This window comes from Mustela nigripes, chromosome 18, assembly GCF_022355385.1.
Source record: "Mustela nigripes isolate SB6536 chromosome 18, MUSNIG.SB6536, whole genome shotgun sequence".
NCBI classification, from domain to species: Eukaryota; Metazoa; Chordata; class Mammalia; order Carnivora; family Mustelidae; genus Mustela; species Mustela nigripes.
Window position 1 is genome coordinate 26,915,502 of NC_081574.1, and position 72,089 is coordinate 26,987,590.

At 40.6% G+C, this 72,089-nt stretch overlaps 2 protein-coding genes across 2 annotated transcripts; both read right to left on the reverse strand.

Moving 5' to 3' along the window:
* Positions 1–1,127: 1,127 nt before the first annotated feature.
* F11 (coagulation factor XI) lies at positions 1,128–23,029 on the reverse strand. The gene is made up of 15 exons (XM_059384177.1): positions 22,679–23,029; positions 21,381–21,436; positions 19,066–19,228; positions 16,863–16,969; positions 16,058–16,217; positions 14,631–14,740; positions 13,804–13,963; positions 11,551–11,660; positions 11,286–11,448; positions 11,090–11,196; positions 7,172–7,340; positions 5,909–6,084; positions 5,214–5,309; positions 4,350–4,489; positions 1,128–3,920 (listed from the first exon to the last, which is right to left on the reverse strand). Exons 1-15 carry the CDS (start codon positions 22,708–22,710, stop codon positions 3,759–3,761), a joined length of 1,911 nt encoding a protein of 636 aa, XP_059240160.1. The 5' UTR covers positions 22,711–23,029; the 3' UTR covers positions 1,128–3,758.
* Positions 23,030–28,202: 5,173 nt separating this feature from the next.
* KLKB1 (kallikrein B1) lies at positions 28,203–52,879 on the reverse strand. The gene is made up of 15 exons (XM_059384013.1): positions 52,796–52,879; positions 52,150–52,208; positions 47,180–47,342; positions 45,516–45,622; positions 43,418–43,577; positions 42,904–43,013; positions 38,861–39,020; positions 38,032–38,138; positions 37,709–37,871; positions 37,497–37,609; positions 37,164–37,332; positions 32,531–32,709; positions 31,502–31,597; positions 29,213–29,352; positions 28,203–28,689 (listed from the first exon to the last, which is right to left on the reverse strand). The coding sequence occupies exons 2-15, from the start codon at positions 52,205–52,207 to the stop codon at positions 28,507–28,509; spliced, it is 1,908 nt and encodes a 635-aa protein (XP_059239996.1). The 5' UTR covers position 52,208; positions 52,796–52,879; the 3' UTR covers positions 28,203–28,506.
* Between the last annotated feature and the right edge of the window lie 19,210 nt (positions 52,880–72,089).

The following is a 72,089-nucleotide window of genomic DNA, read 5'->3' on the forward strand; positions in this document are numbered from 1 at the left end:
ATTCCAAAGTTTGGGTTCACTTCCTAGAATCTGTGATAATGGCAGCCTACAGGTGCCCAGGGTGCTGGCCTGTGAGAATCACTCTAGGTGTGGTCCATGTGTGGCCTTGCTTGCTTTCCCAAGCACCACTTATCTCAGAGAGACACATGGCTCTATAAAGAGTCCCAACCAAAATTATTCAAGAAAATAGAACTTCTAAAATTAGAAGAAAAAATAAAGGATGTGCTGTCAAATAGTACAGTTCTAAGTGCCTAATATATATAGGCTAAAGTTAATTGAATCAGGGTAGTAATAATACTTGAGGTCACTAAGTCCCAGTGCCTCCCAATGTTTCAGCTGCAAGTAATAGAAAACCCAATTTGAACTGCCTTAACTGTGCCTTAAACACAAAAGAGGATTGATTTACTGCTATGAAATAAGGAAGCGCAGAGTTGGTTCAGCCTTCCGGCATTCTGTCTCCATGTCTAGGTGGCCCCTGGGCTGGCTTCTCAAATTTGCTGCCATGAGTGCTTCCTCATTCACATGGAGGAGGAGGAGAAAGCCATTCCCTCGACAATTAAAAAGTCTTACATGTTGCTCAGACTGACATCTCTGAGCCAATCCCAGGAGCTGGGGGAGGCCATGTGCCAGCTACCTAGACCTGCTCAGCCACAGACGGATGGATCCGTCCCTGGAACCAGAGATGGCACTACTTCCACACCAAATCTATGCCTGTAACCTGCAAGGACAGCCAACCAATATTTTCACAACACTGAGCTACTGTCCAGTTTTAATAAGATAAGCTCTGGAAGTTTTGTTTTGTTTTGTTTTGTTTTTCCTTGCAAGAATTCTTACCATGTTGTAAGGCTGCAAGGATCATACTCTATTTTTTGTCTACATGGTAACTACTAAATATCTAAATAAAAATTAAACTGTTACTAAGTTGTTGACCTTATACATGTGATGTTTAATGTCATTTGTATTAAGGAAATCACAAAAACAAAACTATATTGAGACACCTTTTTCCAACTATCAGGCTGTCAAAAATTCCCAACTTTAATGTCATCAAGTTAGCCAAAGGGCGGCCCTGCTATATTGCTAATGGGAGAGAAAACTGCCATAGGTTTTTGGAGAGAAACGGGATAACATTGAAATTACAAATGCATTTATTCTTTTGGTTTTGTTTTGTTCTCAGCAATTCTACTTCTGGAATATATGCTACAAATTTACCACATATGAGTGAGTGAAAAAACTGAAAACCACTTAAGTGTCTATCAGTAGGTGTTTGGGTGTTTGGAATCCCCACACCGGAATACCATACTTTTGTAAAAAATACAAACTGAGGAAGCCCATTGGGTACCAATCAGAAATATTTCCAAAGCAGAGTATAAAAAAGGAGAACAGTGCTGAACAGTTAGGGTGTGCAATCTTTTGGTGTGGGGCAGGGAACCTTCTCATTATAGGTATAAGGTATAAGGTATATTTAATATGTTCTCCCAGTATTTTCATTTCTGAATCCTGGGCATATGCTTACTGTTCAAAAATTAAGATAATATTCAATGTTAAGTATAACAAAACTAAGGTGTGTGCTTTTCTCAAATATTTGTCAGAGAAGACTTTTCAGAAAGATCTTTCTCTCTCTTTTAAAGAGCAAACATTTATTCAGAAATGGATTAGTAACACATGGTCTCCTCTCCCTTTCATGCCTCTTCCTCTCGTTTTGAACTACAAAAAAGACACAAATGGGGAATGTAGAGGGAAGATCTCTTCCTATGAAGAATTATATCCCAATTTTTTAAAAATGTGAAGTGTTACATCAAGACTACTAAGGTAATGGGGCACCTGGGTGGCTCAGTGGATTAAGCCTCTGACTTCGGCTCAGGTCATGATCCCAGGGTCCTGGGATCGAGCCCCATATTTGGCTCTCTGCTCAGCAGGAAGCCTGCTTCCCCCTCTTTCTCTGCCTGCTGCTCTGCCTACTTGTGATCTCTCTCTCTCTCTGTCAAATAAATAAATAAAATCTTTAAAAAAAAAAAAAAAGACTACTAAGGTAATAAGCAGATAATAAGAAAATTATTACTACTGTTTGGTAATTTTAACGGTGCTCAAGTCTCAGTCTCAGTCTTGTTTGACTCTATAAGCGTTTTGGATCTGGCCCCGTTAGACCATCCCAGCCTTTTTGATTTGAGGTTCGGTTTGCTTTTGTTTTTAATTTGTCCTCCTCAGCACAAGCTCATTTTTATCCCAGTCTTTGAACCTGCCCCAAATGCTCTTCTTCCTGTCCATTGTCACAGAACCCTGTATGTCCCTCCCGCTGAAGTTTTACACTTGTGTCATTCTTTAATTTTTGTTGTTCATGCTAACTAGACTGGGGTTCCATGAAGGTAAAGACATAGCACTTTGCTTACCACTATGTCCTCATAGTTCAGTGTGCTCCCTAAGTACTTTTCATACTGGATAAGATGTAATGTTGTTGACACAGGTTGAAAACGGCAGTGGAAACAGTGCACAGTCTAGTCATCAGAAACAGTAACCAAATACCCGCACTACAGGGAAAACCCCAACACTTAGCATACAGGGAGCTGTTTTGAATATAAAGAAGATGCTACAAGAGCCATCCATTGTTCCCAAATTGTTTTTTCCCTGAAGTCTGGAGGTACTTTGTATTGAATTCTGTCCAAATCCTTTATTACCATGAATGCAGATTTGTAAACTCACACTCACCATGGCAGCTTCTCTTCGGAAAGCTCTAGCTTGCTCCCCTCACGTCCATCAGCTTCCCTCACCCAGAATCACACCGAGTAAATATACAATCTACGCACCAGTAGTTTTCTAGGCAAGTACAACTTTAAAAGTCTTCCCTTAAGATACCATGTCCAGGTGAATTACAGCCTTCAATCCTTTCCCATATAGAAATCCTAGAGTCCACATTCACATGCACTCATGGTTCATGTCCACCCAAACTACTTTAAAAACATATTAGAAACCGAAATGACAGGGGTGCCTGGGGGGCTTAGTTGGTTGAGCAACCAACTCTCAATTTTGGCTCAGGTTATGATCTCAGGGGCATGGGATCAAATCCTGCATCAGGCTCTGTGCTGAGCAGATTCTCTGCTCAGGCTCTGCATCAGGCTCTACTTCAGATTCTCTCTCTCCCTCCTTCCCCTCTGCCCTACCCTCCACCCATTGTTCTCTCCCTCTTAAAAAAAAAAAAAAAAAAAAAAAATTTTGAAATGACAAACATTCCTGATTATTCTGAAAACCAGCCATTGAATCCAGTCAAGTTCTTCTTTCACAAAAGAAAGATGTTCACGTAGGCAGAGTACACATTCTTGAAAAATGAGGGTGACTGTCCTTGTCCCCATTTTCTCCAGCTCCCAGTTCTCTCTTCACGAATCTTTTCATGGTGGTTGCTTCTGGCAGCTCTACCGGAGCCTCTGATGCCACAACTTGATTCTTGAATCTTAAAAAATATCAATACTTGAATTGTTAAGAAATCACCATAGAGTATTTCTTTGGCCCAGTAACATGTGATCAGAAACCAAGAAGCTGGATGCTGAAAACAACGATTATCAAAGAATGGAAGTTTTGAAGATGATCATTTGTTTCTCTTGGCACGTTCTCACAAATACCCGCCCCCTTCAATGTGTTACTATCTCAGTACCATAACCTGTGCAGGAAAATGGCGGCCCAGCCTCTGTCTTCAGTGCAATCAAAACCCTCCTCCCAGAAATAATCTGGTTTGCCTTTCAGGTGTCAAATGGCATGTGGCGACTCTTTCACACTGCTTGGGTTTTCTCCAAAATCCAGTCCACATACTTAACCACATTGGTGTAAACCCCTGGCCGTTCCCTTTGACCACAGCCTTCTCCCCAGCTGGTGATGCCCACCAAATGCCAGACCTCGTTGTGTTTACAGGACAGGGGGCCCCCTGAGTCTCCCTGTGATGGGGTGAAGAAGGGGGAAGAAAAGATGCACATATGAGTTCAGATGCTTCTCATCAAAATACATTTCTCTCAGAGTGATTTTGCTTAAAATTCTATTCTTGGCTCTTCAATAAACTTCAATGTAAATAAAATAATATATCATGGTTTCCAAAAGACTGCTTTTTAAATGCATTAAACTTTCTGGGGTGCCTGGGTGGCTTAGTCAGTTAAGTGCCCAACTCTTGATTTCGGCTCAGGTCATGATCTCAGGGTCATGAGATCAATCCCTGCATCAGGCTCCTTGTGTGGAACATGCTTGGGATTCTCCTCTTCTCCTGCTGCCCTTCCCCCACTTGTGTGCACGCGCTCGCTCTCGCTCTCTCCTTAAAAAATGCATTAAACATTTTAATGTGAATGTATTCAACTGGTTGAAAACACTCTTACCTTACAAGCATCCTTCCCTCCCTCTTTATAGCCTGCACAGATCATCTTATTCGTTATTTTATGCCTTCTGTATCTTATCTGGCATTCTTCAGTCGTCACCAAGGGTATGCTAGCTTTCTGGAGAGTATTTTGTATTTTGCCTGAAAAAAAAAATGGTTTGTTAATGGAATCATCATATATATATACATAATATAAAGGTATGAATTTAAAATCAAAATCATACTTATATAAAAATCTAGAAAAAATATTAGGTTTACCTCATAAACCTTTTATAATTGCAAAATATAGAGATTATTTGTGAACATTAAGTTCAAAACTAAGTATGCCTCTAACTGGAATTACAGCCCAGAGAAAATATCTGAATAGGCCAGGACATTTCATGAAAAGTGCTAGGTTTCACATTAAACGTCATTAAAAATAATCAGTCTTTAAATGAGATTGTCATGTTTAAAATTTCCCATCAAACAGAAGTGGGATCCTCCTCACTTGGGCAACTTTACCTTTTCATTTTTTTTAAAGGTTTTATTTATTTATTTATTTATTTGAGGAAGAGAAAGAGAGAGACTAAGAGCAGAGCAGGAGGAGGGGCAGAGGGAGAAACAGACTCTCAGCTGAGCAGGGAGCCCAAGGTGGGGATTGATCCCAGGACCCTGAGATCATGACGTGAGCCGAAGGCAGACACCTAACTGACCGAGGCACCTAGGTGCCCTGCCTTTCATTTTTATTAACATGCTTTCTGTAGTTGAAGGACATGATTATTTTACTCACATTTTAGCTGTATGCCATGATACAGCAGATAAGGGCAAACCTGAGCTATGTTCTTTACCTTTATGATAGAGCACACTGAGAAACATCATTTCTTACCTCTTAACTTTCTGTACCCCCATCCAGTCACCCAGCAATCAGTATATATTACATTTCTATCTCCTTTGGAAGGTAGACATATGGGCCTCTGAGCATCTAAATTTTAAAAATCATAGTTTAGTCATCAGAATCAAAATATATCTTCTCTCCCAGGAGAGACTCTCTTCTTTAGCTTTATATCAGGTCATGTGTTCTCTATTTATTATATTTGGGTCTACCTCATTTCCATTCATTTTCACTCATGTTCAGCATTATCCGTCACATACTAGATGGGTGAGGGAATGAGGGGGAGACAAGGCACAGCCCTCCCCATGAGCTCCATCTCTCTAACTAGGTCTGTGACCCTGTAGAAATTGCTTACTTGTTCTGACCTGCAATTCTTTTGTCTCTAAAAGAGAGATATAAATCATCTTTAATATTCCAATATGTTATAGAGTTACATCTTTTGGTGCATCTGAGAAAACCTGCAGAAAACTTAGCTCTTCACCCACATCCCACAATAAAATTTATTTTTTATTTTTTTAATAATCAGGAAAGAGTGCCGGTCTTAACAGACTAAAAGATTAGCTTTGCAGACTCTCTTTCACGATCACACCACCTTGAGATTGCTGAGGTCAGGTCATGAATCTGGAGGTGTTAAACATTACATCTAGGAAATCATTCTTGATAACTTCCCATTTAAAATTCCAACATACCTGTGTAATTAATTGCGGTTTCCAGTTTCAACAGGGCAATATCATACCCACTTTCTGCCACTTCATATTGATCATGAATTATTATTTCTTGAACCCCAAAGAAAGATGTGTCCCTTTTAATTTCTGATTGGTTTAGAATGCCACTATAGACACGCAAGATTTTAGGTGACTCTACCCTAAGGAAAAAACAATAAGAGGATAAGAAATTCCCATTACCAAGTTGCTATTTACCTATTACTAACGTTTTCTACAGGTGGTGGGCTTTTTGATGGAAAAGAGTGATTGCATAGTAAGCTTTTTCACTTACATATTCCTCCCATAGAAAGCTCTGGGTTAGTATATACTATAAAAAAACACATAAAATGAATGAAGGCTCTTTTCACCCAACACACACACACACACACACACACTCACACACACACGTGTTCTCTCTCTTTTTCTCTCTCAACCTCCCTCTCATGAAGAGTTCCAGGTTCTAGTCTCAACCTTAGCATTATTAGCTGTGATCCTGAGAAATTCACTTGGATTTTCTGGTACTCCATTTTCCCATAGAGAAAAGGTAAAAAAAACAAAAACAAAAACAAAATATATGTGAGTTATAATGTGAGTATGCTACATATTGGCAAAAAACGAAACAAAACACACAATACCATGTCTGGAAACTCAGAGAATTCTGAAGTACAAAGAGCAAGTTTGGCCAACTAAAATTCCCTGGGATACACATAACCTCCCGATGGAGCTTTTAGATCTGGTCAATATTGAAACTGACCTAAGTAGAGAATCCAATTTGAGGATTTATAATGAACTCTTCCTTCTGTGTTTGGAAACATAGGGAGAGAAGAGAGAGAGAGAGAGAGAGAGAGGAGGAGGGGGAAGGAAAAGAGAGACGGGGAAGAAGCAGCAAGGGAGAGAGAGAATGGTATAAGATTTAGAGAAGGGGAAATTCTCCTTGTGTTTAGTTCTGGACCCGCGGCCCAAGACAATGCACAGAAGATATGTCCTGATGAACTACCAAGAACATTCCTGGACATTTGGATGCATTAAAATGGGCACGTGAAATAGCATGCCATCATGTTTCCGCACCTCATCTGATGCTGGCAGACCATAAGTGGTTCTCCCCTTCTGCATTTCTTTTTTTCACTCTAGAAATTTAATTTAGCAAATAGAATAATTTGAATTTCTAAAGTATTTACTAAAATGCTAGTGACAGATTTAACATATGTGTGAGCCTGGGGAACTAATAAAAACAGGAATGGTACCAACTCATCGAAACAGTGCGCAGCTGTTAGTATCCACCGGTTTCCAATGATGGAGCCTCCACAAAGGTGTCTCTGGCTGGGTGACGTGATCTGCAAAGTTATCTGCCATGGCCACTCGCCATGAACAGATGCCGTTCCTCCAACAATTCTGGGTTTGATTTTGGTTGTACACACTGCAACAGAGGGGTGGCAATGAGGAGCTTCCTAAATCTTCCTTTTCCATCAGTAGTTATATCCCTTCAGGTTCAAAGAGGAGAAAACCCTCCCTCGATTCCATATTTTGTTTGTTTTGGTTTTTTCCTTTTTTAAAATTTTTTCAATTTATTTATTTTCAGAAAAACAGTATTCATTATTTTTTTCACCATCAATTCCATATTTTATCATGACGCTGACTTGAAATTTTGTAATCAAGTTGGCAAGCGAAGCATACACAGGAAAACTGAATGACTGAGGCACCTGGTAATTACACGTCCCCAAAGAAAGTCTCATCCGGTATTGCATGCAGTCTTATCCTCCCTCACATGATAAACCCTAATGGTTCTTTCAAAGAAGTCATTGTCAAGGGTGGCCCTTGGACCTATCACATCAGCTGGGAATTTGTTAGAGATGCAACCTCTTGAGCTTCCCTCAGAACTGATAGATCAGAAACTTGGACAGCAGAACCTAGGAATCTGAATTTCAATCAGCCCTGAAGCTTGAGAATATCCTTCCACTCAGTTTACAGCATCTGTCCAACTCCCCCCATCTTCTTCCCTTTGGGCTGACCTTTGATCCCAGTCTCTCCTGCTCCAGCTGCACTCCATCCAAACCCGTCCTGCTCTTCTGTTTTTGAACTGCTTCTGCCTTTGGGTCTTGTTGACAGTTTGACGTTCTCTCAAGGACTTTGATTCTGATTTACCCCTCTGTTTCCTCCTCTCTTAGCTGCCCTGGGTAGGACAGTCCATTCTGCTTCCACTTCCTGAGATGTCAAACATGAGCACCCACCTTCCTGATGGGAGCCTTGGCCAAATCTGGCCCAGCAACCCAGGTAGAATGGAAATGAGGAGCTCATAGACAACAGTTTTCTAGAGCAATTCTTCTCATATTTTAATGTGCATATGGATCACCGGGTTATCTTTTATTTTATTTTTACTTTATTTTTTCACCTGATTGTTTTTTAAAATACTGATTCTGATTCAGTCTAGGGTGAAACCTGAAATTCTTTCTAGCAGGTTTACCGGTAACCTTAACATGCTACACCCAGACCACACTTAGAATAGCAAGGCCCAGAGGATCAGGGAAGGTTCGTGGCCTTAGCTAAAGGAGGAGGGCGAAATCAGCAAGAGAGTCACTAGTCAGAAGCCAAGTCCTAGATGGTCCGCTTCCTGATTTTGTGGGTAAACACAAAGTATGGGTAAACACAAAGTCAATAAAACAGTCTATCCAGGCCTTTCTTTCCTCAACAGGGAAATGGATATATAATCCTGGGGCAGACTTCAAATCAAAGGAGAAGTCAGGAAAAGGAGTCTTGGAGAAAACACCAGTTGGTGCATGTGGAGGCAGGAATAAGCTTGATGTGCTTGAGAAAGCATAAACAGGCTGGGATGCTGAGAGAAGAGGTCTCACCTGAGAGTAGATGGAGTGAGATTACCTTCAGAGTAATATTTTGAAGATTTTTACTAGATTCTGGAATTTCAGGGAAGCCATTATGATTTACAAGAAAGGAACAGCAAAGTTTAGGAAAATTAATAGGTAAGCCATAACTAAAATATGTTACAAACAAGAAAGTCTTTCTTAGGGATAAGTAATAGGTCTTGTTCATTCCCTTTCATCTCTCAGTTTAAACAAAATGCTGAAGATATATGTTTAGCGTTAGATTTTGTGTCAGGAAACATTTTTTTTTTATGGCAATTGCTATGTATCTTCAAGAAGTTATGAAGACCAATGCCAGTGTAAGACATGATAACTATCTCCAGTAGGTATCCCCCCCCAACTAGGGTGTTATTTCATCTCGTATACTGCAGGAAAATCTAATTACCTAGTTTCAGAAGGTGCCCTAAAAATTTGTAAGATTTTATTTCCCCTTATCTTGTATTTTCTGCTTCAGCTATCAATTTCTACATGATATATACCGTAGCCTTCACGGACCAGAATCCATACATTCGTTAGAGAAAAAGCTAAGAAGGAAGGTGGGTGGGGAATGGATTCTGCAATTTTTTTTTAAGATTTTATTTTTTATTTGACAGAGAGAGATCACAAGTAGGCAGACAGACAGGCAGAGAGAGAAGAGGAAGCAGGCTCCTTGGTGAGCAGAGAGCCTGATGCAGGACTCGATCCCAGAACCCTGAGATCATGACCTGAGCCGAAGGCAGCAGCTTAACCCACTGAGCCACCCAGGCGCCCCATGGATTCTGCAATTTAAGGTGTAAGTGTGATTCCCATTTTAGAAACTATATCAATATCACTAACAACAAAATCTGCCAAATGTCAAGCATCCCTTCTAGTACTTAGCAGATGACAGAATGTTCATAAATGCTCCTTCCGTCTCAGGTAAATGTATTGTGAGGAAAACAGAGAATATCTGAGATACAACTTCATTGGCTGGCTTTTTAAAGGAGCTCGGGCCATCCAAAGATTCCCATCAGACCCCTCAACACCCCAGGAAGGCACGGTTTCCTAGTTAGGATGTTAAGCACTGGACACAATATGGTATATGCTATGTGACAAGTTCTCAGAAGGTAAGGATTTACTCATCTTCTCAGTAGAGAATTCTAACACAAAAAAATTTTCATACTCTGAAAACCATTACAAAGTATAATCACCACTCCTTTTTATTCACTAAATCTCGTTGAATCTTAAATTTGTAGTACCTTATAATACTGGACACAAAAACAACAAAAGTCTAAAATGTAGTTTTATTTAAATCAGTAAATACTGAAGTCATAATGGGTAATTTAGGGAGGAGTGTGGTATATTCTTTCCTCTTGGGCATTCTGTTCCTTAGATCATCTGTTTGCCTAAAAACCAGCACTTGGTACTATGCTTAGAAATTAGCCCCTGGAATTGGCCACGGCTGATCTGATTTCAATTAAAATTTTTATGTTAGTATAGCTCTTCTTTAATGTATACAATCTTTTTATTTCCTTTCTACCCTACCACACTCATTGTTATAAATTAAAAAGGTTTTACTGTAAATTTTTGCCAATAGTAATAGATATGCAGAACACTTGTAGGCAAACAGAAAGAATGAAGGCCCCTGAGAAGAAACTACTTTATTTTTTGAATAAATACATAATTTTTCAAACATATGATAATTATTTATCTTTCAGTTAAAAGTCAAGTCATGGCCAATGGACAAAAAATGAATGATAAACCAAAATGCTGGCTGATATTCATTTTTAAAGGATGATAAGAAAGATCACTGGCCTTCATAATAAGAATCAAACATCAAAGTGTTGGCTAACCCCGAGTCTCACCATGAAATACCAGCTATATAAATGTGTCAAATTAAAACACATATTCATGGGGCGCCTGGGTGGCTCAGTGGGTTAAAGCCTCTGCCTTCAACTCAGGTCATGATCCCAGAGTTCTGGGCTCTCTGCTCAGCAGGGAGCCTGCTTCCTTATCTCTCTCTGCCTGCCTCTCTGCCTACTTGTCATCTCCGTCTGTCAAATAAATAAAATCTTAAAAACAAACAAACAAACAAACAAACACATATTCATTTAGTACTAGGCAAAGCAGAGTTTAGGTAAAGCCCAATAATTACCCATAAAAAATGGTCAGCCTGAGTGACGGGAGCAAAAATAAGAGAAAATTGCATCTAAGTTTGTTATCGTACTAATTTTCTCCCCTTTGCGGCTATTAGTGACTCTCTCTGTCGTGATATATTTGGTACAGAGTAACTCCTTCAGATGTATTTTTCCTCAGGTAACATTAAACTCACCATTATCCATTTTACATAACCTTAATGTATATCCAGAGATGCCTCCTCTCCCATGAAGTATTTTAGTTGGAGATCCATTTGAAGAAAGTTTTAAGTAACATTTACCCCTGCAAGTTGGAAACAAAAGAGTATAAACATAACGCACCCCTCTAGAAGATGGGACAAGAGTGTCTACATAAGTCTTCATAGGTCTTACTTCCCTCCGTTGCAAGATTCTGGAGATGGAGAATAGGTAAAAAATTGGCAGCGTATGGTGTCAGTACACATTTTCTGGCAAGCTTCATGCCCTTTTGCATCAACAATGTCCAGTTCTTCTCCCAAGAAATCAGTGTCGTGGTAAAATGAGGAGTGACAAAACACTAGGCAGCAAACCACAGATCAGATATGAGACACAAAACCTCAGCACTGGTCAGGCTTGGCTGTGCTGAACTCGAGCAGGAGAAAGTGCTTTCACAGCTTACCTGGGACACTGTGCCTGCAGCTTTGCAGACTGAACCCAGAAAGAGCTTTGCTCTTTTTAATGCGCGTGCTCGGTAATCCACTTACAGATGTTTTCAGGAGACAAAGATTTCTGACGATAAAAAAGTGGGGGGGGGGGATGTAAATATATCATGTAAGACATATCAAAGAGAAGAACCATTTTTTATAGCACATACAGAAGGCAATTAATTCATGTTGATCCCGGACAGTGAAAAATTTTTCATTTTGTAAGTACTCTTCATATATCATTGAGTGAAACCCCATGATCCACAGGTGGCAGACAGATCTTCAAAACGAAACCACCTGCCTCCATAAAAATTCTCTGAGCTGGTTCTATTGTCAGTGTTCCAAGCACTTTCCTTCTTTACCCACTTTCTTTCAAATCTCCTAGCCCAACTCAAAGATTCCATCACTTTTATGTTAATGGAGAAATCTGGCATCCGGAGTTGCTGGGTGACTCTGGATGGCAGATTTATTCCTGGCTTAGACAGGGATAAATGCATTCCAACACAGACTCCACACAGAGAGCATCTTCCTAGAAGGAAGGAACTTTTCCTAATTAGCCCCAAATCACAGTGTAAAGCAGAACTGTCCCAACAGAATTTTCCGCAGTGATGGAAATAGTCCATGTCTGTGCCATCCAAGGCAATGGCCATTAGCTACATGTGGCTAGTGAGCACTTGGATGTGGCTAATACAACTGTAGAAATGAATATATACTTCTATTTAATTTTAATTAATTTAAATTTAAAAAGCCAAGTCTTGGCCTCTAGTGTTCATCCCCTTCTCTCACCCTGTACTGAGGATCCCATGTGTTACTCCTCTTACAGACATTGAGAATTTTATAAAAGGAATACAAAGAAAAAGGACAGCAATGAACCCAACGGTATCAAAGCCATATTTCTAATTTGTGGCATTTATCATGTCCCAAGGCTCAATCTGTGAACCTCCTTTCTTCTCTGCCTGCTTTCAGTCCTTTAATGTTCTCACCCAGTTTCAGTCACTTGGATTACCATGTACGCTGGTAACACCTGAACACAGATCTAGAACATAAACCTCTCTTCTTCATTCCAGATTTCTCTTTCCAATTGCCAATTCAACACTTCTGGATGTCTACTAGGCATCTCTTCCCTCTTGAAATCTACATCCCCGTGATGGGGTTTTCATCCTCTCAGCTCCCTGAGCCAAAAGTCTTAGCACTATCATTGACTTTCTTTCCTCCAGAGCCGACGTCAAACTCATCAGCAAATCTTATTGGCCCTATGTGGACAATATATCCCAATCTGATTACTTCTCTATCACTTTCACTCTGGTCCAAATAGGGCAGGGCTTTTATCTGTTTAGTTCATTAATAGAATCCCTGGTGTTTAGAACAGTGACTGGTATACAGTAGGCACCGAATAAATTACATTATGTAATTTATTGTTGAGTAAATGAAAGCAACAGATATATTTTCATGTGACATACTTAATAATTCTGAAAGTTGCTCAATGGAAAACCAGGCTTGCTTGATGGACAAGGAACTTGAGGGCTACCCTGGCTGGATTGCTCTTGGGGACACAATCCCCATGAAGGCAACCAAATCAAGTGAATACCAAGGATTCTGAGAATTCTGATTCAGATAATATAGAGAACCTAGATTTTGAAGCAAACTTAAGGGTTGTTGTTTTTTTTTTAGTAACTCTTATTAATGAGGGGCAGCAACCCCAAAAGATAACCCTTTAATGATCAAAGAAAATTCCTATCCTTTACTATGGTTTCCTGCATCAATACCCATCAGTAGGGAAACACCATCTCAAGTCTCAAAACTCCCTCCGCGGTTATCCCCAATTTCATTAATATAGGCCTTCACTTCCCCTTCTCTTCATGGTGATTGGGCATTTCACTGGTATTCCTAGCTTTTTCTGCTCAATGATCTCAAACTGGGCATTGGATGAAGTTGCCTCTTAATGGTCATCCATGCTTTCTTCATTCTGTTAAGATCTAGGCAACTCTCTCTTTGCTGAAGGCAGGGACCTCCCCCAGCTAAAGAAAACAAGAGTCCTTGCTAACATGGGATTTGTGGCCATTAGGTTGGGAACAGAAAGAGAGAGAAGCAAGGAATTCTTCTTTGCAAATTTGATCTACTCTATGCAGGCATTTAGATCAAATGTGTAGCAGCTCAGAATTGTTAACAATGGATTTTGAGCAGTTGTTTTAAAAGACACCACATTAATCTTAATCTGAACTCCTTACCTTTCAGATTCCTTTGGCCATTCTTGAGAAAAGAAGGTAAAAAACAAACAGCTGGGATGGTGAGTACAAATGCGGCGACAGACAAAGGCATCTGGAGCCACGACACTGTCAATGTTACTGTCTGCAAACGCCGTACCAGGGAAAATGTCCCTAATGCAAGCTGCACAACAGAAGACACTATGCTTAAGGAATCAGTTCTCCCATACAATCAGTAAAATCCCAGTTATCATATTTGTAAATGCCATATGAAAATTAGTTAGGGGGCGAGGGAGGTATGAATAGGCTAAGCACAGAGGAATTTGAGGGCAGTGGGGAAATTCTCTGTATGATACTGTAATGACATTGTCCTAACCCATAGAATACACACCACCAAGACTGCTTGAGAAAGTGAACCATGGACTTGAGGGGATTAGGGTGGGTTCGCGTACGTTAATCAACTGTAACGAACATACCACTCTGGAGGGGAATATTGATAGTGAGGGAGTCTGGGAATGGGTGGGGCACAGGCATGTATGGGGCATCTCTACTTTACCCTCAACTCTGCAGCAAATCTAAAATTGCTCTAAAGTAATAAAGTCTCCATAACAATTTTTTAAAAGTTTTTTGTAATCTCAGGATCTTCAAATTTTTCTTTTAAATGAGGAAACGTAAAGTGATTATTTTAAATTCCAATGTGGCTCTAATTATACAGGACATAATGAATTTTTTCACAGGAAGAAGGTAAAAGATCATTTGGTCCATCTCATCAGTGAGCACCCATCGTACATACCATCAGCACGCGCTTACTATTTAATGGCCAAACCATCTCACGAAGTAATAATAGTTACCCAGGTTAGAAAGCGCACAGGATTTCAGTGAAAATCCAGACACCACTGAACCGAGCTTCATTATTCTGGTTGGTAGCCCCATTTGGGTGTACTTCAGTAGACAAATGTTACTAAATAAAAACAAAAATGGAAAAATGTTTTACTCCTCTAAATACAAGTAGGAAAAAACGTAAGGTGATAAGAAATTCCAATGTAGACATTACTTGGGCATTACAGCTAAGGGATCACTCTGAAAAGCATGAATCTGACAACTGGACAGCTGGACTTCAGTCCTTGCTCTGCCAAGACCTGGTGGGCCTGTGAATTTTGTCAACTTTTTTTTCATAACAAAAATGGCAGCTTTGGAGGAAGGATGGTCTAAAGAGTATCGGGTAGGAAGTAATGAATTCTCAAGCCCTTCTCAATTTTAGCAGTTTAACTTTTTTATAATGCCCAGCAACTAACTCCCAAGCTCCTGGCTTGCTGTGCCCATTGTGTTAAGTCTTAGATATAAATAAAATATGTAAAAAGATACATGAACTAAGCTAAATATAAACCATGAAAGCTTGCTTATTAACTTGAGGGTTTTATCATTGTTTTTGAAATAAATCTCTATTGCTTTATTTGCTTTGCACTGATGTCCTTGTGAATATGGAGAGTGGCAATGTTAAAACCCAAAGGTAAATCCAAATACTAGTCATTTGAACTTATTTCTCTTTCTCTCTTTTGGATTCTAGATAAGTATAATTTACCACAGAACTCAAAAACATCGCAAATATTTGTAAATGTAAAAGTCAGAGACATTTTTTTTCCCTAAATTTTTTTTAAAAAGAGAACACAGATTCATCATTAGAGATCAAGTCCTTTTTATATCCTACCCATTTATCTCTGGAATATTTCAAAATCCAATATGGGAATGATTTTAAAACACTTCATATGGGTTTCAGTTATTTTGTCTTAGGTAAGAAACTTTCATTTAGAGAGACCTGAGAGGGTTTTTCCTTTTGGTTCTATAATCCTTTAGGCCAGGAATGGCATAGTCAGACAAATTATAACTCTCAAAACTGTCAATGAAGAAATGTGTCATTTTTAAATTAGTTAGGAGATGGGTTAATCTTTTTTTTTTTTTTAATGTAACAATGTCAGTAAAAGACAGACTCCTTACTATAAGGAAATGCATCTGAGTTGGGCTTGAAATGCACTTTCTGTGAAGAAGAGCACTGTACTTACTGTAGTAATGTCATTTAGGGGCTAGAAGTAAATTCTGGCATTCAGCTAAAGAGCAATTTTTTCTTTTTTTTTCTCCTTTTTGAAAAAATTTTATCTTCTCAGTGTTCCAAGATTCACTGTTTCTGCACCACATGCAGTGCTCCATTCAATTCACGTTTTTCATTGGATAATGTAATGATCTACTTACTGTCCTTGGGTTCAGCCCATTGCTCACTCACCGATGTTCTGCACTGGGAAACTGGCTTGTTGCATATGTGAAAAAGTGACAGTGCACATCATTTGTACACCTCTCTTGGCATTCCTGAACATTCCTAGCAATTGAGCCATTATAGTTCATGCCTTTCATGTCCAAGCCCACATACACCTTTTTGTTGCAAGCTGGAAACAAAAGCAGAAAATGGCAATCTTCCAGACTCCAGGGGCAACTGGAATAATGCTACCTTAGCAACTGTCCCTCCTGACTTACTCTTTCCACACTTACTATTCCTCAGAAGTCCTTTGTTTTCATCTTAATCTGCTTAATTTCTACCCTCAGGTGGAAGCCGCAAAACAATACCAATGTCCTTCTTATATTGCAACAATGTAAACTTGTAAATCACTGTTTCAGTTTCCCCCCCTGGCCTCTCTGATCTCCTTTAACCCTCTGACTGATTGACTAAACTATCCAGGAATCTTTTGACTATTAAGACAAGTGTCATCTCAACCTTTACAGCTGCTCTTTTGATTTGAAGTCATATGTTTAATAAGGACTTTTATATAAAACTTTAAGCTGGGAAAGAGAAAGACAACAAATGAATGGTGAGGACTAATGTAGTAAGATCATGTCCTTTTATTGTGTAAATTTTAATGAATGGGGGGATATGCATGCTTATTTTTTATTCTACACTGAAGCAACTAACTTCATTTGGAGACTCTATGACCATACAGCAGGGTTTTGCTAGATAATTATAAAACCATATGTGATATGACTATACATATACATCACAGTAACTAGTATTTACAAATTCTAAGAAGACAACTTACCACTTATTTGGTGTGAGCATTGCTTGAAAGAATATCCAGAAATGGCTCCTGTCATATTCACCCTTGGCAGTGTTTCTGTTACACTGTCTTTCAGGATACAAGTAAACCTGTTTAAAAAAAAAAAATTACTGCATGAGAATTTACATTTTAAAAGAATGGATCTTGGGGCACCTGGGTGGCTCAGTAGATTAAGCCTCTGCCTTCCTCTTAGGTCATGATCTCAGGGTCCTGGGATCAAGCCCCACATGGCTCTCTCTGCTCAACAGGGAGCCTGCTTCCTCCTCTCTCTCTGCCTGCCTCTCTGCCTACTTGTGAGCTCTGTCTGTCAAATAAATAAATACAGTTTTTAAAAATAAAAATAAAAGAATGGATCTTAAAAGCCAGCACACAGAAAGTCAAAGAAAAAGAAACAAACTCCTCTATCTCCTGCCAAAACAAATATTTTCTTGGCAAAACTGCAAATTTGTTTCTCATTCCAACATCCCTACACTTAAAAGATCACATATTGTATCCCCTACTACCTGGAAACGGGAGTGGGTGAACTCTGGCCTGTTGGTGAAACAATCCTCCACCTATTTTGCCTGGCCCATGAGCTGAGAATGGTTTCTATATTTTTAAATGGTTACATTTTAAATGGTTATAAAAGTACTTAAGTAATATTCTTGATTTTGCTTTTTGACCTGTAAAGCCCAAACTATTCCCTGCCTTGTCAAGAAAAAGTTTGCCAAGCTCTGCTCTAGATTCTAGAATAGTAATTTCGTAAGTTCTGGGTACTATGTAAGTATCTATGAATGTGGCAACAAGACACAAAGATGCTGATAACTTAATTCTGTAGTAAAGCTTTGTTACTGAATTTTCAGGTTCAACATGGAAACAGAAGTTGTGGATGGAATGTCCTAAAATTTTAAAAATGTAACTCTAGGGCACCTGGGTGGCTCAGTGCGTTAAATGACTGCCTTCAGCTGGGGTCATGAAACCCAAGTCCTATGATTGAGTCTGTTATCGGGCTCCCAGCTCAGTGGGGAGTCTGCTTCTCCCTCTGACCCTCTCCCTCTCATGCTCTCTCCCACTCACACTCTCAAATAAAATCTTAAAAAAAATAAAAATAAATGGGGTTATGGACATTGGGGAGGGTATGTGCTATGGTGAGTGCTGTGAAGTGTGTAAACCTGGCAATTCACAGACCTGTACCCTTGGGAATAAAAATATATGTTTATAAAAAATAAAAAAAAATTTTTTTTAATAAAATAAAAAATAAAAAAATAAAAATAAAACCATAATTATAAACATAAAACCACTAAATGCAATTTGTGATCAAATGTAAATGCAATCTTCTGGAGAAGATTCTGGTTAATAGCTATAATTTATATTTGGGGGACAACTGAGATGATATGAAGGTATTCTTGTTAAAATTATATGTTTTTCATGTAGGAAAATGTATGCTGAAATATTTAGCGGTGAAATGTTACAATGTCTTCAAATTAATTCAAGTGGTTAAACAGATTAGATAGATAATAGAAAGAGAGGTAGATAGGGAAGAAATGGCAAAAGTCTTGGTGGTGTCAGGGGACTACTGTACTGTTCTTTGAAACTACCATTACAAATATTTATCTCCTGGGATTGGGAGGGAGACAAACCCTAAGTGACTCTTAATCTCACAAAACAAACTGAGGGTTGCTGGGGGCAGGGGGGTTGGGAGAAGGGGGGTGGGGTTATGGACATTGGGCGGGGGGTGTTTTGGTGAGTGCTGTGGAGTGTGTGGACCTGGCGATTCATGGACCTGTACCCCTGGGGATAAAAATATATATTTATAAAAAATAAAAAATTTTAAAAAAATTTATCTCCTAATAAAATAATTGAGGGAAAAGCACCAGTTTAAATAACATCCAACATCAATAACAATCAAAAAGCAAAGAACAAAATGATTAAGAGGCATAAAAGTGGAGAGAAATAAGAGAGAAAGTGCACCATTAAAATCTAGACCACAGAGAAGTTGGAAAGTCCACACTGAGGGGCACGTCTGCTCCTCACTTATCTGCCAAAACACCATCCTTTTTTTTCTGTAATATTTTGTATTTTAATTGAAGGACAGTATGTTTTCCAACTATTGACCATACATTTTATAAAATGGTAGATGAATACTCATTGGTAAGTAATCCTTATGTAAAAACTATTTCTGCTACGTAGAAATGCAAACATTTACCATTTGGCAGGATCTTGAGAAGACGATTCAGCCATGAAGGTGAAAAGCAAACAGCGTGGGTGGTGGGTGCAGACGAGCTGGCAATGCCTGGCACTTGGTGTAAAGACGGTAGTGATGTCTCCTCCTTCGAAGCAGGTGTCTGTGAACAGCTCAGTCACACAGTCTGTGATGTAATACATTGCATGCCTTATTTTGGATTTTAGTTGCATGTAACTGATTAGAAAATAATCTCACAAAGGCCAGCAGAGCAGGTCTACATAACAGAAAATATACCTGACCTTGGAAATCAGAGCAATCAATACTTTTATGGTAGTTTATTGGGTGAGAAGCCTCAGACAGAAAAAGAAATCACAAAATGGCACGTTTGCCTTAATGGAATGGTGCAGATGGGGGTTGTCTGGGAGACATGGGAGCTTTGTGGGTGACTGAATAATTGCACAGAGCTTTACTGGCCCAAGATGTTCTTTAGCGTTACATCCAAGTCTGGACAGGGCCACCTGCTTTTTCCTTTCCCTGCTGATTGCTTGTTGGAACTCCACGTTTCTATGAAACAAAGGATCCAGACTGATCATTTTTCAATAGTGCTCAATGGCCCTGGATGTGATATTTGGTATCATATTACTATTTTTTTTTCAAAGATTTTATTTATTTACTTGATACTCAGAGATCACAAGTAGACAGAGAGGCAGGCAGAGAGAGAGGAGGAAGCAGACTCCCCGCTGAGCAGAGAGCACGATGCTGGGCTTGATCCCAGGACCCTGGGATCATGACCTGAGCTGAAGGCAGAGGCTTTAACCCACTGAGCCACTCAGGCGCCCCTCATATTACTATTTTAAATGGGCCAGTTTAGTAACAGGAACTTTAGATGCTCAGAAAAATAACTGAATCCGATTATAACTGAAACCATACACAGGTTTGGTTTTTTTCTTTTAAAGCTAAAGTGCATAAGATTAATTTTTTTTCTGTTTCTAGGAAGATAGAGCTAATATTCCAGATTATGACTCTTTAGGTCATTATTATTTAGCACTGAATAAAAGGTTGTAGTTTTTAATCTTGGTATATTCCTATTAAGAAGTACTACTACACCGCCCATGGTCTTCTTAATATCTTTCATATACATTTACTATATGCATACTACATATGTAAATGTATACATACAGATTTGGTAAAAATGAAATACTTAGGGAGGATAAAATATAACTCAAATACTTATTGTAGCAATAACCAACATACCAAATATATAGGAAAATATGTAAGTAGGGAGCAGTAAAAACTATCACTAGAGGCTTACAGGATTTAGGTAGCCCATGGCCTTGGATGGGGGAAATTCCAACTTTATTTTCTCTAACCTCTAACTAAAATGTGGCATAGACTTCTCTTGTTAACGTAAGTAACAAAGCACATAGTGTTCACGGTATCTGCAACTTTGTCATAGTGCAATTATAAGATTTTAAAAGAAAATACTACCTGCAGATACCTTAAAATACCATTATCCTCATGACTAGTTTGGTAGTAATTATTACTCTGCATTTTTAGACCACTAAAATTTTAGACCACTAAGATACGAAGCACATCTATTTTTATATCAGAGTTCAGGGTTTTTTTTTTTTAAATACATTAATTAACTATATTGCAATATACTTGATTTTCTTGGTAATCCTGTGTATTTTTACTTTATGCCTTTAAAGACATTATTTTGAGAATATAGTCTCCATGGATTTATGGGGAAAAAGGAGTAAGGATCCCTGCCACAGACTCTGCTCAAAATCCACCATATACACCTTCTAAAATACCCAACTACAACCTCTGCAGATAGCATAATTTTCTCCGAAATTGGCAGCTAGCCAAGAATGACCCTGAGGTTAACAGAAACCTGCCCTGGCTCAAGTTCTATGTTGCTTCCAACAGAACTGAACAGCAGTTCCCCCCTCCCCTGCCTTAATGAAGTCTATTGACAGCTCAAAATACTCCCACTGCCCACACATCCCACCTCTTGGTGCAAAGCAAGTACTAATTACCACCAAACTAGTAAGAGTGATATGGATTTGGATATAAATATAAGTACAGATGTGTATACAGACATACATATAGATTACTGCTATTATGAAGAGTTCCTGTACCTCATTTGCCTCCCCTGTTTTGAAAACCCCCAGAGCCTTAAGTGAAAAATAAAACTATGCTGTCCTTCACTAGAATAGATGGCATGGGACCTCGGTGTGATTTCCATCCCTGGGATCAATCCCTTTTGTTTCCTAGTTTTCAAGTCAGGGAACCAAGCTCTTTCCAATTCATACCCAAGATTAAGCTCTACTTACCACCAGAAACGGAGGCAAATAAAATGAAATGTACCACTTGATATAATAAAATCATCCTACAAAGAGAAAAATGTTCATGTGTTTAAAACATAAAACGTGAATTTATAATTCGCTTACTGCCATCAGTGTTTATAAGACATAGGGAGGGAGGGAGTGGTTAATTTCATAGTGTTCCCAGGGTTCTTACCACAATGCTGAATTTTACTTTCCCCACACCCCAAGACATTCTTCATCATGGTTGTGTGTAGAGTTCAACACTTTCCTAGTTCTGAAGAACCCAGAACTGACAGGGCAGATTACACCCCACATCTTTGCTTTCTCCCCGCCCCCACCCCCACCCCACCTGCCCCTCACCATTAACCAGACATTTCTCACTGCCATGATCTGACCCTTCCCCAACTCCAATTTTTCCACTTTTATTTTCCCTTACAAATTGCTTCCTTACTTTCCATCACTGAAGTCTCTATAGCTGTTGACTCCAAATGATTTTCTACGTACGAAGTTTCCCATTTTAAAAATTCTGCTGCAAATATATTCATAGACTGTCTTGGTCATCCATAAATGTACTCATCCCCACAAAGTACTGATTTAACTCTTCTATAAAAAACCGACCATCAGTGAGAAAATTCAAGATTTTTTTTTTTTTTATTTGACAGAGAGCGCAAGTACACAGAGAGGCAGGCCAGGGCAGCGGGAGGGGGGAGCAGACTCCCCACTGAGCAGGGAGCCTGATGCGGGGCTCGATTCCAGGACCCTGAGATCATGACCAGAGCCTAAGGCAAGAGACCCTAACCCACCGAGCCACCCAGGTGTCCCAAGACTTATTTTTTAATATTGATCTTGAAAACCTTTTTAATTTGCAAAATACTTGTCATTGATTACAAATGATTAGTCTTCTCTCATTCTGCATCTTCTCCCAAACTGATTAGAGATATAAGCTTCTAAAATGTCAGGTCAGACAAATTTTAATAAACCAATCACTCTCCATTGTAAAAAAAAAAAAGAATTTTAAGCCCCAGTGGTAGAAAAAGGATAATTGCTTGGGAGAAATCTTAAATAAAAATTTTCAGAAACAGGGGCGCCTGGGTGGCTCAGTGGGTTAGGCCGCTGCCTTCGGCTCAGGTCATGATCTCAGAGTCCTGGGATCGAGTCCCGCATCGGGCTCTCTGCTCAGCAGAGAGCCTGCTTCCCTCTCTCTCTCTCTCTGCCTGCCTCTCCATCTACTTGTGATTTCTCTCTGTCAAATAAATAAATAAAATCTTTAAAAAAAAAAAAAAAAAAAATTTTCAGAAACATACCTGAGAACATTTTGTTTGTTTGTTTGCAGCATTCTCAGCAAGAGTGTTTCTCTTCTTCCGAAATAGTCTTCATCCTCCTCTACATGAACTTATGCAGGTAACGCTCACTAATATTTACTTTAACTGGTTCCCAATGTTATGCAACCTTGTCTCTTTGTGGAGCACTTCCGCAAGGCCCTTAAAATCTCGGCATATCAAAAATGTTCATCGGTCGAGTTGCTTGCTCTTTTTGTCTTATTTTACTGTGTCTTCCCAAAAAAAAAAGATGCCCAGAGAGATTGCTAGAGAACTTGGATTTGTCTGCAAGTCTCTTAGCAGTTGGGCAAACTCCCATTAGTGTATGCCTGCTTGCCAAAGGCTCACAGAACCACATGTTCAAATACCAGCTGTTAATCATTAAACCCCGCCGAACCTGAGCCTCGCACTCCGCAAAGAAAACAAGGAAGACCTGAGGGACCTACTGATGCTCAGTAGAGCAGCGGGACGGAACCTCACCTGTTGGAGGTGGGGAGGCTTCTGCCGGGGTCTATGCTGATAGTTCTAAGAAGCCAAGCTCTTTTTTATTCCACTCACAAACACTGAAAGTCTAACTTACTTTTTTTTTTTTCTTTAAACGGAAAAATATGGGGCTTTTGTATTTTTCTTTGGATGTTGGCGCCCTGAGACAAATGGAGAGCTGGGAAGTCACGTGTCTAGCCTTTGCAGGAAAAGCAATGGAAACAGAACAGGTCGTTTCTCTCTGCCTTGGAGGGTGCCCCCTAGTGATAGGACCTGGTGCAGCTCACAAAGAGGAAAGCTTGTGAAACACTTTCTTGGGTTTCGCCTGGTTGTATTTGTTAAGAGCCTTCCCATTGATCTTGAAAGAAGGGCTAAAATCTCTACAGAAGCCGAGGATGAGGCATGCCCTCTGTTACTAGTCATTAGTTTACTATTCATGGAACTGCAGCAGAAACCATCTTGCTGCACTATAAACCAGCTACCTGTAGGTCCTTGGCCAAGTTGCCTTATCTCTCTGAGCTTCAGGTTCCTCATTTATAATATTAGACAATAACTAGCCCTAAGGATTTCTATGTGATTTCCTGGAAGCCTAAAGAAATTTAAAAAAAAAAATTTTTTTAAGCCTTTTTTAGGGATACCTGGATGGCTCAGTCCATGAAGAAGTCTTTGGCTCAGGTCATTGTCTAACCATCCTGGGATTGAGTCCCTCACATGGCTCTGTAAATAGTGTGGAGTCTGCTTCTCCCTCTCCTCTGCCTGGCACTACCCTTGCTTGTGCTCTCTATCTCTGTGTCAAATAAGTAAATAAAATCTATTTTTAAAAACCTTTTCAATGTATCTGATTTACATATATTTTAGTTCCCTCACAAAAATAATGTAGATAAATAAATAAATAAATTTAAGAGAAAGATAATTTTATGGCTCAAAGAAGACTTCTATTTTCCAGAGAGAAGCAAAATAAGATTTTACATTCACAAATGAAGTCACAATTTAAAAACAGTTCTGAAGAGGAAAGAAGAAATAAAATTATAGGTTTGCCCCCATTTGAGATCTTGCTGAAGTTATTGGTATCAGAGGAAAGATACTTTGTTCAGGGACACTGTACTGATATGAGTGTGATCTTCCGATCTTAGAAAATGCCACAGTTACTTTGAGCCTCTCGATATTTGGAGATAGAGACAATCTCATTTTACGTCCATTATAACAAGGTCAACATTATCTGAACAGTTTCTGACAGTGTGTTGGGGTGCCTGGGTGGCTCAATTAAGTGACAGACTATTTTTCAAAAATATTCTTTATTTAAACTCAATTAGCCAACATATAGTACATTAGTTTCAGATGCAGTGTTCAACAATTCATCAGTTGTATATAACACCCAGTGTTCAGATTCTCCCTCTCCCTCTGTCTTCCCCGCCCACCACCACTCACATGTGCTCTCAATAATGAAAGTGTGAAATACCTAGTCTCCATTGGCCAACTGCCTGTGTAGAAAGACAAGCAAAGATTAGGAACACTGGACACCACTTTCAAAATTTGCAGAAATGGAACTGCAGTAGAAGAGAACTTACTGAAGGAGACAGTGAGACTATCATTAGTGAAGTGAAGTAGATTTGAAGCTTAAACCCATATAAATTCATTGGAGACTTTCTGAAAAGAAGAGAGAGGCCAGTGTTATGTTGCAGAGGGCAGAAAATGATAAGGGGGATTTGGACTCAGAAGAAGGCTTTATGCAAAGTGCTGGGGACTGTGTGACATTCTATCTGGAAGGCAGTTCTTCAGACAGTTTTAATTCCTCCATTGCCAAGATTGTGTGACCAATCTGGACACAGAGTCATTAACTGCTTTCTTGAGTTTCCCATTTGAAATTAAGTACATTCCAGCCAAACAAAGAGCCCATATTTATGATGCGATGCTTTTTAAGAAGCTCAAACACAGAATGGCAAATTTATGCCAAGACAGGTTTATATGGAAAACTGATATATGAAGTGATATAAGGTCCTTACATCCTTGATTGTTTACTTCATGAAACCACATCTCTATCCTAAAGCTCCAATAAAAAAGACTATAATGATAACCTTCCGATACTTTTCGGAGAAACAGAAAGACTCTAGTGACAGCAATACTTCATTGGGAAACCAGATAATATCATACTAAGTTTGGTTTAGCTAGTTAGTGAAACCTCTAAAGCCTTTGAAATAATATAAAAATTTCAAAATATTTTTGTTCATTCAAATAAAAGCATAATAGGAGTTTTGCTTGCATGGAAGCTCTTTGAGATTAAGTAGACCTTCCTTTCAAAGTGACAGTAAGTACTCTAAAGACTTTTCTCAATTAATGCCACTGCAGTTTAGAATTCCAACGTCAACTGCTTTTATCTTAAAGGTAAGTTTCCCCACCACCACCACCCAGTGAATTAAAAAGCTTTTGAAGGCTAATGGAAATAGGGAATTACTAGACAAAATCTTAGGAAGAATCTAGAACTTAGTCTACAGAAACGCAAGTGCAAGTCAGAGCTTATAAGCATTGGTGACCTTAAATCCCCATCTGGGACAAAGGAAACCACACAGAAAGACACATTGCAGGTAGAGACCCCGTTTTAGGTCACAGCCACAGTCAATTTGCTCTTGGAGCTCTTCTTGCTCTCATCAAGATTTGCTTTGAAAAGGGGCCCAGACTCCCATATCCTACAATCCCATTCTGCCATTCCCTTTTCATTATAAGGTGTTAATGCTGACCTTCAATTGGGGTATCTCGACACTGCCATTTTTGATGTTTGGACCAGATCATTCCTTGTGGTGAGGGACTGTCCTGGGCCCCATAGGATGGTTAGCAACATCTCTGGCTTCTATCCACTGGATGTACCCCCTTGCCCAGGTGTGAAAACGGAAAATGTCTCTAGGCTTTGCCAGATGTCCTCTGAGTGGGGATTGTTTGCAGTTGAGAGCCACTGTTTTAGATGCTAATGAAAATAACAAATAATGGCTTTCAATGCTCCCATCACCTTTTATCCTTTTCATAGAATGAGGCAACATAATCAGGACTAGAGACACAATCTTGGATATATGAATGCCATGTTCAGTCTGAATCTGTCCTTGACAGTGACCTTGAGCTCATCAAGTCTCCCACGGCCTCATATCTAGAATAAAGATGCATTCTTTCATAAGATATTCACTGAATGCCCATTTATATGCAATATGAATGAAAGAGAGCCTCCTTCAACGTTGCTCACAATTTAGTGAGGAGATAGAGGTAAACAATAATTAAAAGTTTTTAATTTAAATCAGAGGTTTCGCACACCTTGGTGAGGAACCAGATGGATGTTGGAGCCCTGGGCTAACCTCGGATTAGATGTGCACTTATCGGATACATGGGCACATGGGGGACATGCCAAGAAGAGCAGTGCAAGCTTCCAGGCCTGGCACTGCCACTACCCTCTCCTGGGTGGCACAGCTGAGGACCCACAGTTCCTCCTCACTCCTCCTCGTGAAGGTGAAGTCATCCCAACCCCTTGCCTTCTTAGCCTCTCACATTTCTCAGTCCCACTTGGTTCTTCCTGCGTGACGGGCTCCTCTGTTCGCCCCCATACATGACAACACCGTGAGTAACAGAGACCAGGCCTGGACCGCGGGCCCCGATCAGCAACTTTAAAATAATCGTTCATACCCTAGGGGAAGTCCACATTTCAAAACTCTGCTCCTGGTATCGCCCAGATGAGGTCATTGCCTGACCAGTGTTTTGTCCAGCAAGCATTCCAAAGTCCTGTTCAAACACCCATTTGAATTAGTACTAAAAGCCAGAGATAGGCGATTCTCATAGCAAACCACTTTTAAAGATAAAATGACACCCACACAGAACAAGGGCCACTGTATCTATGGCATGCCAAAGTACAAGGTGAAGATGTACTTGTTTTTATATTGTAGAACCCAGCCACGTTTTATAAAACCTAGAGCATTTTTGGAGTAAACTCTTGGGTCTTCAGATTCCTAGTGTGTGGGGTATGACTAACTCAGACCTTATGGTTTTCCTTCCGTCCCCTCCCCACCATCTTTTTTTTTTTTAAAGATTTTATTTATTTCTTTGACAGAGGGAGATCCCAAGTAGGCAGAGAGGCAGGCAGAGAGAGAGAGAGGGGGAAGCAGGCTCCCCGCTGAGCTGACAGCCCCATGCGGGGCTCGATCCCTAGACACTGAGATCATGACCTGAGCTGAAGGCAGCGGCCCTATCCACTGAGCCACCCAAGCGTCCCCCCTCCCCCCCCCATCTTTAAGCCCTTTCTATCCCTTACTGTGTCTTTGAGTGTGGAAGGAAAAAAAAAATTAGAAATTTCACTTTTCTATTTTTTCTACTTATTTTGCACAATATTTTGTCAACGGTCAACTTTGTAAATGTGAACTCAGTTTAATGGAACTGAATATACAGGCTAGTGTCGGTTGCAGTAATCCTGGACAAGTTGGGAATTTGTGACCCAGGCAGATTTACATTAACTCTTTTCTCCAGGGCTACCATAAGTTGACAAGACTGAATTTATGATATACTTTATACCCAATGCTTCTTGAATTACTACTGCAGAACCCAAAGCCATGGACATCCCCACTCTCACCGCACAGAGCAGATTCCTTGTCCTCCATGAAGGCTGTGTGACACCGCCCCTTCCCAGGCCTCTCCTGTGCACCCAGCCCCGGGGCTTTGTGCCAACACCAGCTAATGAGGTAGGAAGGCCCAGATGTAAAGCTGCACTGTTATTCTCCCACGTTCAGAAAACCCATCTCTTTCTTGGAAAACTGAATCTTCTGTACTTGGCAAAACAAAACCCAAGCTTACTGGCTCTTCACTCCAAGTGAGGCAGGCAGTAGTAGGTTTTCATGACCATGCAGGTGAGGAAGAAAGAAGAAATTACCACCTCTAAGAGAGACTGAGCCCCAGAGCAGGCAGTCAGACAAGAGTGATCCCCGTCCAAGCACTGTGCTAGAATCAGGAGTACCTTACCTTCCATTCTGTCTCACAATCAGAAGAAAACACTGGTAAATCACATTCTTTTGCCATTTTATTTCACAACAAATAATCCTGGAGATGTTCAGTTGTTGTCGCCTGTTATTAGCATCGTTACTGAATGTCTAAAGCATGCCTCTACACAACATTTTCCTCTCAGCAGCACTGAGTGCATTGTCTCTTTTTGCCCTTATGACAAGGACAGGAAGGAGATACCACTCTCTGCGTTTTTGCAGACAAGTGCCCCAAGGCTCACTATTTGGCTTGGACCCAGCCTGCAAAACTTACACTACAAACTGGGCTCTTTCCCACTGCTAGAAAGCTTCTTCATGCTGGTGTCTTCACCAAAGACTGGTGTGCCCGTCACTGACCTGTGTTTTCTCTAAAATCCAGTCCACATACTCCGCAACTTTGGTGTAGACACCTGGCTGTTCTCTGCGGGCACAGCCATCACCCCAGCTGGTGATGCCCACCAAATGCCAGATTCCGTTGTGTTTACAAACTAATGGACCGCCAGAGTCTCCCTGTGTCACAGTGGGTGGAAAAATAAAATAGAAAGTTTGAGAGATGTGCCTTTCAACTTCTTTAGTCACACTGCACACAACACACACATCCAGGTCCTTATAGTTCTTCAGGTGTCTTCCATTCCTCAGTAGCTATTGGACGTGATGAAAATAATTTAATTCAGTAATGTGTGGTTGTATTTTTTGTTTAGTCCAACAAGGAAATGTTGACATCATGATCTCAATATCAAATATATCTAATGCTCTAATATTTTAGTACTATTATATGTACAATGGTGCTCCCTTAAATATAGTGTGCTTCTGCACAGATTGTGAGATACATATATAATATAATATAATATAATATAACATAAATTATATACATGTATATTCAGTTCATCAAAGGTTACATAGGAAATTGTCAGATTATTTGGCTCTGAATTTTTAAAGAAAAATATAATGAAATATACTATGGAGAATATATTTTGCGGTTGATTTTTCTCAAGCAGACCACTGTGTGTTTTTTCATAATTGAATATATTACCTTACAGGCATCTTTCCCTCCTTCTTTATAGCCAGCACAGATCATCTGTTTGGTTACTTCATAATCTCTGTATTTTTTCTGACATTCTTCATTTGGTACCAAAGGAATATTTGCCTTTTGCAGAGTATTTTGGATTTCCCCTAGGAAGTAGCCAATATGAAACTTCAGAAAGAGGAAATACAATGAGTATGAAAATACAAAAGTCTTAAAACAAGTCAGAAGAATGAACCTTTCATTAAGGTCATTTTTTTATGATAAAAATAGTAAGGGTGGGGATGCCTGGGTGGCTCAGTGGGTTAAGCCTCTGCCTTCAGCTCAGGTCATGGTCTCAGGGTCCTGGGATCGAGCCCTGCATCAGGCTCTCCGCTAAGCAGAGAGCCTGCTTCTCCCTCTCCCTCTGCCTGCCGCTCTGCCTACTTGTGCTCTTTATCTCTCTGTGAATAAATAATAAAAATCTTTAAAAAAATATATAGTAAGGGTGAAAAAGTAGAGTTAATCACACCAACAGAGAGAGAGAGAGTAAAAGAGAAAGAAACTGAGAAGCAGAGAGAGGGAGAGGGAGAGAGCGCATGCCATGTATTGGCCTGTGCTGTGCAATGTTAGGACCACCCCAGCTCCTCGGGCTGACCAAAGACTTTGCTTCCAGATTCTCTGCTATCCTCCTAGCTCAAAAGAAGTCTCTCAGAAATTCCCTCTTATCACCTCCAACCCCAAACCTGGAAGTCCTTACCTTTAAGTTTTTGTTTTATATATTCAACATGATCATTTAAAAATACATGATTTGGGGGGAAAAACACCCACCGAACCTCTGGCAACAGAGGAGCATTTTGTTCTTTGAGTAAATGCAAGTATTTTTCAAGAAGAACAATTTATTTACAAATAAATGAATTTCTACTGGTGTCTGGGTTCCCCTTGAACATACATTGGGAACTTTCCTTGTTTAGTTAAGGTTACTCTTTTTTTTTTTTTTTTAAGATTTTATTTATTTATTTATTTGACAGAGAGAGATCACAAGTAGGCAGAGAGGCAGGCAGAGAGAGAGAGAGGAGAAAGCAGACTCCCTGCTGAGCAGAGAGCCCGATGCGGGACTCGATCCCAGGACCCTGAGATCATGACCTGAGCCGAAGGCAGCGGCTTAACCCACTGAGCCACCCAGGCGCCCTAGTTAAGGTGACTCTTAAAATGTCCTCCTGTCTTAAGGTTCTAGTCAAAAACTTGAAAATTTTGAATTCTTTGAATAAAGGACTACATTAGGCAAGAAGGAAAGAGCTTGACAAGCCTAAATATGTAAAGAATGATGCCTATACTGTCCCTTATAGTCTCTATCAGGAACAAAATTTTGGAAAGGGAGAATAGTCTGTTTCCTGGGAAATTCAAGGGCAAATGAGATAAATCAACTACCCGTGGGTCAGGGGTTCTTAAACTGGGGTCCACAGAAAGAATTCACTCGCTCTATAAACTTGGAGAGGAAAATGCATCTTTATTTTTACCGTCTCCAACTGAAGCCTAACGCTACCTTCAGTTATGAATGCAGGCAATAAAAAAGGCAGAATCAGCAGTGACTTTGATGACTTTGCCATCAGCCGAGAGCACAGATACTTTTGCATCACAGTCATGATATTCTCACATGACAGATGTGGCCAATAACGGAAAATATCAGTTAATTTCAAAATTGTGGTAGTTACTTGAAACACTTGCTATTTAACATATTAGTAAAGAAACTCATTTATTACCATGTCACATCTCTTAAAAGTATTTTGATAACCCTATTTGCAATTTCACTGGTTTCCTTCCTATTTCTGGGTATTTTCTTTAAGTGTTTAAAAGCACCATTACAGAAGGGGCTCATCAGCTTCATCGGACTGCAGGAAGGATGCATGAAACAACAAAAGATTTAGAACCTTCCAGAAAGAGAGACGGTGTGCCTGCCTATATTCCTGGCGCTCAGTAGCAAGGCAGAGAAACAGCACTGAGAGATGGGAACATTATGAATAGTGAGGACAGGACAATCTTGAGTGATCTTGTTAGCCCCATATGGGACCAGTCCTTTATATGAAGTCAAACAAGTGATCTTTATTATTAAGTAAGATGCTTAAAAGGTTACCTCTAAAGTTTTCCAGACCCAAACCAAAATACATCTCAGAAATCACTGAGGAAATATTTGGGAATGGATAGACTGGAAAGGTCATGAGTTTGGAGAAAATTTCACACACACTGACTTAAATCCCTCCATGTACTTTAACATAAAAAACTTGTCTTAGGAACAACATTTAAAATGCCATACTGTACCTTTTTCTTTTGTGAAGCCCCATCCAGTTACCCAACAATTAGTATAAATTGTATTTGTATCAGCTTTGGAAGGTAGGCATATTGGTTTTTGGAATTCTGAAAGTTAATTTTGAGATTAGAGTTTGGTTAAATAAAGTTACAGATATTGACCCAAAATACACATTTTCTTTTTCCCATATTCTCTTTCTATAGAGTAGCACCAAGAAAAATCACCCTTTCACTTTCTGCTCAGTTGCTAAGGTCAATGATTCAAGAAAATTTCTCTTTACCAGACTCATTTTCACATGACATTTTGCGTGTCAAATTTTCTGGATTAAATCTTAAAACTCAGAACACACATTTCTGTCAAAAGCATTTAGAAGTTTGTGTGTTTTACCCTGTGTGTGATACTTTTAAAAGTAATAACAAAGTGTCTCCATTGTCAGAGGCACTATTTTAAGTGCTGCTTAAGTACTTAAATTATTAACTGACAATTTTTAAAACAAACAGGTGACTATCATGCTCATTTTACAGATGAGGAAATCTGAGGAGCAAAGAGGTAAAAACAACTTGCCTGAGGTCGTGGAAATGATACTTGACACAGTGGGCATTAGCCAACTGTAGTGCCTTGTACCAGAGGCCTTGTCTTCCACCACCAGACTACCTGCTTCCTAGAGTTCCTGCTGCATCGGTGTCTCTACTCAAGTTAGAGGCCTACTTGCCTTCATGCATTCTTAATATGCCCAAAGCAATGGTAGTCCTACTGTTCTTGTCAAAGGGAGCCATTCTTCCCAAATGGCCATGTGCATTATTTCAATAATGTATATGCCTTTCTATTCCTACCTGAAGAAACCAATTACTATTTCTTCCCCCATAAACAGAAGAGATTTATCCAAGTCACAGGTGTTGTCCCCCTTGGCAACTCCTCGCCTTGCCTCCAACACCACCAAGCAGAAAATAAAGACAATCTCTCCAGATTCTGCCCTCTTGTTCAAGTTGATGTGAAATTAAAACCACTGAACCCGGCTGTATAGCTTGAATTATACATACCCGTATAATTCAAAGGAGTCTCGAGTTTTATTAAGGCAATATCATGACCACCGCCATCTGAGATTTTGTAATTTGGGTGAATAATAAGCTCTTTTATTTCTGAGAAAGGTGTTTCTTTTGTTATCTCTGACAGTTTTAAAATGCCACTATAAATGCGCCAAACATTCGACAAGGGAAGCCTAGGAGGGAAAAATAAAGACCTATGTGAAACCAGAAAGACTAGCCTTTGATATTGGCCCATTTTCCTTTCAACTTCACCTTTTGAAAATAGTACTTTTCTGGGAAGAAAATACTACCACGGCATATTTTGACTTAACTAATTTTTCTTCCTTGCAGTTTGTCATCACCACCAGCTGCAGTACTGAATCTCTGAAGATTTAGTTAAAAACACTGAAATGTACATTTATGTAGCTATTTAATGTTACTAACCCCTCTGTGTTCTCTCTTTCTCTTTCACTCTCTCTCAAATAAATAAAATCTTAAAAATAAATAAATAAATAAATAAATAAGGAACCTCCATGCTGTTTTCCAGAATGCCTGCACCAGCTTGCATTCCCACCAACAGCATAGGAGGGTTCCCCTTTCTCCACATCCTCACCATCCTCCTTCCTGACTTGTTAATTTTAGCCATTTTTTTAAAGATTTTATTTATTTATTTGACAGACAGAGATCACAAGTAGGCAGAGAGGCAGACAGAGAGAGAGGAGGAAGCAGGCTCCCTGCTGAGCAGAGAGCCTGATGCGGGACTCGATCCCAGAACCCTGAGATCATGACCTGAGCCGAAGGCAGAGGCTTTAACCCACTGAACCACCCAGGCGCCCCTAATTTTAGCCATTTTGACTGGAATTTGATTTCTATTTCCCTGATGCTGAGTCATGTTAAGCACTTTTTCATGTGTCTGTTGGCCATTTGGATGTGTTCTTTACAAAAATGTCTGTTCATGTCCTCTGCTCATTTCATGATTGGATTGTTCTTTGGGTGTTGAGTTTAATAAGTTCTTTACAGATTTTGGATACTAGCCCTTTATCTGCTTTGTCATTTGCAAATGTCTTCTCCCATTCTGTCCATTATCTTTTTATTTTGTTGACTGTTTCCTTTGCTGTGCAAAAGCTTTTGATCTTGATGAAGTCCCAATAGTTCATTTTTGCTCTTGCTTCCCTTGCCTTTGGCAATGTTTTAGGAAGAAGTTGCCAAAGGGGCACGTGCACCCCAATGTCTACAGCAGTAGTGTCCACAATAGCCAAACTATGGAAAGAACCTAGATGTTCATCAACAGATGAATGGATAAAGAAGATGTGGTATATATATACAGAGTGGAATACTATGCAGTCATTAAAACCCCGATATCTTGCCATTTGCAATGGCATGGATGGGTCTAGAGGGTATTATGCTAAGTGAAATAAGTCAGTCAGAGAAGGACAATTATCATGTGATCTCTCTGATATGAGGAATTTGAGAGGTAGGGTGGGGGGTCATGGGGGGAAGGGAGGGAAAAAATGAAGTAAGATGGGACTGGGAAGGGAGGTAAACCATAACAGACTCTTAATCTCAGGAAACAAAGGGTTGTGGGGGGGTGGGGGTATAGGAAAAGGGCGGCTAGGTTATAGACATTGGGGAGAGTATGTGCTATGGTGAGTGCTGTGAATTGTGTAAGACTGATGATTCCCAGAGCTATACCCCTGAAGCAAATAATACATTATATGTTAATTTAAACACAAATAAATAAATAAATATTCTCTGTCTAGGCCTCTGGCTGCAGCAAGGTGAGTGGGAGCACCAGGCATGGGGCTCTGAGAGGAGCTCCACGGTGATTTCAGACAGTAGCAGTCAAGCAGAGAATCACAAGCTTCTGTCAGGCCAAGCTGAGGAATACAGAGTCTCCCTCCAAAGACCACTGGGCAGGAGAAGCAGAGTGAAATTTCCTAAGAACCTAGAGGATTCTCCACCCCTGTCATCTTGGAGACAGCCCAGTCCTGACATGCAGAAAAGCCACCTGCAAAATGGACGAGTGACAAGCTTCCCCATGAACCTAACACCCTGAGCTGAAGCCACCAGCCTGTGGGTTTCTCAGAAGACCCTTCATTCAAACTGCCAATCCTCCTGTTTGCCTTGGACTGTTAGGGAAAATTATTTATATATTTAATGAAAACAAAACACATCTCATGGCATGGCCAAAAATCAAAATCATATTATAATAAAACATAAAAACAAATATAAAAAATAATAAAATATATTTTGAGGAGTGTGAAAACTTATATTAATTCTTTTTACTTAATTATTCTTTAAAAGATTTTATTTCTTTATCTGAGAGAAGAGAGAGAATGTTCAAGCAGCGGGAGGGGCAGGGGGACAAGCCAACTCCCTGCTGAGTGTGGAGCCCAATGCCCAGCTCAGTCCCAGGACCCTGAGATCATGACCTGAACCAAAGTCAAACGCTTAACCATTGAGCCACCCAAGTGCTTCTAAATTAATTTTTTTAAATATGAATACATACAAAGTAAATCTAAAATTATTTCTATAGCAAAGTCTTATCTTGTGGTAAAGATTTGAATATTTTTATCATCACTGAGAGATGCAAAAAACATTTGCATAAAATTCTAGAGAAAATCATGCAGCTAGGGGCAAGGTGGTTTTCTTTCAATTAAATCAGTGTTTCCATGTATATTATCTCTTATAAACTCAACAACACTGAGCCTTTGAGAATGAAAATTCTTAATATAAATTGAAGCAGCCACTATAGAAAACAATATGGAGGTTCCTCAAAAATTTAAAAATAGAACTACCCTAAGATCCAGCAATTCCATTTCTGGGTGTATATTCAAAGAGAATGAAGATACTTCCTTGAGGGATATCGGTACCCCTGTGTTCATGGCAGCATTCGTTATAATAGCCAGGACACAGAAACAACCTAAGTGTTCATCACTGGATGAATGAATAAAGAAAATGTGATATAATATGTACAGTGCCTACATATGCACACAGATGAGATATACATATATGTATTATATACACACATATGTGTATTTAAGCCTCTATGTGTGTGTGTGATGGAATATTATTCAGCCATAAAAAAGAAGCAAATCCTGCAGTTTGCAGCAACATGGATGAGACTTGAGGGTATTATGCTAAATGAAATAATTAGACTGAGAAAGACAAATGTTACATGTTTTCACCTATATGAGGAACCTAAAATACTGAACTCACAGATGCAAAGAACAGACTGGTGGTTGTCAGGGGAGTGTCGTGGCAGGAATGAGTGAAGGGTACAAACTTCCAGTTATAACGTGAATAAGTTCTGGAGACCTCATGTGCAGCACGGTGACCACAGTTAACCATACCTGAAATATCTGAACGTGGCTAAGAGTGTGAATCTTGAAAGTTCTCACCACATTCACAAAATGTGATTCATGTCTGGTGCTGGGTCTGTGGATGTCTTAACTAACCTTACTACAGTTATCATTTTGCAGTGTATGCCTATATGAAAGCATTACATCATAAACCTTAAATTTACACTTGCTAAAGCTGGAGAAAAAGAATGAAAAGTCTTGGTCCTAAACTGGGGTACATTCGGTAAAAAGAGGACCCGATATTCTCCTTCCCAGAGTCTTTCCTACCAAGTCAATAGCTTTCCCCTTGTGGAGCAGGGCCACTGACTGGAGCTCCCATGAAGCAATGCGGAAACCAGGAAGGAGGCTCGTCTGCCGCCATGTCCCAGACTCTGATATACTTCAGTGGCCGGATGCCCAACCCTGACCTACGGCAACCAGAGCCCTAATCTTTTATTTAGTCAGGGGAAGAGGGAGAATTTTATGGGGCAGTGGGGAACAACTTTCTGAGAAAAACTGAGTATCTTTTATTTTTAGGGCTATTATTATTTCTTGCTATTCCTATGCTTTGTCCATGTTAACATTTCTTATTTAATCATAGCTTATTTTTTTTGTAATTTTTATGTTCCACGTATAGGTCTTTAAGTGTGTCACTTAATCCTTCTCATAACCTTATGAATTAGATATCATTCCTTTCATATTTCACAGATCGGGAAATAAAGCTTAGAGAGATTTACAAATCGCCCAAGGTCAGTCAGACCTCTAATAAGTGACAGAGCTGGGACTCAAGTCCTGTTTTAACTACAAAGTTGAAGTGTTTTAGAAATATCATATCGAAAAAAAAAAAAGAAATATCATATCGGATTTTATCCACTGAAATATATAGGGTAATAAATTTGTTTTTTTGTTTGTTTGTTTGTTTTCACTATTACTATTCTTTAGTGCATTTGTGAATCGAAGAGCTGGAAGTAAAATCTCTATTACCCTGGAAATTAAGTCTTTGAAGAATATACTTGGGGAGTGGCAGATGCAGGTGGCAGGAAGTGGGCATTTTTTCCTTATTCTTTAAAGCAGGAGTGACATCCTCTCCTGAGAGTGTCAGTCCTGTGAACAGACCACACTGTGTTCTGCTGGGTCAGTTCATTCAGTGCTCAGACTCTATGAGTTGTTCAACAATTTGAATACCAGCCTTACTTTAACATGTCTTTGATTAGTACACTGATGGGCTGATCGAGACACCAATCACAGATTCTTCCAAACAAATTTGCAAGTTAAGGGTACCTGGATAAAATGCATCCAAAACTTACCCATCAAAGCAATGGGCAGCAGTTAGCACCCACTGGTGTCCAATGATTGACCCTCCACACAGGTGGCTCTGATCTCTCAGCTTCACTTGCAGGCTGACTTGCCAGGGCCACTCTCCCCAAGAAGAGTTGGTTCCTCCAACAATGCGTGTGTTTGTTTTTGTTGTGCAAACTAAAAAGAGAGTCTTGACCTTAACGGTTGGAATTCAAGGTGAGTCAGAGTTCACCTCAGCCAAGGAAAACAGAATACATAATTCGATTATCTAAGAACAAGCAAGCTATTGAGACAACACAGACATCCCTTGACAGTTCCATGAAAAAGTGAGACTTACTTACCAGAACTACCCCCACTTTTACACAACCTCAAAGAATAACCAGAGCTCGCTCGTGTCCTGTACGTAATCCTAGTTGGCGAACCATCCAAAGATAATCGTAAGGAACAGTTGCACCTAGATAAAATGATCGATATAAAGATTAAACCTTCACAGAGGGGGATAATTCATGAAATTGTCTTGCTGACTGTCTTTAAAAAATAAATGTTCACTAACTTCTTTCCTCTACAGTCTTCTGGGCGTAAAAAATAAGTAAAAAACTGACAGCGAATCATCTTTGTACAAGTCTCTTGGCAAACATTCACTCCTTCAACAAAGGTCACGTTCAGTTCTTCCCCTTCAAAATCAACTCCTGAGTAAATTTTGGGATGACAGGGCTCTGTGTGAATTAGAGATGTAAAAAGTTATAAAATGAAAACAGCAATAAACCCACACTTATCCAGGTTTTTGGTACTGAAGACTGTTTTCATTGCTATTACTTGTTAGAAGATCGTAAAGTGTATCACATTTTATGTACTATTATTATTGAATCACATTACCAGGCAAGGTTTTGCAGGTTAAAAGGCTATATCCAGACATGGTGTTTTCCTGAGGAGTAGGGGAACTTGGTGTCCCACTTCTGGAAGTCTTAAGAACACAAACATTTCTATTAAAAAAAAAAAAAAGTAAAAGAGAAAGTAACAAAACTGCATTAAAGGCAAATACAAAAGCGCATCGTATTTTGGAAAGCACCTCTGCAAATTTCATTTCTCTGAGAAACTCTTTTCAAAGTGAAGCACACCACAGGACTGTAATAAATCACAGAGATTAAATGTAAACCAAGCCACATCTCCCTCTGAAGAAAACTGATAGGCACAGATAACCTGGAAAGGAAAGAATGTTAAAGTTCCACCTTCTCATTGAGAGGAAAAAGAAAAAAGAAAAGGAAAAAAGAGCCAAGACCAAATTCTGGGGGCTACTGTATAACTATGCATCCCTCTCTTAGGTCTGTCTTTGTGTAGAAGGACCAGGGCAAGTTATCAGAGGGTAAAGAGGTCAATCAGGATAATTAGGGCTCTAGTTTCTGAAACACAGCAATCAGAGACGACATTAATGGCTATGCTGCCAGTTGAGTGGTTTTTACTTCAATTTAATAAGACAAAATATTAAGATCAGTTGGAAAGGTATCTGATCCTTTCTCCCATAAATCCAATGCTATGTTTCAGGAAGAGAATGTAGGTGGGAAAGACGGCTCAGCTCTTAACTCATCTACACCTGGCCGGAAAGTACCTCCTTCACCCGTGGCTTCAAGTGCTCGGAGGGAAAGGAACAGAACTATAAAATTACAGTGATGACAGGCAGGAGCAAGTGTTATACAGTCTCACTCACCTTTGTGGTTCCAGATGCCACGCCTTTGTGTAGAATGTAAAGAAGAGGCAGCTGCGATGGTAGGTGCAAATAGTTTGACACACAAAAGCATCAGGGGTGATAGCTCTGCCGACATCCATATCTGAAAATGCGAGGTGCTGGAAAATGTCCATGCGGCAACCTGTAAACTCAGACGGAAGACAGCCCTCAGCAGGTGACGCGACGCTCAAGGGACATGTCCTTTGTCATCACGGCTAAGGAGATTATGACTGTTATTTACAGTACCAGATATCCTAAGTGGAAAAAGTGTCAGTTAAAATATCCTCAGACTTGTGGGGTGCCTGGGTGGCTCAGTCGTTAAAGCATCTGCCTTCAGCTTGGGTCATGATCCCAGGGTCCTGGGATCGAGCCCTGTATCGGGCAGTCCAGCTCAGCAGGACTCCCACTCCCCCTGCTTTGTTCCCTCTCTCACTGTGTCTCTCTCTGTCAAGTACATAAAATCTTAAAAATAAGTAAATAAATAAATAAATAAAATATCCTCAGACTTGTTTGCCATTTGGAAGAAGGAAAAATTGGTCTAAATCTGATAAGAGATATATTCTTATATCAGAGAAATGAAACACCTCGACCTAGGCTCTCAACTCCATCCCAACTCATGTAAAATATTTAGGCTACTTAGCATACGCTCAGCTTTTCTTTCTATTACCCTGACCCTGAATTCCAGATTTTAGGAGATAAGGTTTTGTGTTCCATTTTCCTGAATATTATGAAAAAGATTTTGATAAAAACAGATTAACAAAAACATCAGGTAGCTAAGAAAAATGCCATGGGCCCATTGAAATTAGAACAGGAGAAAGCCCACTTTCATTTTCCACATATAATCTTGTTTTTTATTTATTTATTTATTTTTAATTTTTATTCATTAGAGAGAGACAGTGAGAGAGGGAACACTCGCAGGGGCAGTGGGAGAGGGAGAAGCAGGCTCCCCACTGAGCAGAGAGCCTGATGCAGGGCTCAATCCCAGGACCCCAGGATCATGACTTGAGCTGAGGGCAAATGCTTAATGACTGAGCCACCCAGGCACCCCTAATCTTATTTTTTTTAAGATTTTATTTATTGATGAAAGAGAGAGAGAAAGGGACAAGAAGACTCCATGGTGAGCACCAAGTCTGACATGGGGCTCGATCTCAGCACCCTGAGATCACGACCTGAGTTGAGACCAAGAGTTGAATGCTTAACCAACTAAGCCACCTCTACCTCTGATCTTATGTCTTAATTACACTTTCATTTGTGTTCTTATTATTTACTCACTTTACTCAATTTGATTACCCAAATTTTATTTAAATTATGGAATAATGATAGCATAGGAAGGACAAAAAGAGTACTAATTTAAATGAACATAGTTGTATCAAGATAATGTACCTCCATGACATAATACCTACATAGGGGCAGTCTAGGAAATTAGGCCTCAGTTAGTTAAATCTTTCCAAAACAACAGCAACAACAACACACACAGACTCTAGAAGCTGGAAGAGAATTTACAGATCACCATGCCAACCTACAACTATATCCCCTGAAGGATGTCCCCAACAAGTTTTTTACCGTTTACTAAGATATTCACAGTGATGAGAGATGCCTGGGTGGCTCAGTTGGTTAAGCATCTGCCTTCAGCTCAGGTCATGATCCCAGTGTCCTGGGATCGAGTCCCACATCTGGCTCCTTGCTCGGCAGGGAGTCTGCTTCTCCCTCTGCCTCTGCCTGCCATTCTGTCTGCCTGTGTTCACTCTCTCTCTCTCTCTCTGACAAATAAATAAAATCTTTAAAAAAAAAAAAAAAAAGATATTCACAGTGATGAGGTGCTCACTACCTCATGGCAAGGCCCAATTCTTTGCTGGACCATTCTAGGTGTTAGGTATGTTTTTCCTATTTTCTTCATAGGAGAATCTACCTTAATCTGTCTAATGGAACCACACAGATTAATCTAATCCTTTCTCTAATGAAAGCCTCTATAAACAAAAATTAAGACAGTCATCCTTATCTTTTTCAGCTTAAATGCCTTTAACCGGTCCCTCTAGCGATTTTGTGTTTTCCATTACTTCTAGGTATCTTACTCTCCTGGCTACCTCCTTTTGAAATGCTCAGGGTTGACCGTTGCTACATACCACATATGCAACATGAGCTGTATACAATGTTTTGGTCACTCCTTGGCCCAGCCAGATGACAAAAACACAGGAGCTAACTTGTTAAGAACCATTCTCTTTTTTAAAGCTAGTTTTTTGGTTTCGTGTGTTTTGTTTTGTTTTATCAAAAGCACCACAGGATGTGAGTGGAAATGGCAGAGGAAGGTCCTCTGAAAATCCTCACCTCCATAGAAGAAATGGGAGCACGGGCAAAATTGTCAAAATCAATGTTTTCAGAGCTCTAGAAATTAATCAAAATTAATCAAATTATAACAGTCCAAGGAGCACTTGTTCAAGAAAAATGACTGAATCTCTCTAAGAACAGTGAGTTTTGTGGGGTTTTCATTTGCCTTGTTCCCATTCTCTTCTTCCCAGCACCATGGAAGCCTTGAAAGCAGCCCCACCATCATGCTGGAAACCAGCCAGTAGTCCAGCACCCCTAGAGGGCCAGACTGGGTTTGGGGCTACTCCAAGGCCCCATTCCCATCCCCAGTTAAAACCATTATTTGACCTGTCTGGAAATTCTCAGGAGAATTCCACTCACAGGGATTGAGTTTATTTGACATGACTCAGAGCTTCCTTCAGTATTAATAGCTTTTTCCTTGTACGTGTTTGTCAAAAACAAACAAATAAACAAAAAGTGCCAATTATGTAGCACTGCAGCTTCCTAGGGCAACAGGAATTGCTGGAGCCAACAATAAGCTGACAAAAGTCTTAAAAGGAAAGTGAAGGGCAAGAGGATGGTGGTAAGTATTTATTTACCACATTCCTGGGTATTAGAAGACCATATGTAAGTACAGGGCTATGTGCATGACCAGGACTGTGCACATGTCCATGAAAGAGCTGAGAAAGTTCTAAACTCTCAGGCTAGCTGACATTGCACCTGGGGTCAGCAAAAAGCAAAGGCCAAGGCAAAGTTGCGAAATGCCTGTCTGCACATTGAAGCCATGCCCAGCACTCCCAAAAAACCCTGTCAAAGGCTGGAAAACACTGATTCCTGGCAGGTAAGGACCAGAGGATAATGGAAACAAATCGGAAAAGAGATACCCTGTTGCTAACTTCCCGATCTCCCTCGGAGTGGGCTGGGGGTGAGTCCTCCCCAGAATCTGCTGCAGAATTAGGCAGGAGTTGATGCTGGATACTGTGTAGCATTGAGTATTGGTGATTCAGTTTCAGTAACATCTTATTGTGGACATGCTGACAATTAAGTGAGGTGTAAGGTTATGACAATTTTCTGGATAACTGAATTGAAATTACCTAAATGTCTGAAACTATAGCAGTTTCTTGATCATTGTGTTGAGTCATTTCACTACGCAATGGACACCACCAAGAAACGATCTTACGGTTTTCTCCGCAATGTCACTGCTGTAGTTCCCTAGAGCTGCTGTAATAAATTATCACCAGTGCAGTGCCTACAAATAATATAAATTTAGTATCCCACCATTCTGAAGGTCAGAAGTCTGAAATGTGTCTCACCCAGCTACAATCAAGATATCGGCAGGGCTTTGTTCCTTTGGCAAACCATTCGGGAGGACGTACTTCCTTGCTTTTCCCGGCTTCTAGGCACTTGTGTTTCTTGGCTTGTGGCTCCTTTCTTTATCTTGAAAGCCAACAATGTAACCTCTTTAAAACTCTCTCTCTCTCACTATGACCTTTCTGTCTTCCTCTTTCTCTTATAAGGACTCTTGGGATGACATCGGGCCCATTCACAGAATCTGGAATAATCTCCCATCTCGAAATCCTTAGCTTGATTACATCTACAAAGCCCCATTTGCCATGTAATGTAACATAGACACATGTTCCGGGTATTAGGATACAGCTGTCTTTGGGGGACTCCAATTCTGCCTACTACAATCACACAAGAAAAAGTAGCCATAGAATTACCAGTTTCTGAGAGTGCACAGGGCTTCAGAGAGAATCCAGATGCCACATGAGTCAACACCTTTATACTGGTGGGCGTTCCTCCTGGACCGTGCTTTAAAAGGCAGCTGTTTCTAAATGTGAAGAAAGGAAGTTAACTTCTCTTCCTAAATTGCAAAGACATGTGTAGCAATCCTTTTTTGCATTGAAATAATCCTTGGTCAGTGGGAAATAAAACAATCAGAAAATTGAGTTTGACGCTGATTGGCCCATGTCAAAGAGACATTTTTCTGCTCTGCACTAGGAAGGTTATGGTGAGAATGGGATGGGCGACATTTTTCAACCAAACCCTCACTCTCCAACCAATGGAAATTACTCTCCTTAGCAAAATGACACCAAAACAGAGTAAATAAAAAAGCAAAATGGTTAGGTCTGAAGGCCCTGTCTGGTCTTCCACCGGGGGAAAAAAAAAGTTACAGAGAGTACCATTAAATCTTAAAAGAACCCCGAAAGATCAAACACTCTGCATGTTACTTACCGGTGTTCTGCACTATAAAATCTTTCAGTGGCGTATGTGAAAAATTGGCAGTGAATGCTATTGGTGCACTTTTTTTGGCATTCTTCAACACTTTTTACCTTAGAGACATTAAAATTAACTCCTCTCATATCAATTCCTTTATGAATGTCTCGGTAACAAGCTGTACAAATAAAATGCACAGAGAAAATTTAGTAAGTTTCCTTCCAGAAGTACATGATCATTGAGTCAGGGTACTTTCAAAGGATCCCGTCCTGCTTTTCACAACTGCACTTTTAACTACAAGGTTTAGGTTTTTTGTTACATCACGACATTATCAAACTCATTATCAAACACATTCCAGAATGTTTCAGAGCACTAGCCCTGAGAAGCAGGGGGAAAGGGTTTGTTTCCAAAACTGTATAGTATATGAAACTGTATAAGTAATATTTCACCCTGAAATTATCAATGAGCAATGGAAGAGAGAAACAAGGCAATGATAGTGAGGGCCCTGATGATTGTGCTAGGGATCTAGCACAATCGAAACAAACTCATGTGTCCTCGACAAACTAGTAGGAAAACAATATATTGAGGTGGGCAAGGCAGTGGATAATTCACAGTGATTCATGCACATAGGACTTTGTAGATTCTAGAAATGAAGTGTCTTTCCAATTCTGCTGCGCACGAGAAAAGAAACCAGCTGAGCTGGGATAGGACACTTACAAAGTAAAAACATATCTTTATGATCAGTGCAAAGCTATAAACCTACCTATAAATGTTTTAAACCAAAACTGGTCCCGAGTTTGGGGACTTTATGTCCTTGAGAGTAATTGCTCACTTTAATTTGAGATACTCGGGGAGAGTTAGGAGGGAATATTAAATCAAGTTCTGAAAGATGAAGTTTGAGAAAAAAGTAACAATAACTAGGAGTATTGAGTAAAGCAAAATACTGTTCTTTAACTTGTGCTATGATAGCATAATTAAAAATAATTCTTAAATGAATGATTTGCCCTAAATTGTATTAAGATACAAATTTGACCTTATAACATAGGACATGTACTCATCCTCAGGTAAACTACATATTGACTAAGTCACATATCCCTGTGTCCCTAACTAAGGACAGCTTTCCATATAAACAGCAGACACAAAGCACACATGTGTATTGAGGGAGTGGTATTAACAGAGGAAGGGAGGAGAGAAAACCTTAAAACATCTGAAATTTGAAAGTACAAAATTAACTGTAAATAGTAAAGGTAAAATAGCAATGATGGACAGTCACAACATGGTTCTTTCAAGTTTCTGCCAGCTTGTCAGTTGAATCTTTTTAGTACTTTTCGCTTTCAGATAGACCAGTTATGTCGGAGAAATTGCTCATCTCTCCTTTAAATTAGGATAGGATTAAAAACAGTTTCCCAAGACATTAGTAGCAATAAGTGTCAGAATTTAAATTTCCTGGCCTCTTAGTCCTCATATTTTCTTCTAAGAAGTATAATTCTCATTAGCAAGATTTACAGAGCCCAGACCTTCAGTTTGGGGGCTTAATGAGGTTTCTTAACTTCTGCATTATTGACATTTGGGACTTAACTTCTGCATTATTGACATTTGGGACCAGAACATCTTTATCAGGGGGATGTCCCTGGGCCTTGTGGAATGATTAGCAGCATCTCTGACCTCTATCCACCAGATGTCAGTTGCAAGCCCCGAAGCTGTGACAACCAAAAATGTCTTCAGTCATTCCCAAATGTGCCCTTGATGAAGGACAAAATCACACCTGGTTAAGGTGTGCAAATTATCTCAAGTAAAACAGGGAGAGTGACGGCCCTCGGTGTTCTCTTTAAGATTCTTAAAGTCAGGGACGGGGGAAGGGGGCAGCTACCATTTGAATGTGTATTCATTTTCGGCAAATCATACCCTGTAGTGCTGACCTCATAAGTAATAGGGCCCTTGAGCATGGAACTGATAACGGGAGAGGGAGGATACAACCAGTTAATAGCGCCCCCCCCACCCCGTTATCTTTCTGAGTGCTCCCTTCAAAAGTCCAAGGTAGTACAGAGTTTGGGCAGAAGACATTTTAAAGTAAACCCATTATTCACTCAGATTTAGCTAGAAATCAACAGCTTACCACTTATTTGATGACCACATTGCTTTAAGGAATGTCCAGAAATTGCATTTCTCCGTGACACTCTTGGCAGGGTTCCTGTAGCACTGTCTTTCAAGAAGCAACCAAATCTGTTTTTAAAAGTACTTTCAGTTAAAAGTAGAATAATAAACACACATTGAGGAGATATCTGAGGTTTTTTGGAAACTAATAAATATGTCCAGGAATAAGGAAAATAATAGAGCTTTCCTGACACTTGCTCGAAAGAACACACTTAGAGGAAAGTCCACAAAATCTAACAGTCTTTGTAATATCTAACTTCAGCATTCTTTTTCATTTTTAAAAAACACTTTTGGGCGCCTGGGTGGCTCAGTGGGTTAAAGCCTCTGCTTTAGGCTCAGGTCATGGTCTCAGGGTCCTGGGATCGAGCCCTGCATCGGACTCTCTGCTCAGCAGGGAGCCTGCTTCCTCCTCTCTCTCTCTCTGCCTGCCTCTCTGCCTACTTGTGATCTGTCTGTCAAATAAATAAATAAAATCTTAAAAAAAAAAAACACTTTTAAGTACAGAAAGTTGATCATATTAAAGAGGTAATGATTTTTCCTGTGTTCCTATAATTTGGGGAATTATGTTCTCACCTGGTCATTGTTTTTATTTAAGAAATTAAATCAGTCATGAGAGTTGGATCTATCTGTAGTGTTCAGCTTTTTTATTAACTCCTTCTGGTTCCCAGTAATGGTAGACTTCATTCTATCTCTGCTGTTAATCCTAACGATATTCTTTCATAAGGATTCTAGAACCTAACTCAACAAAGTTGATGCCTCACCCACAGTCTGGGTTTTCTGTACAAGTTTAACATGTAGAATCTGGGGGTGATGCTCTAATTCCTAGTCTTTAAATTCAAATGGAATTAAGATAAAAGAATAGACTTATGGATACAGAAATAAGAACAATGAAGAAATGCTCATTCTGGATATTGATCAAAGCAAAAGAAAATTATGATGAAACCATGGCCACACTTAGTCAACTTTATGACCAAATAAGATCTTTAATGACTATTTTTTCAGGGCTCTTACTTTTCCAAAATGCCAGTTAATAATATATTTGTATGTGCACACTCATGCACATAGACACACACACACACACACACACTCTACATCACAGATGCCCCCACAGGCCCTTTCTGAACAGACCTTTCCCGAGGTCACAAGCTCTGGATCTTACTCAGTAATATTCTCAATAAAATATTTGCCTTCTATTATATTTTCTTAGGCCTGTGCTATCCACAAATATAATCCTGACTTACACAGTTTCCTTGCTCAGGAGAAATAGTCACCTATTTTTAGACCCTTTCTGGAGACAATCACTTAACCCAATGATTTTCAAGCATTCTCCCTGAGGCCTTGGATAAAGCCTAACTAGTGTCTATGACTCTAGGTCATTGCAGCAACTGTTTGATATGCACATTGCCAGGCCCAAGACACTTGGGTTCAGTGGGCTGAACCATTTGGGTCTGAGGCTATGGCCTAAGAATCTGCTAATATAAGAACCACTCCAGATGATTCCAGTGAAACTGGCCCTTGGACCCCATTGGAAAAACATAACCCTACAATATCTATATCTTTTTGCACACAACTGGTTCTATTTTGAAAAATGTCTGGCTTCTCCAGTAATGACATAACAGCATTTACCTTTTGTCTGTGTCATTAGTGGAATCTTCAGGAAGAAAGCTAAAGAACAAACACCTAGGATGGAACGTGCACATCATCCGACAGTGTTGAGCGTTTGGGGTGTACATGGCCGTGAGGTCCCCACCTCTGAAGAAGGTGTTTGTATATAGTTGAGTCAGGCATCCTATGATACAATCATTGAAAAAAAGGCATTAATTTGCAATGAATGCAAATAATTATTTTGATAGAAATATGTCTGTGTTCTGAGCCTTCTTACTGCCTCCACTAAATACCGAAAGAGCTTTACAACAGGACTTTAATTACAGAGGAAGTATGAAACATATTAAGGTGACTATTTGAACAAGGTATAATGTTATTTAAAGTCAGTCTATGGGTACTTCTACATAAAAAACTTGGTTGATTTGTATGAAACCAGAGGATAATTTGCATATAAATTATCCATAAGAAAATACAATTCTAGCTTGGTTTCTCCCTATAGCCTAATGTGCTATGAGAATGTTGTTACTTAAAAAAAAAAAACAGGCAGGGTCCCTGGATAACTTAGTTGGTTAAGCATCCAACTCTTGATCTCAGCTCAGGGTTACGAGTTCAAGTCCCCCACTGGGCTCCCTGTTAGAATGTGAAGCCTACTAAAAAAATAAAATAATAAAATAAAATATAACGGGCTTCTAGTTATGGAATAAATAAGTCATGGGCATAAAAGGCACAGCATAGGGAATATAGTCAATGATACTAACAACAGTGTTGTATGACGACAGATAGTAGCTACACTTGTGGTGAGAATAGCAGAATGTGCAGAGAGGCTGAATCACTATGTTGTATACCTGCAACTACTTTAACATTATGTGTCAACTATAGTCACAAAAAAAATTTTTTTTTTAAATGTAGAATCTATTTCTCCAAACCTTCCATAATAAATATCTCTGTAAGGGGAGTTAGAGACAGACTCATTATATGCCTCTGACTATTGTGCTTGTTGTGTTGTGTTTTTACAGAAAGAAGTTGAGTAACTGAGCCTTAGGGCAGTACAGACTTGTGCAAAACCCACATGGCTAATGAATGTCCTAGGAGAGAAACCTAGCTCTTTTCACTCCCAGTCCTGTTCCCTTTTCTAGTGTGCAATGTTAAATGTTGTTCCTCATCTCAGTTTAATTTAAATAAACCAAGAGTTATTGGGTACTTACTGGGATCAGTACATTTATTTGCTCAGTTTCTATAAGCAAACACAAATGTGTGCATATGCTAAATCAAAAACCCATTCCGGACTATTTGCTGTTTAGAATTGTTCACAGTTCTAAAGTACCCTGCATCCCACATATTATTAGAATATTAAGTGCTATCTTTACTGTTCTACTGTTTCATATATTAAAAGTAAAACTTAATACATGAATTTGAGTTTACCTTGAAAGACCCACTTTAAAGTCAGCTTAATAAGCTTTTCCAACTCAGGCAGTGCATTTTTCTGTCAACCGTCTGTTAACCACAGGATATCCCAATGGCAACTCTGCCCATCCCCTAGCACATCTATTTTTGTATTGCCCTTCAGGGAATGGACAGCTTAGACACGTGTGTTTCATTAAGCACTGAAGACTAATTTCCTTTGCATTATCCTACCCCTCTGGGGAGTCTAACCCTGAGCTCTGCTAGGATGACCTAACCCAGGAAGATTGCTTTTCTCCCTCTTAGAGATGTGGCTAAGATGACTAACCCTTGGGTAAGTTTCATATTTTGAAAAAAGCAGAGATTCCCTAGAAGTTGCTGGGTGTATATGCCTGGATTTCATATACACACAAAACACTGAGTAGCTGGTCCAGTGACAACACTAACTGCAAAGTGACCTGTGTTTTAAACAGGTGTATTTGGCTGATTCCTAGTTACCAAGCAGCCATCTTTCCCCCATCCCCACAGACATGAGTACAAACAATATCCTATGCTAGCCTGGGAGTTCCCTTTCTGCAGCCAAGCCTTGTGAACAGCCATGCAACTTGATGGGTGGAAAGGGGCAACCAGAAACACACCAACTTTGGAGCAGTTTAGGAGGAAAGCTCTAATAGGTGTTCTTGCTTATGCTCATAAGCTGGTAATGAGGATGATAATGGTGATGACGATATCGAAGATAGGCTTGTTGGTATTGTACTTTAGAGTGTTTTAAAGCACTGTTATAAAAGTTATCCACCACATAAAATAATATCACACTGCCTCCTGTGTCCATGGACTTTGGGCAGGTTATTTGTTCTTGTTTTAAAAAAAAAAAAAAGTCTACATGATCAATAATAAGAAGAAAACCACTACATTTTTTTTTAAATTGGGCAGAGGATATGAAAAGGTAATTTACAAAAGAAACACAAGCAAATACTAAGTATACAAACATGGAAAGTATCATAAATGCAGGCAAGTCAAAACAGTTGATGCCATTTTACTCACCAGAGTAGCAACAATTTTTAATTATCTAAGTTACCAGTGTAGATTGGCTGCAAATGATTTAAACAAAAACAAAAACAACCAAAAACAAAACCTAGTTCAACGTGACTTAGTATAAATGAAATGTATTGGTTCGGAAGCCAGAGGCCATGGCAGGTTGGGCTTCAGGAATCACTGGACAGAGTACTTGGCTGATCCCATCAAGTTTCAATTTGTCTTCATCCCTTTGCTCTGTTCACGGTGTTGCTGTTGCTCTCAAGTTCCACATAGAGGCAAGATGCCAGAAGCTCGGGGCTTTGCACTCTCCAATAGTTCAAGTCAATTGGAAATAATAGTAAGAAGGAGAGTCTTATTTCCAGAAGTGTAAGCAAAGGTCTTATTGAAACCCTTTGGCTCTGATCGGGTCACTGTAGCCAGCAGGATGTGTGCCCCTGTTTACTAATTCAGGTCAGCTTAGGTCACAGCCACATAGACCCAAACTTGGAGGCAGCAATTTCCCAGAAACAGATTAGGATACAGTTTCCAGAAAAGTGAATATATGTCAAGCCGTAGAGAAAACTACTAGAGTTGGCCCAAGTGGCATAAAGATCACTCTTGGCAGCTGGTGGAGAGAGTTAATTGGAGAATCACCTTTCTGAAAGATAATTTCATGATGTACATCACAGAACCTTCCAAACTATTTACACCTTTCTATCTAACATTTTTATTTCCAAAATTTTATTCTACAGAAATAACTGAATATGTGTATAAGAATGTGCTTACAGGGGCACCTGGGTGGCTCAGTGGGTTAAGCCTCTGCCTTTGGCTTAGGTCATGATCTCGGGGTCCTGGGATCGAGCCCCATATCGGGCTCTCTGCTCAGCAGGGAGCCTGTTTCCCCCTCTCTCTCTGCCTGCCTCTCTGCCTAGTTGTGATCTCTCTCTGTCAAATAAATAAATAAATAAAAACCTTAAAAAAAAAGAATGTGCACACAAAATACCATCACTTGGGGCACCTGGGTGGCTCAGTGAGTTAAAGCCTCTGCCTTCGGTTCAGGTCATGATCCCAGGGTCCTGGGATCGAGCCCCGCATTGGGCTCTCTGCTCCTCGGGGAGCCTGCTTCCTCCTCTCTCTGCCTGCCTCTCTGCCTACTTGTGATCTTTGTCTGTCAAATAAATAAATAAAAATCTAAAAAAACCCAGAAAACAAAAAACCATCACTAGGGAAGATTACTAAGTTCCAAAAAATATAACATATATAAAAAATAGTTATAAATGGGTAACATAAATTATAAACAAAGTATCTATAATTAATAACATCTTCGTTAGATGTGTAAATAGACATAGAGAAAAATATCTGAAAGACTAAAAAATATTTTAACAGTAGTCATTTATGTATTATAGGACTACAGATAATAGGCAACTTCTCATTTTCTGCTTACCTGAACCTCTAATTTTCCTAGCATGAAGATAATTTTTTTTTTTTGGCCAAAAAGATAAAACTGAAATGGCCATGGTCCATAGCATCTCTGGTTTCTACCCTTCAGCATTCAATGGATTTAATGATCATGGCTTAAAAAAACAATTAGACATGGAGGGGTGTTGGTTTAGGAGGGGAAAAAGAGCTTCCTCGTGAAAAAAATTATATCTCTTTATAAATGTAACCTTTATGCAGGAGGTGTTTATCTTCACCATACATCTGAGAGGTAGGTAAATAATCACTGCAGTGTCCATCTTAAGTCAACACAGACTCAAAATCTATCCATAACGATGGCACAGAGAAAATGCCATTCTATAATGATTAATAAAGAACTGGGTCCAAAGTCGTCTTTATTGCCTGAAAATTTAACAGAATGGCTAGAGAGAGAAATATGTTCAAAAATTGGTGTTCGGGGTGCCTGGGTGGCTCAGTGGTTAAACCTCTGCCTTCGGCTCAGGTCATGATCCCAGGGTCCTGGTCTGCTCAGCAGGGAGCCTGCTTCCTCCTCTCTCTCTGCCTGCCTCTCTGCCTGCTTGTGATCTCTGTCTGTCAAATAAATAAATAAAATCTTTAAAAAAAAATTGGTGTTCAAACCAGAATTAGTCAAAGGGATGATTTACTAATTTAAATTTAAACCAAATACTTTTGTTTCTGAAGCAATTCCCCTGTGGCCAAAAGAGTAAAAATATGCATCCCGTACCCATTACAACACTTGGGTTTTGGATCCAGATATTACAAAATGCCTACACAGTAAATATTAAGATAAAGTTGATTTTTAAAATATATTGATACTAAAAATAGAGGGCTGAGTGTTTAAGATCTGCTTTGTAGAGAGTCATTTGCCAACAGCCATTTCTGCTAACACAGGCACAAAGACATTCTCACTTCCAGGCTCCCACGCCCGTACATCAAGGGCAATACTTCTGAGAAGTGGCAGTTGCCCCTGGATATTAAAAGGATATGTGTCCTGACCTCTTGGATCTGCCTCCTTCCCAAAGCTGTCTGTTCAGTAATTTTCTTCAGGTCGGGCATGTCTGATTAACTATTCCTCTCCCTCACACAATTTGAGATTTTAGAGACAATTCACTCACCACAGGAAACAGTAGCAAAGAAGCAAGTGAGATAAGCTGCTTGCATGGGTGAAATCATCCTAAAAGAGAAAGCAACACATGCGTGACCCTGCTGGTGACAGATCATATTTAACATGAACCTTCATTTAAGGTAATAGAGATCTTCTTATAAATGTCCGCATTGCAAGTCTAAACACATAATTACCAATACAGGGAGCAAGCGCTTTCTGTATATTTTATGCCAGGTACTTGGCACAAGATACAAACTGAGATCTCTAGACTACTACTGCGTTCATAGCTCATTTGTCGCTGATATTGATAATTATGGAAAGGGAATTGGGAGAGGGAAATTAAACAGTTGTGAAACCTCTTGATTTGAGCAAAAAGAAAATGATTGTAAATAATGGCCAGCATATCAGTCCAGAATCCCTAAGAAAATATCTCAAAATACTAAAGCTCATTGAAAAATTTTTAAGCAGTCAATATCCTCTTTGATGTTAAAATATCTTACACTAAAAGATTTCATATGTAAGAATGTCAGTTTCTCCTATATTCTTAAATACACCAGAAATTAGAATACATACTGATAGCTTCTTATCAAAGTAGAAGTATGCTTAATTAAAAAAAAAACTATTTGGAAGCAATCAGAATAAAAGAAATTCTCTACCTGAGAGCACAATTCTTCTATGGCTCTGGAGGTGAGGGTGTCTCTCGTCACTTAAAAATGGACGGTCCTCAAGCTTTCCTAACGGGGCACTGCAGGCCGTTATTTGCTTGGCTCTGATATTGACTTTGATTTTCTGCCAACAGTTTCAACTTTTTGTCCTGTCAACATATTCTGTGAATGTCCCATTCCTGTGTTCAGCTATTTAATATATTAACTATTTCAGGTTAGGGCCCCACAATGCATGCCTCAATTTCTATTTTTTTTATTCCTTCTTTAATTGATTTTATTTATTTATTTATTTATGAGAGAGAAAGAGTGGGAGAGCATGAGAGGGGAGAGGGTAAGAGGGAGAAGTATATTCCCCATGGAGCTGGGAGCCCAATGTGGGACTCTATCTGGGGACTCCAGGATCATGACCTGAGTCAAAGGGAGTTGCTTAACTAACTGAGCCACCCAGGCACCTTAGATTTCTATTTTTCTAAATGTTCATAACTTTTCCCATTATTTGGAGTCATGCAGCTTAAATCTTATTAAACTTTTCCCATTGTAATTACCTGGATGACAACTGAATAAGGGATGGATATGGGTAGCTCTTTTGGCAGGATCTTTTGATGAATGATATCTATGTTTTTTCATACCCCCATCAAAGAAGCATGTAACACCAAAGTTTTGAGAGTGGAAGGGAACTGGAGGATGATTAGGTCCTTCTCACACCCAGTTTAGGAAATGACATATAGCAGGAGTTGACAAACCACAGTTCACAGACCAAAACTGGCCTGGTGACTGTTTTTATACATAAAGTTTTATTAGAACACAGCCACGCCCATTCATTCATATAATTATCTATACTTGCTTTCATTCTGTAACTACAGAGTTAAGTAGTTGTGACAGTATGGCCTACAAAGCAAAAAACGTTTATTATCTGGTCCTTTTCAGATGAAGTAAGCAGAAACCTGCTATATATGGCACTCCTAGTAGAATTTAGACTTCTTTGTCAGGATGCCTCATCTGGAAAAAAAAAAAATACGTTTTCCTAGAAATCTGTTCCTTTTCTATTTTATTTTTTTAAAGATTTTATTTGTTTATTTAACAGACAGAGATGACAAGCAGGCAGAGAGGTGCGGGCGGGGGGGGGGGGGGGGAGCAGGCTCCCTGCTGAGCAGAGAGTCCGATGTGGGGCTCGATCCCAGGACTCTGGGATCATGACCTGAGCCAAAGGCAGAGGCTTTAACCCACTGAGCCACCCAGGTGCCCCTCTATTTTATTTTTAATAAAAAGTCTCATTATATACTGAAATGCACCTTCTTGCAACTACTTTAAAATTTTAAAATTTACTTATTTATTTATTTAGCCTCTGTGTGGAGCCAGGTGAGTGGAGGGGCAGAGGGAGAAGGACAAAGAATCCTTAAGCAGGTGCCAAGCTCAGCACAGAGCCCAATGCAGGACTCAATCTCATGACCCTAAGATCATGACCTGAGCCAAAATCAAGAGTCAGACACTGAATCAACTGAGCCACCCAGGTACCCTCTTCTTGCAACTTCTATCCTTCAGTCCTAGATTTACTTACTAGAGCCATACAAAATAATTTATTCTCTTTTTTGTGTATACTTCTATTTTTTTGTATTTTTTAAAATTTTATTTATTTTCAGCATAACAGTATTTATTGTTTTCGTACCAGACCCAGTGCTCCATGCAATCCGTGCCCTCTATAATACCCACCACCTGGTACCCCGACCTCCCACCCCCTCGCCGCCCCTTCAAAACCCTCAGAATGTTTTTCAGAGTCCATAGGCTCTCATGGTTCACCTCCCCTTCCAATTTCCCCCAACTCCCTTTTCCTCTCTATCTCCCCATGTCCTCCATGCTATTTGTTATGCTCCACAAATAAGTGAAACCATATGATAATTGACTCTCTCTGCTTGACTTATTTCACTCAGCATAATCTCTTCCAGTCCCATCCATGTTGCTACAAAAGTTGGGTATTCATCCTTTCTGATGGAGGCATAATATTCCATAGTGTATATGGACCACATCTTCCCTATCCATTCGTCCATTGAAGGGCATCTCGGTTCTTTCCACAGTTTGGCGACCGTGGCCATTGCTGCTATAAACATTGGGGCACAGATGGCCCTTCTTTTCACTACATCTGTATCCTTGGGGTAAATACCCAGTAGTGCAATTGCAGGGTCATAGGGAAGTTCTATTTTTAATTTCTTGAGGAATCTCCACACTGTTCTCCAAAAAGGCTGCACCAACTTGCATTCCCACCAACAGTGGAAGACGGTTCCCCTTTCTCCACATCCCCTCCAACACATGTTGTTTCCTGTCTTGTTAATTTTGGCCATTCTAACTGGTATAAGGTGATATCTCAATGTGGTTTTAATTTGAATCTCCCTGATGGCTAGTGATGATGAACATTTTTTCATGTGTCTGATAGCCATTTGTATGTCTTCATTAGAGAAGTGTCTGTTCATATCTTCTGCCCATTTTTTGATATGATTGTCTATTTTGTGTGTGTTGAGTTTGAGGAGTTCTTTATAGATCCTGGATATCAACCTTTTGTCTGTACTGTCATTTGCAAATATCTTCTCCCATTCCGTGGGCTGCCTCTTTGTTTTCTTGACTGTTTCCTTTGCTGTGCAGAAGCTTTTGATTTTGATGAAGTCCCAAAAGTTCATTTTCACTTTTGCTTCATTTGCCTTTGGAGACATATCTTGAAAGAAGTTGCTGTGGCTGATATCGAAGAGATTACTGCCTATGTTCTCCTCTGGGATTCTGATGGATTCCTGTCTCACATTGAGGTATTTTATCCATTTTGAGTTTATCTTTGTGTACGGTGTAAGAGAATGGTCCAGTTTCATTCTTCTACGTATAGCTGCCCAGTTTTCCCAGCACCATTTATTGAAGAGACTGTCTTTTTTCCACTGTATATTTTTTCCTGTTTTGTCGAAGATTATTTGACCATAGAGTTGAGGGTCCATATCTGGGCTCTCTACTCTGTTCCACTGGTCTATGTGTCTGTTTTTATGCCAGTACCATGCTGTCTTGGTGATCACAGCTTTGTAGTAAAGCTTGAAATCAGGTAACGTGATGCCCCTCGTTGTGTGTAGTTCTTAAACTATTTGAAGACCATAATCACTTGCCCACTAAATCTACTTTGTTTCCTAACCCTCAAAATTATAGTACATTATTCTGACTAGTACATCAGATTTGTAGGGAGTTGATTCTTATATAAATATTTTATGCATATTACTGCAATGCAGAAACGTGTTTATTAAAAATGTAGCATAATGTTGCTGGTAAAATATTTTCTGGCTGTAACGAAGTAGCATATTCCAAATATGCCCGCTGTAGCACCTCGTAGATTCAGGGTATCAACTAGTACACCAGCAATCAACAAAAAACCCCTCTGCCTTGTGCAATATAAAAGAATTTTTTTTAAGATTTTATTTATTTATTTGACAGACAGATCACAAGCAGGCAGAGAGGCAGGCAGAGAGAGGGGAAGGGGAGAAGCAGGCTCCCTGCGGAGCAGAGAGCCCAATGCAGGGCTCGATCCTAGGACTCTGGGATCATGACCTGAACCCAAGGCAGATGCTTTAACCCACTGAGCCACCCAAATGCCCTAATATAAAAGAATTTAATATAAAAGATATAAATATGAAAGAATATAATATAAATATAAAATATAAAAGAATTTAAATTTGGGCTCTCATCTGTTACCAGCCTCAACAACAACAACAAAAGATGAGAGGAACAGAGCTACCTTGCCTCCAAAGCACAGCAGAAACTCTAGAGGTTGTTTCCTTAAAAGGTGAGATTACAGATTTTAACCTTTTTATATCCTTCTGTGTTCCATTTGAACATTTCTTACAGCAAAACATGTTATGTTTTAGTAATACAATAAAACTAAAAATTTCCATTTTAGAAGAACGAAATCAGAAATAAGTTGAAAAGAGGCAATGGTAGGCAGAATTGTATAATGTTCCCCGAGATTTCCCAGTCTAATCCCAGGGACTGAATGTAGGATGAGATGCCCTGTCTGTCCATGATTGTGCTGGGTTACATGACAGAAGCAATTTTGCAAGTCAAAGTAGGATTGCTAAAGAGTTGATTTTGAGCGAATTAAAATGGAGATGATGTGGGAGCTTAATCCCATCCTGGGGGTGCTGCTCTTTGAAATCACAGTTTTCTTTTGCTGCTAGCCTAAGGAGAAGGCAGAACCCAGGCGTGAGAGGGAGGTCGTTGGCTTTGACATGGAAGGGGCCTGTGGCAAAGCCCCCACAGTCACCTCTAATGTTTCCAACAAACTGAATGAGCTTGGATGAGGATTCTTCCCATGACACCCATATCTTTATTTGGGGCTTGTGAGATATCAAAAAGGGCGGGAACTCAGCTAAGCCCACCTACTGATGCACAAAATGCTAAAAGGTAAATTAGGGTTGTTTTAAACTGCTAAGATTGCAGTCAGTTATTACCGCAAAAGAACACTAATACGGAAGAGTTAATATCAAAAGTGACAGTGGCCTGGAGAGAGGGGGGTTTGGAGCTGAACACTTCTGGAGGGAGGGAATGGAGGAGTCCCTAGTGGAGCCCAGGCCCTGTGGGTGGGAAGGTGGGCTGGCTGCAGGGTGATGATCTGCCATGGGAGCTTTCAGAGAACCTCTGGAGTGTTCTGTTTTGTTTTATTTTTAAGATAAAGCCCTGAGTCTTTATTGAAGCTGCTGTGTGGCCAGAAGATGGGGTGATCAGGAAGGAGATCAATGAACAAACCTACACTATGCTGCTCATTAAGAAAAGAATCTCAGTTCACTGAGGAAGGTCTTTGGTGGTGACCTTTGACTCTTGAAAGATTTCTGCTCTCCACATTTCTATGGCATTAAATGTCCCTGTGAAGGGTCACAGTTTAGGCTCTGCTCTTCCCAGTGCACCTCAGTGAGAAGTAAGATATCTGATATATATAACACTGCTATTATAAATGTACACATAAATAAAATACATATTAACAGAATAAAGTACAAAGTAAATATCTTAGCAGAACAGGTGAGGTGGGGCAACAGCTGGGAGGGGAGGGTAGAAGAGATGCTATTTGTTTTTTTTTTGGTTTTTTTTTTTTAATTTTTATTTATTTATTTGTAAGAGAGAGAGAGTGAGAGCGAGCACAGGCAGACAGAGTGGAAGGCAGAGTCAGAGGGAGAAGCAGGCTCCCTGCGGAGCAAGGAGCCCGATGTGGGACTCGATCCCAGGACACTGGGATCATGACCTGAGCCGAAGGCAGCTGCTTAACCAACTGAGCCACCCAGGCGTCCCAGAAGAGATGCTATTTGTAAAGGACCAAAAAGAGGAAAGAGGGCAGGTGGAAACACAAGATGGCATCATCAAGCATCTCATTTAAAAAGGCATCTTCCATCCCTCAAGTCTCTACTATGCTTTATTTTTCTTCATAGCACCGACCACTATCTGATGTCGTGTGCCCTATTTGCTCCTTTGTATATTGTTTTTCTGTGGCACGCTAGCTAGACCTCACATCTTGCTGATAGGCTTGGATCTCTATTCCCAGAGCCCTGAGTAGTACTTGGCAGACATTAAAGGAAAGAGTGAAATGATGAATAAATATGTAAATAAATAAGAAATTAAATGTTCTTAAAAGAAGGAAGGAAGAGAGAGGAAAGAAGAAAGGAAGGAAGAGAGGGAGGGAGTGAGGAAGAAAGAAAGAAAGAAAGGGAGAGAAGAGAAGGTGAGGAGAGAGGGGAGAAGAGGAGAAGAAAAGAAAAGAAAGAGCGGGAGGCAGGGAGGAAGGAAGGGAGAAGAGAGAAAGAAAAGAAAAGAAAAAAGAAAGGAAGGAGGGAGTTATGGGAGAAGGGAGAAGGAAGGAAAGAAGGAAAAGGAAGAGAGGTAGAGATTGAGGACAGGAGGGCCTTTACCCACAGCTGTGGACCATCTAAGTCAAGTATGAAAGTCACTGTCACTCTGGTAAATGAGGATGAGCTGCCGGTTGTAGATAACCTTGACAACAATTATTAGACAAATAGCCAGACTGGCCTTAATCCCATGAATACCCTCTGTGGGGAGCAGATGTCCTCTTGAGGATCCATCCAGTTGCTCAGTAGGAAACACTGCAGTCCTTGGCTTTCATAAACAACATTGTTTCCAGCGATAAGGAATCAGCATTGGGTCCAACATCAAGCATTACTGATGGAAAACAATTAATGAGGAAGGCACAGGAGGCCAAAAGCCTGAAGGACAATCACATGCCTATGAAGCTGTGGCCTATGGAAAACATTAATTGTGCTTGAGTGGATTAAAAGTCTTAATTTGCTCTATTTCCAGAAGCATACATCAAACTGGCAACCCAACTTGAGGAAGAAAGGAGCAAGATGCCCTGTATATATGTGTATAGCATTCAAAAATAAGTTTAAAACATTCTAAAAATAAGAAAATCTTGCCTAAATATAGTAACAATTTTTATTTTGAGGAAAAGCCTATCATAAGTTTTTATACAGAAATAGGAGTTTGAGTACAGCCTTTATTTCCAGGAGACATATGTTGGCTAATACCAGGAAAGGCAGGAAAGAATTCATGTAAACTGCAACCAAAAGAAAAATGCTGGGGAGGAGGAGGCAGGAAGTAATGGGATGGAAAAAGAAGGTGCCACAAGGTAACTCATGGGATCAAGAGAGCAGGAGGAACAGCTGCAGTCTGGGAGTAAATTTAGAAATTGAATTCAGTGTAAAAGGCCCAAAGAAATATTCCCATTTTGTGAATTCCTGCAAAAGAAGCAGAGGAGAGAATACACCATCCATTTGTAGTAATTACAGATGAGAGATTTGTCCCTGGAATTGTCTCTGGTATTTGCAATACAGCTAGCCAGAAGGAAAACTGAGGTGAATCTTGGCTTAATTAAAGCAAGAAAAAATGGTGAACTAGTCTGGGGAATACATCAGAATGTAGCTGAAAAACTCAACTCTTCTGTTGGGCTAATTCCTGCTGTATTGTAAAAGAAAGTATTGGACTTTTAATTCTGCTACTATGTAGAAAAGATGGAAAACCTGCATTTCCTCAAATGCTATTGCATTTATCATTTCACGTACATATGAGCATCAAATCATGGCTGTTATATACCTGAAACTAATAAAATGTCAGTTAAATCTTAATTTTTAAAAATTCAATTGCATCTAAATGATTAGCAGACATATGTTATTGGCTGATGTTATCCAGCCTAGGGAAGTATTGAACAGCAGAAAGGAAAGAGGATGAAGATCTAAGATCATGTCCGAAGAATCGAGCAACTTTCTTCATCCCACAGCTGAGCTAACAAATACTAAGTTGCCTCTGGTTAGAAATGAAAGACCATCGACCTAAGCAAAATGACAATAGCCTGGCTGTTGGGCTCCAGGGTAGAGTGAACAACTCAGCAGTGCACAGGGCAGGCAAGCATGATATGGGTAGAAATCTCGTGATAATTCATTTCAAATATTTTGAGAACTCAGGGAAATCTCGTGACCTATGTCCAAATCTCATGAGATCTCAATCCAAATCTCATGAGATCTCAATCAAATCCCATGAGATCTCAATCAAATCCCATGAGATCTCCCTCCAGATCTCAAAAGATCTTGGTGCAAGTCTCATGAGATCTCAGACCAAACCTCATGAGAACTCGAGCGTTTCCCATGAGATTTCTACACAAATATCGTGAGAAATCTTTCAAAATATCATGAGATTTCAGTCAAATCCCATGAGATCTCTGTCTAAATCTCCTGATATCGTAGTCCAAAAACTCCTGAAATGTCAGGCACACCTAATGAGATTTCTTCCCAAATCTTGTGAGTTCTCTGTCCAAATCTCATGAGATCTCTGTCCAAGTCTCATGAGAATTCAGTTACTTATGAGTTTCTTCCCAAATATCGTGAGAACCCATTCCAAATATCATGAGATGTCGGGGAAATCTCATGAGACCTTAGTTCAGATCTCATGAGATCCTAGTTCAAATTTCATGAGATCTCAGTCTAAATCTCATGATCTCTGTCCAAATGTCATGGGATCTTAGTTGAAATCTCATGAGAACTCAGATCCCTAGAGATCTCAATCCAAATCTCATGATATCTCAGTCCAAATCTTATGAGAATGCAGGCACTTGTCATGAGATTTCTACCCAAATCTCATGAGAACGCATTCCACATATCATGAGATGTCGGGGCGAATCTCATGAGGTCTTAGTCCAAATTCCATGATATCTCAACCCAAATCTCATGGGATCTCAGTCCAAGTTTCCTGAGAACTTGGGCATTTCTCACAAGATTGCTACCCACATCTTTTGATACCTCATTTCAAGTACTGTGAGAACTCAAGGAAATCACATGACCTCAGTCCAAATCTCATGACATCTCTGTCCAAATCTCGTTATAACTCAATTTGGAGTGCTGACTACTGCCACTGGAGGGAGTGATGAGCTGCAGTGAGAGATGCTGGAAGAAGTGGCATTGCCAGTTCCCACCACTGGAGGCCATGGTGAGCTGCACAGTGAGAGGTGCTAGAAGATGGGACACTACAGCTTGCTGCCACTGAAGGCGGGGATATGCTCCAGTGCGAGAGGCTGGAAGAAGTTGCAATGCACTTTCACACCACTACACCTGTTGGAGAGTTGCAGTGGGAGACCCTGGAAGGCATAGCAGTGCAGGTCCCCACCACTGGAGGTTATGGTCAGTTGGAGTGTGAGTGATGCCTGAAGGCCTTGCAGTGCTGCATATAGCCACTAGCATCTCACTGCTGAGATGCAGTGAGAGACCATGGACGGTGTGACTGTGCAGCTTTTCGCCACTGGAGGCAGTGCTGAGCCTCCATGAGAGATGCTGGAAAGAGTGACAGTGAAGTATCCCGCCACTGGAGGCAGTGTTGAGCTGCAGTTTAAGAGGCTGCAGGAGGGACGCCCGGGTGGCTCAGTTGTTTAAGGGGCTGCCTTTGATTCAGGTCATGATCCCAGCGACCTCGGATCAAGTTCTGCGTCCGGCTCCTTGCTTTGCAGGGAGCCTGCTTCTCCCTCTGCCACTCTGTCTGCCTGTGCTCACTCTCTCTCTGACAAATAAATAAATAAAAATCTTAAAAAAAAAGAAAGATGCTGCAAGGAGTAGCAGGGCAGTTTCCTATTACTGGAGGCAGGGGTGAGCTGCAGGGCGAGATGCTGGAAGGCGAGTCAGTGGTCAGTGCTACTTACCACCACTAGAGGCAGTGTTGACACACAGCGGGAGACCATGGATAGCATGGCTTTGCAGCTTGTCACCACTGGAGACAGTGATGAACTACAATAACTACGATACAAGATGCTGAAAGCAGTGTGAGTGAAGTATCCTGACACTGGAAGCAGTGGTGAACTCAGTGGGAGATGCTGGAAGGCATGGCAGTGTCAGCTCCCGCCACTGGAACTGGGGTCACCTGCAGTATGAGGGATGCCTGAAGGCATTGCAATGCTGCTTACTGCCACTAGAGGTAGTGTTGAGATGCCGTGTGAGGCCATGTATAGCGTAGCTGGGCAGGTTGCCACCGCCAGAGGCAGTGGGGAGCCCGTCCCACTCCCTCAACTCAGCATCACAGAGCGCTCACATAAGCACCAACAGATGGGGCCTGCCATGCCCTTAGGCCCTAACCCTCACCTGAGATTTCTGGCTTTGGTGCCTCAAGGTCTGGCACCCAAAGCCTCCAGATTGGGACACCTGAGCCATACCGCAGGACTCTGAATGCCACCCAGAAGGAAACCGTGCTTTTTGGAACTCCACAATGGTTTTAGAGCAGGAGAAATTTGCATGCCCACCTGAGGCCACCCCCACTTTAGACAGCCCCCTGGACAAAATCCCAGAGCCTAACACTCAGCCTGTCACATGTCCTCAACTCAGCATCCCCAACCCCTGTGGGAGTTTGCCTCAGTTCCTACAGATTGGGCCTGCCATGCCCCTATGCTCTAACCCTTACCCTAGCTTGGGTTTTCAGGCTTCTGTTCCCAGAGGCCTGGCATCCAAGCCCTCCAGACCAGGGACACCTGAGTCATACCAGAAGATTCAGCCTGCCACCCAGGAAGAAACTGTGCCATTTGGAACTCCAGAAAGGATTCAGAGCAGGAGAATTCTGATCGAAATAATCAGCAAATCCCTGTTTATGTATATGTTTGTTACCATACTGAACACAAACCCTGAGCCTATTACTCTCCCTATCTGTAGACCTCAAAGAAGTCCTCTACGACATTCTCCTCACATCAGCAGATCACTCCTTCTATGCTCCCAAGCCTTAACCCTAACCCTCGCACAAGACATGGATGAAAATCTGAACAAGCATTCCCTGAAGACCATATACAAGTGACTAACAGACACAGCAAAGAGTGCTCAACATCACCAGCCATCAGGGAAATGCAAATCAAAACCATGAAATACCACTTGACACCAGTTAGAATGGCTAAAATTAACAAGTCATGGAATAACAAATGTGGTTGAGGATGGAGAGAAAGGGGAACCCTCTTCCACTGTTAGTGAGAATGCAAGCTCATACAGCCAGTCTGTAAAATGGTATTGGGTTTCTTTCTTTTTTTTTTTTTTAAGATTTTATTTATTTATTTGACAGAGAGAAATCACAAGTAGTCGGAGAGGCAGGCAGAGAGAGAGAGAGGGAAGCAGGCTCCCTGCCGAGCAGAGAGCCCAATGCGGGACTCGATCCCAGGACCCTGAGATCATGACCTGAGCCGAAGGCAGCGGCTTAACCAACTGAGCCACCCAGGCGCCCCGGTATTGGGTTTCTTTAAGAAGGTACAAATAGAGCTATCCTACAACCTAGAAACTGCACTACTGGGTATTTACCCCAAAGATACAGATTGAGTGAAAAGTAGTGGAACCTGTGCCCCAATGTTCATTGCAGAAATATCCACTATATACAAACTACGGAAAGAGTCCAGATGTGTACGGACAGATGAATGTATAAATACAATGGAATATTACTCAGTCATCAGAAAGTATGTATACCTACCATCACATCAGCCTGAATGGAATTGAAGGGTATAATGCTGAGCAAAATGAGTCTATCGGAAAGAAAACTGTCATAGGGTTTCACTCACACATGAAACAGAAAAAACAGCACAGAGCATCACAGGAGAAGGGAGGGAAAACAGAATAGGAAGTCATCAGAGAGGGAGAAAAACCATGAAAGACTTAACTACAGAGACAAACTGAGGTTTGCGGGAAGGGAGGTGGATGGGGGATGGGGCAACTGCATGACGGGCATTAAGGAGGGCATGTGACCCAATGAGCACTGGGTGTTATACACACCTGATCGACTAATGAACACTACAACTGAAACTAATGATGTGCTCTAAGTTGGCTCACTGAATTTTTTTTAAAAGATTTTATTTATTTATTTGACAGAGATTACACGTAGATGCCCCCCCCCAAGCAGGCTCCCTGCTGAGCAGAGAGCCCGATGCGGAACTCAATCCCGGGACCCTGTGATCATGACCTGAGCCGAAGGCAGAGTTTTAACCCACTGAGTAACCCAGGCAGCCTGGCTCACTGAATTTAAATTTAAAAAACAAAGAACTCAAACACTCCTGAAAATGTGTATGCAACCACCAAAGATACTGAATAGCCAATGCAATCGCTCAGCCATAAACCCACAATTATGTGACCAATTAATCTTCCACAAAGCAGGCAAGAGTATCAAGACGGAAAAGGAGAGTCTTTACAAAAAAAAAAAAAAAAAAAAAAAAAAAAAAAAAAACGGTGCTGGGAAAACTGGACAGCTACACACAGAAGAACGAAATTAGACTGCTTTCTTCCACCATACAGACTAAAAAATATCAAAACAGTTTCCTTTTTTTAAAAGATTTTATTTATTTATTTGACAGAGAGAGAGAGAAAGAGAGAGAGAGACAGTGAGAGAGGGAATACAAGCAGGGGAAGCAGGAGAAGGGGAAGCAGGCTTCCCGCTGAGCAGGGAGCCCAATGTGGGGCTTGATCCCAGAACGCTAGGATCATGACTTGAGCTGAAGGCAGAAACCCAATGACTGAGCCACCCAGGCGCCCCTGAAAACAGTTTCAAGACCTCAGTGGAAGACCTGAAACCGTAAAAATCCTACAAGAGGGCACAGACAGTGTCCTCTTCTCTGTGGTGGACCACAGACTTCTCTGACATGGACCATACCAACCCTGAGGCAAAGGGAGCAAAAGCAAAAATAAACTACCAGGGGGGCGCCTGGGTGGCTCAGTGGGTTGAGCCGCTGCATTCGGCTCGGGTCATGATCCCAGGGTCCTGGGATCGAGCCCCACGTGGGGCTCTCTGCTCAGCAGGGAGCCTGCTTCCTCCTCTCTCTCTGCCTGCCTCTCTGCCTACTTGTGATCTCTCTCTGCCAAATAAATAAATAAAATCTTTTTAAAAATAATAAATAAACTACCAGGACTACATCAAAATCAAAAGTTTCCACACAGCAAAACAATGAAAAATAATCATCATAAGACAACCTACTGAAAGGGAGATGATATTTGCAAATATCCTACGGAATAAAGGGATAGTGTCCAAAATATATAGAACTGATAAAACTCAACACCTGAAAAACAGAATCTAGTAAAAAAAAAAAAAAAAATAGGCAGAAGTTATGAACATTTCTCCAAAGAAGAAATACAGATGGCCAAGTGTCCATGAAAAGATGTTCACCATCACCCATCATCAGGAAAATACAAATCCAGAGTACAATGTGATATTACCTCACATGTATCAGAATGGTTCACATCAACAGCACAAGAAACAACAGGTATCTGGAGGATATGGAGAAAGGGACACCCTTGTGCACTCTTGGTGGGAATGCAACCCGTTGCAACCACCATGGAAAACAGTATGGATGTTCCTCAAAAAATTCAGTTGAGAACTACCCTGTGATCCAGCAGTCACACGACTGGTGTTTACCCAAAGAATAGGAGAACAATATCTAAAAAAGATATATGTAGCCCCATTTCTTGAAAGATTATTTACAATATAAGAATAGGGAATAAACCCAAGTGTCATTTATAAATTTATATATTTATATTTATAATTTATATATCTATTTATAAATGATAGATATGTACACACACATTTACACACAATGGAAAGTTACTCAGCCATAAAAAGGAATGAAACTTTGCCATGTACAGATTCATGGATGGAACTAGAGAGGTGATCCTAAGTGAAATCAGTCAGTCAGAGAAAGACAATACTATAGGATAATACTCTTATGTGGGATTTAAGAAAAAAATAAAGGAGAAAAATGAGAAAAACCAAAATAAAAAGTTTTTTTCAAAAGATTTTATTTATTTATTTGACAGAGGGCTAGAGAAAGAGCACAAGTAGACAGAATGGCAGGCAGAGGGAGAGGGAGCAGCAGGCTCCCTGCGGAGCAAGGAGCCCCAGGTGGGGCTGGATCCCAGGACCTTGGAATCATGACCTGAGCCAAAGGCGCTTCACTGACTGAGCCACACAGGTACCCCACAGACTCCTAACAATAGAGAACAAATTGATGGTTACCAAAGAAGAGGTGGATGAAGGGATGAGTGAACTAGGTGAAGGGGATTAAGAGCATGATCTTCATGATGAGCACAGAGTATTATATCAAGTTACTGAATCACTCTATTGTACATCTGAAACTAATATACTACTGTATGTTAAATCCATGAACACAAATTAAATTAAATTTGGAATTAAAACATAAAAAATATTTTTCTTTCAGTAACCTATTCGAAAAAGCCATGTTCATAAGCCTTACTTGGGAGTATTTCCTCAACAGTATTTATTCACGCAATGCCTCAAATTCAAATTTCACTGAGTTCTTATTAAACTGTTAATTATTAAACTTATTAAACTGTTTTTAAACTGTTAATCCTAGCCCACAGGAGCCATGGTCCTTTTCAGCACTTAGGCATTCAAAAGTGTAAATAGAGAGAGATGCCCACATCACAGCCCAGAAAGCTATTATTTCTGTTTTAATGTGAGATAGTCACAGAGTGTGGGATAGGTTTCAGAGCAGGTTTGTTCTCTATCCTGGATCTCTAATGGTTCTTCCCTGGATGCATTTGGGCAATAAGTTCCCTGTAAATGGGCTTCCTTCCAAGCTCATCTATGGAAGATGCAAAGGTGGGTGGGCTTGGTGCAGGACAGGAAGAGGTCAAAGTACAGACAAGGGTAAAATCCCTCTCCTGATCCAGGAACTGCCATGGGAGCGGGTATGGGAGGTATAGGGAACAGGAGACCACCTCAAGGTCGCAGAATCTTGAGATGCAGGGCTTGGAGCTCTGAGCTATCTCTGGGGTCAGGGGTGGGAGAGGAATGAGAAAGACAAACTTTTTGCCCTGGCCCATGCTAGCTGCTTACTGCTCCTGGCACACATCTGTCTACAGAGCTGACACAGAGCCTGGGCTCAGGATGGGCTGGCTCAGGTCCCTCAACCCTCAGTGGGGCAGCTGGCCCCAGGGCTCAGGGACATACTGAGGGAGGTGATAGGGAGAGGTGTTATCTCTCCCAGGTCATCTCCTCTTTGAGCAGACAGCCCTGCAGGACTGCTGAAAACCCACCAACATGCCATGGATGAATGAAGGCATGGAGAAATAGAAAACAATATTGGTTTTTAAGGTCAGAGCTGTCAGCTCAGGAAGTGGGGACAGCTTCCCTGAGGAGGACGGAGGGGAAGGCAGGCCAGGCTGAAAAGGAAGACATGGCTCTCCTGATTGGGGAAGTGCATCCCCCTTCAGGGCAGGGCATCATCCTCACCTCACAGGGGATCCATGGAAGAGTTCCCCCAGGGGACTGACAGAGCAGCCTCTCAAGAAGACTGTTTCACAGAGTCCAGGGAGGAGGGCCAGACGGATGGAGGGCAATACCCTGGGGCATGGGGAAGAGCAGAGGCTCATGACCATGAAGATGATAAAAAGTAGGAGGCTGCAGCATGGGTGTCAGCTGGAAAGTACCATGGGCACCGTGCCCACAGCTACAGGGACTGGGTGCCTACTGAGCCAGGAATGGCTGACCTCGGGAGTCCTGACCACAACCCTAGGAAGTGTGAACCACCTCTGCCCTCCTTCCCCCTGCTGCTGCTAAGAATCATAGTCACAGACCCTGGTCAGTTTGTATGGAAATAAAGGAGTCATTCCCCCCCACACACTGCCCCTCTGGTGGCGATCCAGTGAAACCCTTGTGCCTGACCAGAGACTGCTGTCTACCTGTTTCTATACAACTCAAAAGACAGGAGGGTGTCCCTGAATTCCACAGGATATGATGAGACAGATCCACAGGCCCTGCTACCTTACCCACCAACAACAATCAGTGGGTCACTCGGTGTTGGAGGCCACGGCATGGTTGGAGTCGTGGACCAAACCAGGCCCTGACTTGTGCCTCCTTTAAAGTCCAGATGCCTTGATAAGGGGTTAAGGACAGGAAAGTTGAGTAGCACTGAGAAAGGGTCTGTGCTATGTGTTGTGCGCTCGCCTACGTGACTTCCCACACACTCTCCCTACAGAAGGGAACAATGTGGTCAGGGTCATGAATTCTTAGTTGGTCCTTGTTGTTCCTGTACCTCCCATAACCCACTACCTGGTTGATTGTCTTGCTAATGGCATTAGCTGAGAATATCTGGCATCATGAGATTTGCTAATAGTTAAGGTAAACTTGTTATAGGAACTTGCAGTCATCTGACTAGGTACCGATGTATTGCTCCTTCTATTGTGGTCTGCCTTATAAATGCTTGTAAGATGTGGAATAAAATCGGCGCTGTTGGACATCCTCCTCAGTGCTCCTCCTGCCCCCATCTCTTTGTCTCTTAATTTCTTTTCACCATCCTCTTACCCTCACGTTTCCTGGTCCATTTGTAGTGCCAGCCACGACAACTCGGGACCTATTGTCATGAAGCACACCATGCCCCATTTCTTTCACTTCCAACAGAAACTTGGGTTCTGATCCTCCAAGTTATCATACATCCTGGTTGCTGACCTGGGACCATGTCTTAAACCCATATGACACCTTTCCATTAGAGAAGGCCACCCTGCACCTCCTACAAAATATTTCTAAGGAAGTACAAATCCATCAGGGCTACAGTGTGAACAGTGGTACACAGCCTGTATGGTAGTAGTCAGTAATTCTAACAAGGGTTGACCCATACCCCCTTCCCACTCCAGTCTCACAAAACGTTCCTCTGTCTCCATGGAGTGCGTGGTCTTTCCTCAGAGTGGGGGTGGGGATCAGGAAACTAACCATTAAACTGAACACTCCCTTCACCCTCTGTTTCAAATCTTGTCCAACCACAATGGAAGGAAAGTAGAAATCAGTCACAAGAAGAAAATGGAAGTCAGAATTATGTGGGGATTTAACCACATGCCACTAAAAAACCAATGGTCAAAGAAGAAATTTTAAAAAATTTTAAGTATCTTGAGACTAATGAAAGAGAAACTATGAAAACTTAGGGGATGCAGCAAAAGTAGTTCTAAGGGGGAATTTCATAGAAATTTAGTTCAGAAATTTCAATTCAGTTGAAAGTTCTCCAGTATAACCAATTTAATTTTACATGACAAAGAAGAAAAGAAGGGAAAAAAAAAGCAAAGCCCCATACAGTAGAAATAAGGTAATAACAAAAAGGAATATAGAAATAAATCCATTGGAGACAAAAAAAGACAAAGGAGCAATGAAAATATAAGCTGCCTTTTTTGGAAAGATAAACAAAACTGATAAACTTTTAGCTACACTCACCAAGAAAGAGAGAGGACTCAAATACATCAGGAAAGTAAGATAATTGATTCCTGTCTCACATCAAGATCCTAGAGGACAACACAAGCAGCAACCTCTTGGACCTTGGACACTGCAACTTCTTGCAAGACATGTCTCTAAAGTCTAGGGAAACAAAAGCAAAAATGAACTATTGGGACTTCATCAAGATAAAAAGCTTCCGCACAGCAAAAGAAACAGTTAACAAAACTAAAAGGTAACCTACAGAATCAGAAAAGGTATTTGCAAATGGCATTACAGATAAAGGTCTGGTATCCAAGATCTACAAAGAACTTCTCAAACTCAACACCCAAGAAACAAAGAATCCACTCAAGAAATGGGCAGAAGACGGGAAGAGACACTTCTTCAAGGAAGACACACAAATGGACAACAGACCATGTAAAAATGCTCCACATCACTTGTCTCAGGGAATTCAGAACTACAATGAGATACCACCTTCAGCAGTTAGAATGGCTAACGTTGACAAGACAGGAAACAACAAGCATTGGTGAGGAGGTGGAGTAAGGGGAACCCTCTAACACTATTGGTGAGAATGCAAGCTGGTGTGGTCACTCTGGAAAACAACATGGAGTTTCCTCCAAAAGTTAAAAATAGAGCTGCCCTATAACCATCAATTGCACTAACAGGTATTTACCCCCCAAAGATACAGATGCAGTGAAAAGAAGGGGCATATGCTCCCAAGGTTCACAGCAGCAATATCCACAACAGCCAAACTGTGGAAGGAGCTCCTTCAACAGAGGAATGGATAAAGAAGATGTGGCACATACATGCTCTAGAATAGTACTCAACCACTAGAAGGGATGAATGCCTACCATTTGGATCGACATGGATGGGACTGGAGGAGATTATGCTAAATGAAACAAGTCAAGCAGAGAACGACAATAATCATATGGTTTCAGTCTTACATGGAACACAAGGAATAGTATGGAGGACCACAGGGGAAGGGAGGTAAAACTGAATGGGATTAAATCAGAGAGGGAGACAAACCATGGGAGACTCTTAATTATAGGCAACAAACTGCAGGAGAGGCAGGTTGGGGGCAGGGTAACTGAGTGATGGGTATTAAGGAGGGGACATGTGGTGATGAGCCCTGGTGTTATATGCAACTAATGAATCATTGACCATTACATCAAAAACTGTACCTTAGCTAACTGAATTTAAATTAAAAAATGTGAAAATTAAATAAAAAAAAAAGAAAGAAAGATGAACTACTACAACGAACACCACAAAAATACAAAGGATTATAAGAAACTACTATGAGCAAGTAGAGGCCAACCTCTTGGACAACCTAGAAGAAATGCATAAGTTCCTAACAACAACCTAGAATGATCCATGAAGGGGGAAAAAAAAAATCTGAACAGACTGATCACTAGTAAAAAGATTAATTCGATAATCAAATCCTCCCAACAAACAAATGCCCAATACCAGATAGTTTTACTGAAGGATTCAACCAGAGAGTAGAAGAAGAACTAATACCAACCCTTTTCAAAAAAAAATATTTTAAAAAGAGAAGGGCATATGTCCAAACTCATTTTTTTAAAGATTTTTATTTATTTGATAGACAGAGAGAGATCACAAGTAGGCAAAGAGAGGGGGGGAAGCAGGCTCCCCGCTGAGCAGAGAGCCCGAAGTGGGGCTCGATCCCAGGACCCTGAGATCATGACCTGAGCCGAAGGCAGAGGCTTAAACCACTGAGCCACCCAGGCGCCCCTGTCCAAACTCATTTTATAAAGGTAGCATTATCCTGCTACCAAAACAAGACAAGGATGCTACAAGAAAAGGAAAGGCCAATATCCCTCATGAACAGAGATGCAAAAATCCTCCACAAATTGCCAACATTAATTCAACAATACATCAGGAGAATCACACAACACAATTTAGTGGGATTGATTCCAGGGATGCAAAGATGATTCCACATCTGCATATCCACAAATGGGATACACCACCTTAACAAAATAAAAGATAAAAATCCTAGGATTGGGGACGCCTGGGTGGCTCAGTTGGTTAAGCGGCTGCCTTCGGCTCAGGTCATGATCCCAGCATCCTGGGATCGAGTCCCACATCTGGCTCCTTGCTCCGCGGGGGGGGGGGGGGGGGGGGTGCCTCCCCCCCCCTCCCTCTGCCCTCCACTCTGTCTGCCTGTGCTCGCTCTTGCTCGCTTTCTCTCTGACTAATAAAAAAAAAAAAAAAATCCTAGGATTGGGGGCACCTTTGCAGCTCAGCAGGTTAAGCCTCTACCTTCGGCTCAGGTTATGATCCCAGGCTCCTGGGATCAAGCCCCACATCGGGCTCTCTGCTCAGCAAGGAGCCTGCTTTCTCCCCTCTCTCTGCCTGCCTCTCTGCCTGCTTTGTGCTCTCTCTCTCTCTCTCTCTCTGTCAAATAAATAAATAAAATCTTTTGTAAAAATCCTAGGATTGTTACAATAGATGCAGAAATTAACACTTGACAAGATTCAATATGCATTTATGATAAATATTCTAAATAATCTGGGTACTAAGGAAACATATGTCAACCAAAGGC

What these genes read in the sequence shown, in the direction of transcription:
- F11 (XM_059384177.1), bottom strand. Translation starts at nt 22,710, where the DNA reads ATGCTGCAAACAAACAAACAAAATGTTCTCAG. An exon ending in CTGTGCGCTTTCTAACCTGG is followed by an intron (nt 13,964 to 14,630) that starts GTAACTATTATT and finishes TCTGTTGTGCAG; the next exon opens with CTTGCATTAGGGACATTTTC. An exon ending in TGGCCAAAGGAATCTGAAAG is followed by an intron (nt 11,661 to 13,803) that starts GTAAGGAGTTCA and finishes TTTTATCGTCAG; the next exon opens with AAATCTTTGTCTCCTGAAAA.
- KLKB1 (XM_059384013.1), bottom strand. Translation starts at nt 52,207, where the DNA reads ATGATTTCACCCATGCAAGCAGCTTATCTCACTTGCTTCTTTGCTACT. An exon ending in CTGTGCACTCTCAGAAACTG is followed by an intron (nt 39,021 to 42,903) that starts GTAATTCTATGG and finishes CTGAGTTTACAG; the next exon opens with GTTGCCGCATGGACATTTTC. An exon ending in TGGCATCTGGAACCACAAAG is followed by an intron (nt 38,139 to 38,860) that starts GTGAGTGAGACT and finishes TTTTTTTAATAG; the next exon opens with AAATGTTTGTGTTCTTAAGA.